Source organism: Lepisma saccharinum, chromosome 10 (genome assembly GCF_977018435.1).
Source record: "Lepisma saccharinum chromosome 10, izLepSacc3.1, whole genome shotgun sequence".
NCBI classification, from domain to species: Eukaryota; Metazoa; Arthropoda; class Insecta; order Zygentoma; family Lepismatidae; genus Lepisma; species Lepisma saccharinum.
This window is the reverse complement of record NC_139238.1, coordinates 46,976,106-47,048,194: the sequence shown is the minus strand read 5'-3', so window position 1 is coordinate 47,048,194 and position 72,089 is coordinate 46,976,106. Positions and strand designations below refer to the sequence as shown.

Sequence of the window (72,089 nt, the reverse complement as noted above, 5' to 3'; positions counted from 1 at the left end):
AAAAATATCACAACATCAAATAACACTAGAGTCGTTAGTACACGTTGCATGCATTACGGAGGTCCTCTGTAGGGTTTCATGGAAGTTTGGGGGGGAAAAAAAAAAACACGTGAAACTCTACAGAGGTGCGGTAATCTATAACCGCAGCCATTAGAAAACTTTTACATTTTTGGTTGGGCACCACGCACCCTGGCGAGGTTATAGGGGCCAGGCATCCTAAAAACAACAATTATTATTTTGTTTGTTTGTTTGTGTTACAATACATATGCGCGCGTGCGTGCGTGCGTGTGTGTGTGTGTGTGTGTGGCACATCGTTCCCCCGAGAGAAAAAGGTTTACAAAGGTCGCGATATACAAACATTGGCCCCCGGGAGTTGGAAAATTACAATATGGCGCATTCGCTCATTACTGTTCCCAGCTATAAGTTTTTCTCTCTCTCTCTAGCCCCTTGCCTTACAAGAGCAAACCATTAAAACAAGCCCCACCGAGCTTTACTTTCGGGTGTAGTGTTGCCAACATCTTACTCGAAAAAATTGCCAGCCCCTTGCTTTAGGTTAGGTTAAACCAAAAACCTTGGTGATTTTTTCGAGTGAGGAGCTGGCAACACTGCGAGAAAAACGTTGCCAGCTCCTTGCTTTAGGTTAGGCTAGACCAAAAACCTTGGTAATTTTTTCGAGTAAGAAGCTGGCAACACTGCGCCATCAAATAGAGCTCATGCCTTACGAGAGAAATCCATTAAGGCGAGCTCCTCACTTCAGCTCCTCACAAGATGGCGCAGAATGCCCTGACTTCCTCTACTGATTTACATGTTGAAGTACTCCAGAAGAAGAGAACAGTTTCAGAGTAAGTACATTACTCTTAATGATTTAGTACTCATACTGTGGAAATGTTAAACATTATACTCTATTGCTAATAACACATGTAAGGGAAAATAAACAAACACATTTTTATTCAGGTATATATATATATATATATATATTGAATCACTAGTAATTAATATATTTTGCATAAGGTATGATAATCTCTTTGAGGTCCTACAGACTTTCACTGGAATAGAATTTACTGAAATTATTAAAGCATCATTAACACACTCAACAAACATTTCCATAGTAGGTTCACATATGTACAGTCCCAAACAGAAAAATATGTGCATTTTATTTCCTTTAATCAAACTGTTCAAATATTTTACAGGACTGTTTAGCTGAAAATCATATCTTTTTTTATCCACCCTGCTTGGAATATTTAGTGAAACATTAAATACATTTGTTTCTAACATCCTCAAGCAATGTATTGTGTTGTTAGGTGTTATGTAGCCTACTTTAAGCAAAATTTATCTCTAAAACATTTTTTTTTAATGCAGAAAAGGGAAAAAACAATTTCTTATGCATGAGCCATAACTAATGACAATGTTATTCCATAAGAAATGCAATATACTTACTTGGTTCTACATCTGGGTATGCATCATGCACTAACTTATTTCTATTAGAATTCATAAACATTTTCTCTGAAAAATTGTCTCCACAAACTCTGTAACTTTTGTATGTTTTGTGCCTCAAGTCCTTTCGCCATATTTTCTCCAACCATATCTCAGCTCTACGAGAAAAATAAAGGATGAAAAATTATTTTAGAAACATATAACTATGTAAGACAAAGCGTTCTGCATTTTATGTCACCCAAAAAAATAAATTCCATGATGCAAGAGTTGTTTGTGAGCTAAGGTCAAAGCGTGTCAACACAAAGAAAAGATACTGAAAATGAATATGCATTAGATCACTTTCTGTATCTGTTGAATAAATTAGTGTCAAATGTATAAGGGTCCATTCTATGATAGCTCCTTCAACTAATGCGGAAAATCTTATGAGCTTCTCACCATTCAATTGATTTATTTTTACTCAATTTTTACATTATTTCTCATCGTAACTAATTCTTATGGCACCATACAGTGTGTGACAATGCAAATAAAAAAGTATTATAGATATTGCACTAAACTTCCTAACATATGAAGCAAAGTTATACCACATTATTTTTTAGAAAGAGTCCCTGAAGCTTACTGCCTAACCTACAACTGGCTAACAATGCAATTTTTGTCATTGAATGGATCATGGAATCTACTCTCGGGAGTGCTTTCAAGAAAAATGTTATGACACAACATATTTCTGAAGAAGATACCAGGACAGGAAATATGTCAACAAATCAAAATCACCCATACCATCTAGTAGATCAAAGCCCATGACCAGCAACAAGAGCTATTACAGCAATAATATTAACTACAGGTATAATTAGATGATTCCATCAACAAAATATATTATTATTAATAATAGGAGTAACATCCACAATTCTGTAGGGTTGGACTAAAGCACATAGATTAAAATGCGATTTGAAACACAAAATCTTCCTCCCGTGGCACCAGTGAGAAAGGATTGTTCTTTATAGTAACACATGTGTTTTCAAATCCGGGAACTTTTCTAACGGTGAAAGCGGCCCCGGCGCCCACCCAGCGTCGAATAACATGGGTACCTGGGGGAAACCCTGGGGGGTAAAGGCGGTCAGGGGCGTGATGCTGATCACATCACCCCCACTCACGACCGGATCAAGAAAGTGTGGGGCGTTACCCCCACACCCCCTATACGCCTTCATGGCGTGGTGCTATGCACAGGGGAACACTTTACCTTTTTTTTTTTATCACATGTGTAAATGTTGGTAAAATATTTTGAATATATTGCACATGTAGATTAGTTACACTCATTTCGTTTCCAAAACTAGTGATTACTTATGATTTGGTTCAATGTATGCTTTCGTAGTTAGGTTAGGCAGGCCAGGTTTGGTTCTCTTAGCATTATAAATAAATTCATTTTACTAAGGTTCCGGTTTTCTTCTACATTAATTCCCACTAGTCTACGATACTTACAGTCGCTTGTCAATGGAAAATACATTGTCCTTGGAAAGCGTGCAAGCTTGCGTAAGGTGATTTTTAAGTTGTTTTTTCAACATAAATAATTTCTTTTAAAAAAAATCCAAAGAGTGCTAATTACTTTAAGGAAGGTTCAAATTTCATGTGACAATGATTGCTAAAATTCTACGATAATTAGTCTTCCTGCTAAGAGAATTTTTTAAAAAAATCATAGAACGATAGGAACCGTAACCTTAGGTTTCATCGCTTTAATATTTACACGCTTTTTTTCATCTCCTGTACATGTTGACAAAGTTTTATATGCTAGAAGAAATAAACTTCATGCAGAAGCGAATAGGAGCGCGATAACTTGCAACTTTCTGCATTATAACATGAACAAATGAGCTTTTCTGAACTTCAAACAAACTTCAAGTCATTCCCACTATTCTCGTTGACTTCCTATCCTCCTGTGTAACTTATAAATAGCATTAAGTTACAAAATCGAACCTTTACCCTTTCAGACGTTTTTTAACACATGGCCTTTTACTTAAATGAAGCAAAATACAGAATACGAAGACATGCTAGGAATTATTCTCCGTGGAAACTAACTTTATGGAAATGATTTGTACATAAAGAGCAAGCAGAATTCATAAATAACTAACCTTTCAGGATTTGACGAACACGAAAAAAAGACAGCTCTGGATTCCTCTTCTGACAGTTTTTACAATAAAAACCTGCACAATAAGCCATTTTTTTTGTTCTTCTACATCCTTATTAAAATAGTTAGTGTACGTCCATCGCAGATCATACGGAACGATGTTACGTCATGTAGAAGTAGTGACTTTAAAAATACGATTTTTCTTATACATGTTTAAGAAGGGAAAGGCATTTAATAAAATACAAAATCACGTACAAGTGATCATCATTGATTAATAGAGACCTAAACTAAATTTTTAATGAGAAAATTAGGATTTAGAATCGATGGTGGTGCCGACTGGTAGCTGGTTAGTTCAGGCACGAACAAATGAATTCTGAAATTTACCTTGTTCGGCTTTTTGCACCCGGTGCAGGGGGCCTGGTTGAGGTCCAAAGATACAAACAGTAAACATTTCGTACAGTAATATTCCAAAGGATTCGTCTCCTTTGTGACCAGTGACAGCAACATAAATAATAATATTCAATAACACATGGCACGACAGCCCTCGAAGGCCTTGGCCTATCTCCCGACTGCCAGTCTCCGTCCCACAATACTACCTAGAGGTGTGGAGATCTAACCAGTAATGGGGTAACGTGGGGTTAGCACATCGAACCCTCAGCCGTTATAGGAGATTTCCCAGACTCCGCGTAGCTACGAGGGGAAGAGAGGGACTCTCTTCGATCTCGTCTCAAAAACTCTCGAAAGGTTAGGTTTTATTTTCATCTCAAGTTCTAAAAGATCACCGCAACTAGTTTCAAAATTCGAGACGGGACAGAAAAGAAAAAACAGATTTCTCTCATCTCCTTATCATCTCTAATTTCAACAAAATGTCCACATGCCAATAAATAAAGTTTTCCACACACCTTTTGGCAAAGTTAATAACTTTAAGTTATGGGGGATAAAATAGGTGATAATTTAATTTAGAGAAGCACTTAAGGCTAAGCTGGACCATTTTCTGACGCCAACAAAGTCTTTTATTGGCGATTCTATGGCGTTTTGTATGATGAGTCTATTCGCAAATTATTAACAAAATCACTGTGCATTAAATAAATTTTAAATAAAACATATAAATTAACCTAGTGACTTTCCAATTGCTTCCATAAATTTTTAATAACAACTTCTTTCCCTTTTAAGCTCGCCTTTTTCTTCGATAGTCTAATCGGTATTCGAGTTACAGCTTAAATTAGGATATAAACCTTTGAATCGAATTCAGGACACCTTGATTCAAAGATAACACATCTAAGCCATCGAAACTTTTCATTCGAATACAAGACATCGATTTGTATTAACGTATTAAAATCAACTACTGTATATTAGCTTCCGAGCAAGTAGTGCACAAGAATAAAATAAATAAAAAAAATGCAGTTATTGTGAATTATCATTTTGAATTGAATACCTCTTGAATGCTCAACTGCTTAAATGTAACAGATTAGCAAATAATATTTTGTATAAGCCCTAAATTATTTTATTTAGTAACATTCAATATACGTATTACACGTACAGTAATCTTCTCCAAGAGCTAAGAATACATTGAAATCTAATATGTTACAAGATATACATCTGCAAAGATTTGAGTAACAGATCGGACAGGGAAAGAACACAATATTCTTTAAAGTGTGCGTATTCTCACCGGACCCAAAATAGGAACAGTTTTTTTCAAACGATTTTGAAAAAATCTCCCTAAATCCATTTGTCAGTATGTTTAAAATCCAGCAACATTAATTCAACGCTGAATCTGTAACAATGTATCAGGTCTGGTGAAAATATTACTTCATTCTAAATACGTACTATAGGTATGTGCATGCATGAACTCTTTGCTATTAGCTTGTTTCTCACAATTGTTTCTAGTATGTGTTTGTTGTTCTCTATATGTGCATATTGCAACACTGTTCTTTCACATCTTGTAGGTAAGTTCACATACATGTAGAAATGCATGCTTCAATGCAAAAGCGTGGTCCTACATTTCGTATCAGATAATTATCTGGTGTTAGAAACAACAAAAGTGTGATTTTTTTATGAAGTAGAGTGTACGACGGATCAGGCATTATGCATTTGCCTTCTGTTCTGTGGTTGATTACCCCATACATGCTGTGAAATACGAAACGTTCCCACAAAATGCATCACTACAAATATTCACAATTTTCAGTGTCAAATTAATCATGCGAAAGAAAATTTGTCAAATTTCAACTTCGATTTCAATGTTCGTTACGAACAATTAGCACAGAATGAACTTTTTCATTCATGAATCTTCATTTACGCAGATCATTACACACTTCTTGTATGTGAGATTTGAAGATTTGTTCCCACGATACACCACGAGCAAGGAAAAAAACAATTGAAGTACTCCTTGCTTGACATAAGACATAAACACGTGTTTCACAGCACAAGGCTTGATCAGAAAACCAATCACCACTGAATTCCTAAATATTCCAGGAATAACATAAGGGAAATCACAGAAGCTTTAAAATTCTCCACAATGAACCTAAATTTTAATTCAGAAAGTAAATATAGCAACACTAAATCGAAATGTACTTATAACAAAAACTCAGTCCTTGATCCACGGTGCGTTACCACAGGTTAGTCAATAACTAACTTGAGAATAGTGAAATGCGTCACAATCTTCCATGAAAGTCTAAAATCTTTACAACAGTTTTATTAAAAGTTTCAAGTGCTTGAATATGTACGACGTATCGCAGTGCTACATAAAATGTAATACAAATATACTTTATAATGTAAATCGCTTGAATTTATACGATCGTTTCATGAGTTAGCCTCTGATCATGGATATAGCCTGTGTAAGATTTTGGTTTCTCTCTCTCTGAATGAAAGAAGGTAAAAGCCAATAGATGGCACTGATCGCAGGTTACGTCATTCAGTTTGCCGGTTCGATGTAAGAATCCTAAACCGACACACTCCACACTCCACTTCCAGCTAGCACACGTTCAACATCACAATCCAACAGGGCACTCGACGTGACGGGAGAGGTTGTTACGTTCCCCGGTTTAGTCTCAATGGATCTACTTACTGTTATTCCTCGACGGCGAGCCTGAGACTTATAAGCCTACTATGAAGCCCTCAGGTTGTGGGAAATCAGATAAGGATATGTTAATGTTAATACATTACACTAGAACTCACAATTAAACTTCTTATTACAAACAAAAGTGTATTTCGATCATAATACTTCTCCACTACACAAATTAAAACATTCACATTTCCAAAATCACTTCCATTATTCGAGAAACATCCATAATATCTCTCTCTCCTCACAACTCACAATCGAATGTTCTAAGGTTAGTCCATAACCATAAAAGACTACCCAATTGAACAAAACAAATTACGTCATAATTGACAATTAACATTTTAAACATATCAAACACTTAAAATGATACAATAACTGGGTGCGTATCATGGCATCCTCCCACAAAAAAAAGAAAATTAACAAAATGAAAATGGAGTAAATTTTCTTTTTCAAAACTCTAGGGCCATCCACTCAACTCAAAACTGCTTCTCAGTTTCTTGGAGTGTAGGACGGGGCAGACGTATTCCAAGTGGTAACATCTAATTGTTTAACACTAGTTTCTCCACTATCGAAATCTTCCGTCTGTGTAGCACTTTCTTTCCTCCTCCAATTGTAGTTACCTCTATACCGGTTATAGCGATGTGGGGAGAAATTATTATTACCATATGAACTTCTTCGGAATGGCGTTCTTCTTTCTTCTCCAGAAGATCGCTGTGATCCCTCGCAGTTCCTTCTTCTGTAGAACCTGCCTCTATTTTCTTCTCCTGAAGGATTGTTAGTTTGTCGAGCGCTACCACTAAAGTTCTCATTATCAGATCTTCCGTTACCAGCAGGCACCTTCGCTGAATCGGTTTGATTTCTGGAGAACGTCAATTGCCTAACTCTAGCTTGGTTGGTTCTTCTGTCCTCGAATCTCGGGTTTTCTGTCCTCCATCCGTCGAGTTGCTCCGAGGCTTCATATCTTCCCAAGAAACTGGTAAGTTGGTCCATGTTGCGTGGATCGCGAGTAAGTACCAACTGACGCACTCGCAGCGGAAGTTGACTAATAACCAAGTTCAGCGCTTCGCTTTGGTCAACACTATCCACAAGATTACAATAAGAGCCATATGTGTCCCAGCAATATTCTTCAAGTGAGAGGCCACAGCTCCTCGTATACCGTTTGTTTCTCAGAGTCTGCATTTCCCTTTGTTTGGCATCAGCAGAGGCATATTGTTTTCTAAAGGCAGAACAAAAGTGTTCAAAAGTCTTCCACTTCTTCTCATTTGCAACAAACCACGCCTTAGCCTTTCCTACCATAAGAGAGGGCAATAACTTCAATCTAAAAATCATAGGGACATTCATTAGATCCAGGTATGTTATTAGCTCTTTTAAATACCTCTCAGCAGAGACAGTATTAATCTCTCCAGCAAACTTTGAAAGAGCGTTAACATCAGACATGCGAAAAGATTTGTAGGAGCTATTCTTATAGGCATTGTCACGAGATATCTCATCCTGTACCAATCTCTCGGACTTTCCATTATTATGTCTCTTCCTGGGCTTTGTAATTTTCCTAGTTTCAGTTTCCTCAGAACTAGAGGAAACTGCAGAGCAAGAACTTGACGAGTAACGATTTCTTTTCCTCATCTTCCCCTTGGAATCACCTCTAGTTGTTGAACCGTTCATTCCCGGTTGAAATACAGCTTCACCATTTTGAGAAGGTTCTAGAACCCGACAGCCTGCCATTAACATCTGTAGTTGATCGACCTGCCTATCTACAGATGCGACTTTCTCCGTAACTTCTTCAAGTTTCCTTTCTTGCCTTCTCTGATTTAGCTCTAAATTATCAAGTAATTCTGAGGAACCATGTGTTGCTTCTGGCCTTGCAATTATTTCAACACTCTCTATTCGTCCCCTATATTTCTCAATTTCATTTTCCATTTCCTTTTCTTTAGCTTCTCTAGATGTTTTCTCCTGTGTCAAGTCTAAGTTCCACTTTTCATAATCCTCCTTTTGTTTTTCTTCCAGCTTTAGTATTAATTCAGCTACTTGCTGCCTCTCACACGCAATTTCCTTCCTCAGAGTCTCCTTAATTTCTCTACATTCCTTTCGCCCCTCTTCTATTCTAAATAATAATTCTTCCTTATCTTGGCTGAGCAGCTTCATCAATTCTCCTCTTTCTTCATTCCTTTTTCTTTCTTGTTCATTTCTTATCCTTTCCTGTTCCTCTTTATCTTCTTTTCTTATCCTTTCCTGTTCCTCTTTATCTTCTCTTCTGATTCTTTCTTGTTCATTTCTTATCCTTTCCTGTTCCTCTTTATCTTCTCTTCTTCCCATTTCCATTTTCTCCATCAGAGTTTGAAACAACTGTTCCAAACAAGGACTTCCTTTGTTACCCTTCTCTTTACAAATAAGACATTTCAATTCTTCCCCCTTATACTGCGATTTTGGCAAAGGATAACCAGCACAACGTAAGTGGAAGCTTCTTTTACAATCGTTGCACTCAACCTCTTCATCATCAGCTTTCCCTTTATCGGAACAGCAACTTAAAGTATCCATTTTTAACTTACGACGATCACTTCTTAAATTATGCTTCTGCATACCCTACTCAAACACATTTATCGAGTCCCGCGTTGCGGCGCCAAAAAGTTTAAACCTGTTACGTTCCCCGGTTTAGTCTCAATGGATCTACTTACTGTTATTCCTCGACGGCGAGCCTGAGACTTATAAGCCTACTATGAAGCCCTCAGGTTGTGGGAAATCAGATAAGGATATGTTAATGTTAATACATTACACTAGAACTCACAATTAAACTTCTTATTACAAACAAAAGTGTATTTCGATCATAATACTTCTCCACTACACAAATTAAAACATTCACATTTCCAAAATCACTTCCATTATTCGAGAAACATCCATAATATCTCTCTCTCCTCACAACTCACAATCGAATGTTCTAAGGTTAGTCCATAACCATAAAAGACTACCCAATTGAACAAAACAAATTACGTCATAATTGACAATTAACATTTTAAACATATCAAACACTTAAAATGATACAATAACTGGGTGCGTATCAAGGTCAACAGGGGACTTAGACGAACGTAGTGGTGATGGTTTAATTTCAGTTCTTTTGTAGATAATTAGTTTAATATTATTTAATTTTGTAGAGTTGTTGGTAGTATTATATTAATTTGCTTGTTGATCTTTACCGAGTGATCGTCATTACAGACAAGTAGGAAAAGGGGGAAATTTAACATAGAAATATTCTCTTAGGCAATCATTTGAACATGGATGAATAATGAGACCAATTAAATAGTCAGCACAAGGAGAGAAAGCCAATTATTAGTTAAGAATAACTAGTGAAAATTATCGTGATATATATATTGTTCTCGTTAAGGTCATAATTATTAATGACAGTTGATGTATGTATCTAATATTATTGTTCAATACAAAGTTAAGTTTTGTTAAATAAACTGTCATTCAATCCTATCCAGTGAACTTCATATTCTAGTAATTAAATTACTTGATGCATGGTGTACCACGTACCTATGGGGGTCCAGTATGCAGGTTCATAGCTATCTTTCATCTGTCAATCGGAAGGGTATGTTTAATCCCAATTAAAACAAATAATCTTAAATCCGAAACAGAGCAAGAAAGAAAGGGCTATAAAAGGCAGAGCATGGTTCGATAGAACTATGACAAGTAATATTCATTATCATAATTGGTAGAAATGGAAAAAAGATAATGTCAAAATTTCAGAGAAGTAATCCATTTGTTACGGTAAGTCAGATAGGGGTTCCGGATTGGCAACCCGGGATACGACCTCAAATGTCGTCCAAATTTCAAAGACCATTTGCAATAGGGGAAGATCCATTAGATTTCACTTGTCTAGATAGTGGTAGAATCGAACAAATGGAATGTTACAATAAGGAAACTCAAGTAAAAACCGTAACTGATTTAATTGATCTTGGGCAGGATAATGTGAGTAGTACACCTTTGAATGATAATCGGGAAAGTAATGTATTAGGAAATATGCCATGTGTATTTGAAGGAAATGCTTTGCAAAAGGTATCAAATAAAATAGCTCATGACACACTGAATAATATGATAATACATCTTCCACTAATGCATAATCTAAACGCCAGATCAATTTTTGAATTTATGTTTAAATTACAACAAATCATTGACTTGAATCTATTTCCACTGCGTAATATACTCATTGCAGTAACGCCTAAAGTTAATCATCAATTGATAGAAAGTTGGTTGCAATTCATTATTGAAGGAAAAACGTGGAGTAACATGGTTGAATACTTGTTAGATAGATATGTAACATCATTAGGTAGAAATGAATTGCTCCAAGAATTCGTGCTTTGTAAACAAAAGGAATATGAGGATGCACTTCAATTTTTGAAGGACAGGAAATGTGCTGCCCAACTGTTACATGTCAATTGGAGTGAACCGGAATTTGTTAGATTATTAGTAGACAGATTGGTTCCTAACGTTAGTGAAAAATTCTTGTTTACTGAAATTCCAGATTCACTGAGTAAACTTAAGCTAACATTAGAAAAGATGCAATGGCATCAGTATGTGAAACGTGATTTTTATGGTCAAGAAAAACAGAAGAAAGTACAAAATGTTCAGTTTCCCAGTAAAGTGTCATTTCGCACTACACCAGTTTCGTCAAGATTTAATGAACCAAGGAAAGAAAATGTTTGGCGTAATTATAATCAAACTTTGAATTCAGCTTTACCAGTAGTGAAAAGAACTGATGGCAATAATCAAGATGTAATTGCGGTATTTGCTGATAGTGAAATCAATAATAAGCGTGTCAGTGCATGTTTAGATACGGGAAGTACTTACAATTTGATTAACAAATGTTTGTATAATGAACTGCGACAAGGCTGTAATGTAAAAGAGAGATTTCAAGAAGTGACAATAACATTGGGTGCAGGACGTAGCTTAAAATTGAACAAAGTAGTTGACTTGAGTTTGAAACTGTGTAACATGTCATGGCCCATTAGTGCATTTGTGTGTGAAGACTTACCTATTGACTTTATCATAGGAGTTCAGTTCATTAAGGATAGACAATTTCTATTAAATTTTCATGACAAAACTATTACATTTCCGTATTCTCGTGAAAAAGTGCAAATGAAGTGGATTTCGGACAGTGTTATTAATACGAGCCATTCATTTCAGGAATCACGTAAATGTAAAGGAACTAATGTTTGTGATGTTTCAAGTTCAAGGTCACATTGGCAATCGAGAACTCCGCAAAGCTGGTCTGGTGGCAGGAACAGAGTTTCGCAAGGAAGTAACACCCGAAGGCAACCTTGGCGTTCCAGAGCAACAGCTGGTAGCTACAACATGATTGCGGCAGAAGATACGTCGATTCCTGATAATCCGTCTGTCTGTCTACATGAACGAGAACAGCAACGATGTCCAGGAACATCGCATGAATACACGGAAGAACTAGGTATGTTATTAAATTCATATCCTGAAGTGTTTTCTGATAAAGTTGGTGTATTTAATGAATTTGAATACACGATTCATCTGAAAGACAAAATACCAGTGCGCGAACAACCTTATGTACAGTCACGCGAAAAACAAAAGGAAGTGGACGATTGTGTAAAAGAACTTTTAGATCTTGATCTTATTGAGAAATCACAATCTGCTTATTCAGCTCCATGTTTCGTTGTACGAGGGAAGAATAATAGTAAAAGGCTTGTTGTTAATTACCAAAAACTAAATGAAAAGGTAATTTTTGATGGTTTCCCAGCAAATTTAATGCAAGAGTCGTTAAGTAACCTTAGCAAAGGGTCAGTATTTTCTGTTATAGATGTTAGAAAGGTGTATCATCAGGTACTATTAAGTAAAGCTTCTAGAGATTGTACTTCATTCTCAACATCAACAGCAAGTTATAGATTCAAATCAGTACCCTTTGGAATCTCAATTGGTAGTGCTTGTCTAGCACGCATGATGCAAATAATGTTGGGAGATTTACGGGGTAAAATTGTTGAATACTTTTGCGATGATATAGTCATTGTTTCAAAAAATGAAAATGAACATCTTGAACACATACGTATTGTGTTAGATAGACTCAAAAAATATGGTGTTACAATTTCCAAATCCAAAAGTAAATTTATGTTGAAAGAAATAAAATTTCTTGGTTATGTAATTAAAGACAAGCAAATGCATATTGATTCTGAAAGAATCAAAGCGATTCAATGTCTTCCTCGACCTAAAAATCGTAGATCATTAATGCGAATTTTAGGCGTACTTAATTATTATAGTTCATTTATCCCAGAATACGCTCTAATAATAGGACCATTAAATGACCTTAGAAGCCCGAAGAATAAATTTCGTTGGACTGAATTTCATGAAAATGCCTTCAGAGAAATAAAAGGTAAATTTCTTGAGCATGTATTCTTAGCTCTCCCTGATTTTTCAAAAAAATTCGTTCTTGAATGTGACAGTTCATTGAAAGCCTATGGTGCTTGTCTAATGCAAGAAGATGATTCAGGTAAACTAAAGCCAGTATATTTCTTTTCAAGGAGATTAAAGGAGACAGAACGTAATAAAACAATATATGAACTAGAATTAACCAGTCTAGTTCAAGCATTAGAGAAATTCAAATATTTTTTGCAATGTAAAAGATTTACCATTAGAGTAGATAATATGGCCTTATTTCACATGTTGAAGAGAGCGAAGAAATATAGTAAATTTGCAAGGTGGGTTGAATTTATTTCTTCATTTAGTTTCGATTTACATCATATTCCATCATCCAGTAATGTAATCGAAGATTTTCTTTCAAGAATGTATGATCATTCTCAGTACGATACCGATGATTTAGATAAATCTGAAATTGATTCTGTTTGTTTGAATTTATGGGGTTTTCCTACATTGTTAAATTCCATTTTATCTGAGCAAGATAAAGATGATGAGATAAAGGTCATAAAGAACAAAATCAAGGCCAATGAACAAGTTCCTAATTATTGTGTGCGTAATGGAATTGTATACAAGAAAACTAGAAATAAAGGACAGCCATTCAAGGTACTAGTCCGCAAACACGTAATTGAACCGTTAATTCAATATTATCACACCAATGCCATAGGTGGAGGACATTCAAATTGGTCCAAAACATTGAGAAAACTTCAAAGAAATTTTACTTGGGAAAATATGGTCGATGTTGTAAAGGATAGAGTAACAAGCTGTAAATTGTGTCAATTAGCTAAGGAAAGAAATAAAACTCCAATGGGTGTTTTGTCATCAGAAATCATTAAGCATCCCTTACAGAGAGTGAGTTGTGATATTTTGCGACCTTTGCCAAATTCAAATGGTTTTAAGTATGTATTAGTAGTAGTAGATAATGCTAGTAGATATGTTTGGTATCAAGCATTACGACAAGTTTCGTCGAAAATAATAATTCAACATTTGCAAAGATATTGTTCAAATTTTGGATATTTTTCTCAATTTTGTTCAGATAACGCTAGTTATTATACTTCTGAGTTATTCAGTGAATTTCTGTATGGTATTGGTTGCAAACATATTACAATTAGTCCATGGAATCCAAAAGCAAACTTGTGTGAAAGAATGATTAGAAATCTGAAACAAGCTCTAAGATGTTTTTGTTCCACCAATCAATCGACGTGGTCAAAATATTTGTATTATTTACAATATTGTTTCAATAACACTAATCATCAATCAATAGATTGTACCCCTGCAGAACTCTTCTTAGGAAGGAAACTTTTTGATCCATTGTTACAAAATTGGCAATTGACTGATAATGAAATGTTAGATTTTACCCAAGGTAGTCAAATAAAATGGTCTCGTGCATTAGAAAAAATGAAAAGTGAGTGGCATAAACGTGAAAAAGTTACAAGAAAAAATACAGTAATGTGACGTATCAAATCAATGATAAAGTAGTTGTAAGGACTCATCCTAAAGCATCATTGCTGGATGGTATTACAAGGTCATTAAGTATGCTGTATGAGGGTCCATATGTAATCAAGAAGTTTTTAACCCCAGTTTCTGTATTGTTAGAGAAGGTGAAAAATCCATCTATTGAAAAACGTTGTCATATTGATCAGATAAAACTGTATAGAGTATCCAGGAAGTGAGTCAGTCAAACAATGGTGTTTTTTCATGTTCATAATCATCATATATATATATTCTTGAATGTGTTGTAAAATGTGAGTTGAGATACTGTTGCTTGTTTTGTATTGACAGGTATTCCTCAATGGTACAGATATGTCGACAATCAACATCTAATGAAAAAGGAATCCTAAGGACATTGAAGGATATTTGTGAGAAGAAACTATAGTATCTAATTGTGTTATTTTGTTTATTGTAAGCGATCAATATTGTTCTATATATATGTTAAAATCCTACATAGGTAATGTTCAAGTATTGGGGGAGGGCAGTTTATAGCCTGTGTAAGATTTTGGTTTCTCTCTCTCTGAATGAAAGAAGGTAAAAGCCAATAGATGGCACTGATCGCAGGTTACGTCATTCAGTTTGCCGGTTCGATGTAAGAATCCTAAACCGACACACTCCACACTCCACTTCCAGCTAGCACACGTTCAACATCACAATCCAACAGGGTACTCGACGTGACGGGAGAGGTCAACAGGGGACTTAGACTAACGTAGTGGTGATGGTTTAATTTCAGTTCTTTTGTAGATAATTAGTTTAATATTATTTAATTTTGTAGAGTTGTTGGTAGTATTATATTAATTTGCTTGTTGATCTTTACCGAGTGATCGTCATTACAGACAAGTAGGAAAAGGGGGAAATTTAACATAGAAATATTCTCTTAGGCAATCATTTGAACATGGATGAATAATGAGACCAATTAAATAGTCAGCACAAGGAGAGAAAGCCAATTATTAGTTAAGAATAACTAGTGAAAATTATCGTGATATATATATTGTTCTCGTTAAGGTCATAATTATTAATGACAGTTGATGTATGTATCTAATATTATTGTTCAATACAAAGTTAAGTTTTGTTAAATAAACTGTCATTCAATCCTATCCAGTGAACTTCATATTCTAGTAATTAAATTACTTGATGCATGGTGTACCACGTACCTATGGGGGTCCAGTATGCAGGTTCATAGCTATCTTTCATCTGTCAATCGGAAGGGTATGTTTAATCCCAATTAAAACAAATAATCTTAAATCCGAAACAGAGCAAGAAAGAAAGGGCTATATGGACTAATGGCAACCTTGACAGGGCAGATCCCATTAATTGTCCATCAGTTTAGGGCTGTTAGTTTTCGTCCAAGCGGTTAGATTGCGCTAGCAACTTCCGTCTCCAACGGAAATGTCGTATCGCAACTTCCATATCCTCCGCGTTCGAAATGGCTTATGGGAGTTTCTTATCCTCCTATATATTATCCTTGCTTATAATGTATGATGGGCATAAACAGCCACATGTAAAGCTGTAAGTCCAATAAAACTTTGTTGAGTTGAGTTGATGCCTGAATTCAATCTTCATTCAGTTTGCCTCTTTCCGCGATGTTGGATAATTCCACATGAAAGTGTTTACGTGACAGTTAAGTTATAGATGTATGTGTGTGAATAATGAAATTGGTAGTTGAATCAACAAGCGTAGAAGGATGTATAAATGACAAAATGTTATATTCACTTCATTGACAGTAGATTTGTGCTCACCAAGTAAGTATATTTATGTACTGAAGATTTGTTTACAATTCTCTACACGTGTGGAGCAGTATTTGGTTTACCTTGTAGATGTCTAGATTAAGACAGTGTGAATTCCTAATGGCTTTGTACATTAGACGAAGGGAATCCCACAGACAACCTGGATTAATTTATCAGATTAATTCCCTGTATATATAATCTGGCTCGAGGGATCGAACCTGAGACCCCTTGATTATTAACATGAACTTCCAATATGTGGTGGTTAGGAGTGAATTCAAATTAACTGCATATTTCAAAGTTCCCTCCCGGTAAATATATGTTATTTTTCTGTTATTCTGTTTGTTTATGGAGTATTAGTGTGTACACTTTAATTAAAGGAGAGTGTATACTAATTATTGTAAAGGGCGGGACGAGATAGTGCCTAGCCACATTGTCGTACTTATCTGAAATATAGAATAAAGTTAACGCAAACTCACAACTCTACGTTTACGCTTGAAATTTATTCTGCTGCTTGTACTTCGTAGACTATCCCATAGAAAATATCTGTCTTAGTCTGTAAAATACTTTTACATTATATCATTTGCAATTTGGCAAGTGGGTCTGGAAAATAAGAATGTGGTTTGACACTATCTCGCCCCAACCTTACTGTTATTTGAAATCATTGCACAAAATATAATGTAATAATTTGGTGTGGGTGCGTTAGGGCTTATGCATTTGCACCTGCCACGTATAACTCATACAATTCCTTTAATTGAAATAAGTAATAAATATTCGCAACACAGAATGACGATAAATTTCACGGGATCCGAGCTCATTATTATAGACTACTTCTTTTCATGCTGAAATTTCTATGCGAATAAAGCTTTTTGCTTTTGGGGAGATACCCACTCAGTGGCGTATATGTAATTTCATTCCGGGAAATAGTTTCTTTGAGGGCGGGGGGTATGCAAATTTGTATAACTTACCAGTCAGTAAACTAAACTATTGTCTCACAGCTGTACAACATTGGTTCTAACCTACGTCATTACATTTTATAGTAACATTTACACTTAATTTAGAAACAGTATATTTATATTCTAAGATAACCCAAGCTCATACACAAAAAGAACTATCGAATTAGTAACACCGAAAACATCACCAAATTTCTATTACCAAGTTAAAACTTAATGTCATCTAACCTACCTACATGTTTCTTTAATACATGTGAATTATCAGTAGGGGAGAGAAGGGTCAATTGTAACATTTTTGACAAAAGGTGCTTTTTCTCTCAAACTATTGGCATTTAGAGATTCGAATTGAACATGCAAACACTTCAATATTATATATTGATATTATGCAGTTACGATCCTACTAACTAACTTTAATATGTTTAACATTATTAATATTTTAAATGTGTGTGGTAGATGTTACAATTGACCTTCCTTTAGGATTTTTCTTTATGGTAAACCAGTCTGCACCAACCATTTGAAGATCTTTCCAGGTCTCAGGAAACTTACACTGATTTTTTTTTTTTGCATATTGGTAAACTAACTGTCTGACTTCTTTTGGAGTAAGCTCATAAAATATATTTGCACATGACTTCATTACTCAGTTAACTGGGTCTCCATGTATGCTTTATAACCCATTACAGAATTCCCTTTTTCTTTTCTCTTAACAAAACGAATCAATGTCACATGACAAATATTGTGGTTAGTTGTGACTAATTTAAACATTGTGTTCCAGACATAGGCGTAGTTGGGTAAGAGCTAGGGAGGAAAAAGATCCCCCAGAAGCAGACATTACCCCCCCCCCCAAATTAACGTGACATAGCTATGCATAAAATAATTAAGGAAAGATAAACTGCACGCAAAAATTACAAAATTCTCACGAAACTTTCATGTGTTACTCTTGTGATGTGGCAGTTACACATAAGGAAATAATTTCAAATTATGTCCTGATGTAGAATACAATGAAAGTTGAAGTGCAGGTGCCTTTGTACGAGAACCACATGTTCCGGACAAGATTTAAAAAAGAATTACATCATCGTTATTTCTTTTGATCTTCCAACTTGGGGAGCGCTAGGTAAACATTGTTACATTCAAACAATAGCGCCACTGTATCCAGTGTTTACATAAATGTATCCTGCAATTGTGTTATTTTTTCGAACATGAAAAAGAGAAGCCGTCATTGTAGAGACTTGAACAAAATTACAATTTTGATAGGAATAAAAAGGCGTCGGTTCAAGAAATTGAATTTAATTTCTGTGGAATTGTATTGCATGCGGGGGGACATTTAAAGATGTACGCCAAAATATAGGGTGACCATACATCCCCTTTTGACCAAGACAGTACCGTTTTAGAGCAGTGTCCCGGTCGTCCCGTCAGGCCCGTAGCCAGGCAGGGGCCAGGAGGGGGAACTGCCATCAGCCCCCCCTGGCACTGCCGTCAGCCCCCTTGACATTAGGTAAAACTATTTTGTATTATTTGTTTGCAGTGCAGAGTGAAAATATAGATAACACATACAGTAGCCTATTACTTTGCTCACAACTTTGGTGAAGTATAAATTCACATAACATGAACAGCAGCTATTACGTTATTTATCTGTACCTTCGCTCCCTTTGTAACAACCGTCATGTTAGGCAGATTTCAGTTGTATATTGGCATTAATCTTATTCGTATACTTTCAAGTTAAGAACTTGGATTAAATTATTTATACTTAATTGTTTTTATAATTCATGTATATATTTACGTTTTTTTTATGTTATAATATTATTCGCGTATTTTTGCAACATTTTTAAGAATTTATAGGCTAATAATTATCCCAAATAATATATGCAACGTTTTCATTGTTTTTCAAATCCAAAATGGCTAAGATTATTACTATCTTTCACGCAAATTTTGTTGTTTAAGCACAAGTTAAATACATTTCTTCTTAATATTGATTTTTGTTCAACAATGTACAAGATTGAAGTAATTTGTCTTCGTTATAAACTAAATCTTTATTTAATCATTTTTATGTGCAAGGGCAAATATAATTTATTTGATAAAATCATTTTCGTTATTTCTATATAGTTTAATATTATAATATTATAGCAAAGTATTTCTCCCTCGTTTTCAATAAAATATCGTTTTCCTATTGGCTGTTTATGTTAGGAGTGGGGGAACCACGCTTCGTGTTCTTAGCGATGTAAAAACTTCCACGTTGGCATTTTTAATTGTTGCCAACCTGAACTTTAGCTTACTATCGCTAATTAACATTGATGTGTTATATAAATTATCAGTTTCTCTTGTGTTATTTTATGTTATGAGTTTGTATTGTACGTTAGAACAATCTGTTATACTGCGCCTCGCGCTTGAGGTAGCAGTTGAGCTCTTGCTATTAACTGTGAAGGCGGTGCGCGGACTCTCGTGTTAAATAAATTGCTTATCACTGCCTGCGAGCGTGCATGACCCAACAAATTATAACTTTTAACTTGTGCGAATCTTCTCTCAAGAAGATTGGTTCTTCTGCTAAATTCTTCTGGCATATATTCAACCTCCGCGTAGGACTAACATCAAAGATTGATCAGAAGCAACACTACGCAAGTAGTACCAATATTAAAACAATTAATACCTTTTGACAACGGGAGAACATATTTCATTTATTGTTTATGATGTATCATTTATGTGATCCATCCTTTAAGAAATATGCCTTCATGGCACGGCGCTATATGCACGGGTAACTTTACCTTTTTACCTATTCTTTAATAAATAATAATAATACGTTAATAATAGCAATAATTTTATAATTTGGCCGAAAATATTTCCCGGGGGGGGGGGCTAAACTGATCTTCTTGAGATGGCCCGTTCGTGGGTCAAAATATTATGGTCACCCTACCTAAATGTCACATGAATGGGTCGCGATTCCGTTAGGAGCTATTTAATTGCGCGTATTTGTTTTATTAAATGGTGATCACTACAGTTCATTAGCAAAATCACTCTTTTTCAAGTATTTTGTGTACGTTGTACCGTGTCACCGATATGTATGCAGATGCGCGGGGTTTATTTGGATTTTTCAATGTACGAAGGTGTTGCAGTTGAAAGTTGTGTTCAACTCTCCTGGTGACGGATGAATCTTGTATATCACTTCTAGGGGCGCTAGGAATCTTTGGTACCTATCTCTTGGAGTTTTAGGATAAATTGATCATTGGTAATCAATCTGGAGAATTATCATCCCTTTTAATAGAGAGTACATTAATTGTAAAGTCAGGCGTCGAGCAAACAAGCTTAGACTATTAAATTTAAGAACGAAAATATAATATATCATATAAAACCTGCTCTGAATGTCATAATTTGTTTTCTTTTGAAGTCACCTGGCCAAGATTACGTAAAAGTTATTTGGTCAACGATCGTCATTTAAAAGTCTAGTTTTTTAAATTTACTTACTTAAAGTTTCAGATACAGTACAGAGAAACCAAAGTTAGGGTAATTAAATAATATTTCACCTATATATAGCAACTTTCTATAACCTTTATGCTGTCATTTACTAGTGCATTTTTATTTTAATATTCTGTTTCATTCAGACCTTCTTTTCAAGCACAAATAGTAATTCTTTTAATAAAGAAACGAATTAATCCTTAAGCCTACATAGAGACCAAGATCAGCGTACTTTTCGCGAAAATTCAGTAACTTGTGAGGTTCTCAATTTTGTAAGAGTCCGTAATTCTTTGTTTCCTTAATTCACTTCTTCAATAGACAATTTCTTAAGATTCGAAAGCGTCATAATATTTATAGTGTTCCAGTTTGGTGCACTTAATTTTAGAGTCCCACATGTATCTATATATAAAAAATACACATTATTTTGTTTAGCATTATTTTTAGATATGTCGCTGCTCATTAAATGTTGGCAAAACTTATACCTTGCTGTTAATTCTTATTTGGTTTCTGATTTGCAAATAGGCGGCACTGGACTATAATCTGAAACAACGAAACTTAGAATGGAGTTGATTTTTGTTAGATTAGATATTAAGCAATTAACGTCCAGTTATAAGCATGCATAGTATATTGGTAAAAAAGATGATCTGCATGCGAGGTATAAATGAATGGAAACCTATTAGAGTAGTAAATAGACACATGGGAAGCTCTTTGTAAACATATAAGAAAGCAAACCAACCAAGTTCATTCCTTCAAAATTATAAATCGCACCCTAGTTAAATTATCATTTTTAGTTGACGTAGATTTGATTTATTACGTACGTAGGGAGAGCTGAACTGTCTTTTTCTGCAATGAGACATATTAAAACATGGCTAAGGTCAACCATGGGCAAAGTATAATACATTTTCTTCCATATCATTGTTAAACACAGAAAGGGAAATTGTAGTTGACTGACAGTGATTTTTTCAGAAATGTATACAGATATGCAAGTGGTTCTCAATTATAGTAAAATTAGAAAAAAATTAAGTTTCGTTGTATAGAAATTAAGGATATTTAAATTTTTACTATTCCATTACCGACAGTATGTAGATTGTGTTTTTAAATACCTTGCAGCATTATAATTTGTTCAGTACCATGAACACAGGATTACTCATTAATATTATTACATATTAAAATTATCCCTTCTTCATTCTAAAGAAGAAATGCGTTCTTTAATAAATTTTCAACCATCTATAATGGCGTATTTATTCCTTTCAACGATTCTATTTGTTTTGGATAAGATGATGAGAGAATCACCTGTCTCCCAAGGAAAATGCCCGTGATTGTTTTTGTAATGGATAAAAGCATGAATTAAGTTAGCCCCAGCTAGACCCCCAAGCGGATGGTCAAAACTACGCCTATTCCAGAACTAACTTTGCAAGTTCTTTCTTCAATGTTATTTTGTAAAAGGCCTCGTTCGTTGTTCTTTTTCTGTCTCTCGCTATTCTGACACACAGTAGCGTACGCAGGATTTCATCAAGGGGGGGGTTATATCTAAAACTTTTTCCAAATTCACATTACCATTGTTTTATTATACTTTAATTAATTAATAATACTGATAATTAATTAATTAGTTTAATTACAGTAGTGTAATTGACTGTACTACCAGTGCCGGAAAGTATGAACCCCCCTCAAGCAGATTTGCTTACACTTAAAACAGGCTCAACATGCCCATATGAGCTTTTTGCTCAAGTGTAGCACCCCGTCTAATCCAAGATTTTTGTAAAAATGCCCTCGGGAATTTCTCAGAAAGTATGAACCCCCTCAGATTGATTTGTCTATACTTACAAAAGGCACTTCTGTGAGATTGTTGTCCATAAACCTGTCAAAAATATGCCCCTCTTGATATTTTTTTTGGCCACACTTAAAACTAGGCCAAGCTGCTTATAAGAGCCACCTACACACACACACCCATACATATTTACTTCCGGTTTAAGTTCAATTGGGCACCAGGCTCAACTTGCATATTTAATATTAAAATAATGCAATTCTTCTAGAATTGTTCTGTGACTCTCTCATTTCTTACATCATAAAGATATGATTTTTCCCCTATGAGAATAACACTACATATGGTGTCATCAGGTAATGCCTCATGGAATTCACAGATAATTTTAATGTTTGTCCTGTCATTCACCACAACTTGTTTTCTTTTTGAAGTGTTGATTACAAACATGGGTCTCTGTGTCTTGAATTCATCTGGTGTGTAATACATGTCAGTATTGCCAGTAGTGACCCTTTTGAAAGCCGTAAATGCCTCATATAATTTGAGGAAATCATTCTTGGACATGTCTAAATTGTAATTTTCTCTAGGAAAGACCTCATTTCTGCCATTTTTAAGATAAATGTTCTTGATGTTGCAGTTATCAAATCTACTTGAATTTTTTTCCTGATTGTTGTGTCTCCCAGTCTGAAACAGTACCACCACAAAATCAGGCATGTCATATTGTATGCTGGAGAATGAATTTGTGGCATCAAACTCATAATAAGTACCAGTTGCGGGCTTCTGTACACATTGATATGTATAAAATTGCAGAGGAATCTGTGGATTTTTTATTATATCTGCTTTGTATTTAAGAGCATAACTGGCTTCATACTCAACAACCGGGATTCTTAGCTCCATAGTCTGAATAACGCATTTGCCTTCATCAGGTAGGGTATTGGGCAGAGCTTCTCCTGTAGGGTTTAATGTGCTGTACCTCATCAATGCATTGTTATCATTTGCAGCTCTTCTAAATGTGATTCTTAAACCACCTTTCCACATAATATCTTTGTAATCTGAGAAGAATCCTGGCAACAGGCGCATGGGGAACAGCACTGTGTGGCTCTTAGATAATATTTTTTCACCAGCCTCAAATCCACCAATTTTGTAGTAAGAAGCCTCGGTTTTGGATAATTTTAATGTGGCCAAAGCTGTGGAGGTAATGCCGGGATAATCTATTCTGTTTATAACAACACCATGCTTTCTGATCTCAATTTCAGAGAACAGATGCGGCACAAAATTATCTACCAATCTTATATTTGAATTTGCCGGATAATCTGTTCCATCGAGCTTTACAACATCAAATTTGATGTATAGATCTGCTCTGTGAGGGTGTATAAATCCATCCCCAACATCAAGATCAACCTCAATCTCTGTGTTGGGTTGATTTAAATTTGCAAATGTCCTCCTGTTTGGGGGGAATGATTGTAGCTCATAACTCTCAATATTTTCCATTGTATGTATTTTTATTTAAATGTTAATCTCTATGATAGCAGTTGTTGTGGCTCCAGCAAAATCAACTAATTCTTCTTTTTCATTAGTGACCATCAATTCAATATAATCTATTCTATTATGGCACACAGGAAAATATAATGTTGGGGATGGAGTGTAGATGATTGGCTCCATAAATTCGGAATTAGGTTTGAATGTTGCAATGATGCCAGTTTGTTTGTGAGTGCCTATGCCATTTGATTTGGTGATCATACCCTCAGCCACATTACAGTGAATATTCAGAGTCTCTATGGCTAAGAATTTAGGTATATTCATAGCAGTGTGTTTGATGGCTGGTTCAAGTTTTGTGTTGTTCTCAAAGCCTAACAGCTCTCCTATAGTACCCAGATCCACTGTTTCTGTAGCAGATACAATCTCTACTCTGTGAGTGACAGAATTTTGAGTTAATACTATACCTCTGGGTAATTGAGCATTTAGAGTAGATAGATTATACTGCCCTGGAGTGATGACAATTTTTTGATCCCCAACTGCAATTGTATTGTTGTGGTGTGTAATATTAGGGATCAAGTACATGCCATAAAATGCTCTGAGAGCTATTGTTTTGGGATACACTATATCATCATGTAATTTGAGTTTCAATATTGAATTTTAGCTGGTGAGATGGAATACCCCCATGATGTTTTAAATACCACAAGGTCTTTTGAAAATTTTCAATTGATGGTTTATTTATTTGAGACATATATCTGAGAACAGATAAACACAAATGTCCACAATTAACATCTTTGAAGTTTTGAATACGGGCATTATTGTAATAAAGATTAGGTGATTTTAGATATTTTATTAAATTTTCAGGAGGAACACCTCCAAATGAATCAAACACAAATGCCTCATTTTTTAAATATTTAAGATAACAGATCCAGTGAGTGCCCTGATTTTTGTACTTATCCAAATTAACTATGCCACACTCTTTGTTGAGTGGTTGTTCTGGTAAAGAATCAGACATGTACACACCCCTAAAATTTTTGATGCCCAGTGGCTTGATTAAAGCTTCAATATCTTGGTTTGTAAGCGGCTCTTGTTTTTTTTAAACTTATTCATGGCTCTCTTAACACCTTTGCCTTTTTTCTCCATGGCCAGGTTATGGCGCCTCTGCTCATCTAATTCTGCCCTATTTTTCTTGGCATCTATTACTGTTTTTGCTATGGCAGCTGATCCCCCGGCCAAGCTCCCAACAGCCCCGAGAGCAGCTAAGATAGCAGAGATAGTAAATATGAAACCCCCTGTATGCAATTTTTTTCTTGATTGCTGTAATTTTTTTAATTGGGGGGTACTAAGCAACAATTTCATACCATGTCCCTTTGCAAGACAAGAGCTTTTTTTCTTGCGCTGCTTTTTGGTTAAAAGACTATCAATAGTTTTAAGAGATTTGAGACCTGCATAAGGTATTTGATACATAACACCCTTGGCCTTCATTGTAGGTTTATTATATATACATATTCACAACCCCCACCCCAGTTTTTGTTTGGTGCTCATAGCTATGGTGGTTCCCAATGCTGCTATTTTTTCACTCAAAGAAGCATCTTTGCTTACAAATCTACCAAATGCAGCCTCTTCTAATTTCTTGTCTGCAACATGTCTCTTGTCAAGATCAGAATGTGTGTTGTATGCTATGTCATGGTCTCTACAAGCAGCATCTAGGGGATTAACACCAGGATCCCCTCTGTTTAATCTATGATCCAGTTTTGTGCCTGGACCACAATACTGATAGCCTGGAATGTGTAGTTCAAATGGCAGCTTGTTTATAATGTCATTAACCAGGCCCCGACCCTCAGAAATATTCCAAAATTTAGGTGGTAGAGTATTAATAATTTTTATGAGATATCCAATCCCCTTAGTGTCATTCACTATAAAATTAGATAATTTGGTGCTTATCATGTCCATAATTCCAACCTTTTCATTGTAAAAATTGTGGTTGCCAGCATTTTCCTCCCCAGCTATCACCAATAACCTATCTACAAGTTTCCTGACATCATCAACCCAGACAAATTCTTTAGGCAGGGTGTTGTATTGTTTGATTCCACTGCCTGTCTTGATCTGTGACCATATGGGCTTGATTAAATTGTTGTATTTTGCCCCACTGCTAGACTTGACTCTTTTTTGTGTGGGATCATTGTTCTGGTATAGAGCATCTGATTTTATTAATATTTCTTTGTAATATTCATAATCTTGATCTGTATAGCTGCCAGGTCTTTTCCTAGTCATCAGTTCCCACAACCCAGGTGTGCCGGGATATTTAACAAAACCACCCTTTTCTCCAAGATGAGATTCTGAATAAACAATCAGATCATCTCCCATAAATGTTACTCTGAAATTGCCAATTCTATGTATGATGCTACCATCAAGCTCTGTGTCAGCATATAAGCCAAACACCTCATCTTTGTTGTCTTTAGGTGTGCTTAAATATTTTTGAGCAAGAAGACCCAATTCAATAGGATCCTGAGTAGCTTCAATTCTTCGAGGAGCAACAGGACTAGGTGTATGAATACTGGAAAGTGGGGTGAATGGATAATCTAATATGTTCCTTGCAGCTACAGGTACAAGCTCTGTGATCAAATTTTGATTTTGCTCTGTAACAGTTTTGATATTTTTACCTAATTCACTAATAGCATCAATTACAGGCTGTTCTGCTTGTTTGTGTTTTTCATAAATTCCCCGGTTCTCTGATTTCCATCCCTTAAATCTTTTTACAAGATAATCTCTTAACTTAAGATCATCAATGATTGGCCTTTTCATGGTTATTTATTTATGTTTCAATGTCTAGAAAATTGTTGATTTTATTTCTGTATTTGCCAGTATTAGGTGTTCTTGTCATATCAATTGTGACAAACCCATAACTGTCCTGATTCCAGCACCTACTGCAAAACTTGGAAAAATTATTGTAGCTCAAGTCCCCACCTACATATTCATCGTGTATGTGTTTGAGGTTGGTATGATCTTGATGAAACACACATATAAAATTGCTGTTGTCTCGGATCAGCTGCTTCGGAATTTTAGAAAAAGTCTGTGCCAGGTAGAAGCAATCAATGTTTTTGTGTCGGCCCTGTGTAAAGAAATTTCTAACCTTGTTTTGATTATCCAGTATAATGTCATCAAACACAACAACAGAATTATCGAGACATTCATGAAGTGGCTTAACATCTGGTTCAAAAGTAGCAATATCCAATCCATCATATAGCTTCATCAGCTGCTGATATTTTAATTGTTCCAAGCTCTTAGAGAAAACATACAAGTGCCTGTTTTTCCAGTCTAACCAGTTGGGTGCCAATAAAAAATTATCAACCATTAGTGTAGTTTTACCACAAGCAGATGGCCCAACAATAAGACACCTAATATTATCAGGCAGCAAGTTGCCATTTCTCTTATTCTGTTGTTCAGGTTCTGGCAGCCTTTTTATAACATCCCAGGTGCTCATATTATCACTTTGTCTGCATCGATCCAGCTGTTTTCCGGATGACCCAGCCATTTGACAAGTAACTTGTTGCCTTTTCTGCGGATGATTTTTTCTATGAGATATGTGTCAGGCTGTTTAGTTTTGCTGAGCTCTTGTTCATAGAACCTGCCTTTGAGAATTTCTCCTCGGTGATCTTTTATTATATATGTGTTAAGGGTCCCAGGTTTAACTTGAACCACTGTAAATAATTCAGTGCTCCAGTTTCTTGTAAAGCCTCTTTTGAATAAGTGCTTATATTTGCTGATTCTTACTTGATCACCCACCCTGTATTTGGCCTTTCTTGTTGTTGGCTGGTATCTAGGATAATAAACAGTCCTGATCAATTTTTGCTCATCAGATGAAGTTACTTCAGAGGGTTTCATGTTGATTGTGGAATGGACAGAATTGTTATATTTATGTAGAAGTTCTGGAAGAATATTAATCCATTTATAATTACCTTGAAGTGTAAATTGTTTATACATAAGATTTTTTAAGGTTCTGTTGAATCTCTCTACAATTGAGGCCTTGAGGTCACTGTAACTCGAATAATGTTTTATTGACTGGCTTTTAATAAATTGTTGAAACACTGAATTATAAAATTCTTTGCCATTATCTGTTTGCAAATAGCACAGTGATCTTCCACTCTGATTGATGATTGTCCTGATGGCTTCTGTAACACATTTTCCAGTCTTGGATTTGAGTGGCACAGCCCATGCAAATTTTGAAAATGTATCTATTACAGTGAGTAGATACTTGTAGCCCTTGTTGATTTTGTCTAAGTTTTTCAACTGTCCACTTGACAACTCAATCAAGTCGCTCTGCCATAAATCATCTATGCCCTTTGTGACTACTGGGAGTCTCTTATAATTATGTCTGGCTTGTCTGTGTAATTCATCAACAATAATTTGTCTAGACATAATATGTAAACAAGAATATTGCAACTATAGGGTGTTCAGCAGCTGATACTGCAGGATTTTCTAAATATAATTTGTCCCCTATTTGTATTTTAAATTCCAGAGAGCCATCATCTTCAGTATAGGCTGTTTCTAATGTATTGGGGTCTGTAAAATCCTCTAACTCTACACTGGTGATTTTTACTTTGTTATCAGCATTTGTTATTGATAAGGTAGGGTAGTGGTGTGCCTGTGGTTGAAGCCAATATTTGGTCTCAATGTGCCCCCAACAAAAAACTGGTAATAAAATTGTGCAGGGGACAGCATATATATTTTGCCACCTGGTGTAAATGGTGAATCATATTCTTTGTTGGGGATGCTGTACAATTCAAGAATTACTGTATGTTTTGGATTCTCGATTATGCCTGTTATTTCTTTTTCTGCTGTGAGCAATCTGCTTATTACAGATTCAAGGTGCTCATTGATGGTCCTAACAACATCATCATGGTCTGGCTTGATTTTTATGTCCACAATAAGTTTCTTGTATTGTTGCACAATCTCTTGAAGCTGGGTGGCAAAAACAGACAGAGCATTTGCTTGATTCGATTCCATGGTTCCTAGCTGTTGCTTGATATTAGCTACAATTTGTTGCAAATTTTCAACAACTGCCAATTTTGAATTTTGAGCAGTAAGATCATGGACCTGTCTTCTGATATCCTCAAACAGCGCATGCAGTTCATTAATATGTTGATTGGTTGGAAGAGTGGCCACTGTCTGTGTGAGTTGTTTGATCTCTGTCTGGATATTCTTGATATCTTCTGATTTCAATATCCTATTCACTGCCCTCTTAATATTTTTAAGTTCCTGTGATGTAGGCAGATTTGATACTGTATTTTGTAAAAATTCAAGTGCCAATTTTACATTGTTTAATTCAGAAGCATCAGCCACATTTTGCATAGCATTTTGGAGCAGGGCTATATCTGCCTGAGTGGGTGTGGATTGTTGTAAAATTTCAAGTTTTGTTTGGATATCATCTATCAAGTGATGAAAATGAGATAGCTCAGATTCAGTGTTGAGGTTTTCAAGCTTTGTGATTTGGTGCTGGACACTGACAAGAGTATCTACAATCCCAGGCAATCGGGATTCTTGTACATTTGTCAAATCAATTTGCACTGCTGCTATTGTACCTTCAAGATGGGTTATGGTACTTTGAATTTTTCCAAAATCTTCATATGTTTCAAGTTGCAGCTTAATGTTGGCAACACTCCGAGTTATTGCATTCAAAGCATCAGAAGATGGCAAATTGTTCATAAAATTTTCAAGTGTCTCAATTTTTTCTTTAACCTCGGCTATGGCATTGTGCAGAGGACCCAGATTAGGTATTTGGAGTGATTGAATCTGTTCTTTTAGAGTGGAAATCACTAGATCAAAATCTTCTTGTGATTTTATGCTTTTGACAATTGTTTGGAGCTGTGTCTGGACATTATTTATCTGCTCTTCCAATTGTTGTTTCAATTGCTCAGAGTTAGTGGCCTGGGTCTTAAATTTGGCTTGAAGAGCTGCTACAGCTTCTTCCAAACTTTGAAAATTATCTAATGTTGCCAGATCAGTATATTTTTGAAGCAACAATTTGAGTTCTGAGTCAATTTTAAGAAGAGGGTCCATGCATTGTGATTGCAAATTTGTAATTTCTAATTGAAGACTGGCATTGAGTGTAGTTTGTAAAGCTTGTAAATCACTTCTTAATTTCTTGACTCTGACATCAAGCATCAGAATCTCATCACTGTGATCTTCATGCCTTGTATGGCCAAATATATCATTAGGCATTTTTGTTTTAGTGGTTATTTATTATAGAGTATCTGATTCTTAATTCTATAAAAAAAGGTATAAGCTTGTCATATGATCCCGGGACCTCAATATATAAGCAGTCACCAGCAGAAACAGTATATACAGTGCCAGAAACCATGTTTGAGTGCTTAATTCTATAAATATTTCCCCCTAATGAAATCTTGACATCACCCTCAGGGGTTGTAATAAATTGCAATTGCCCACCTACAGGTAATTGGTAATGATTTAAATTATTGTTAAATATGTACAATATTTTACCTGTTTCATCATCAACATCTGTAAGTATGCTGTTCAGATGAATAATTAACAAAGCACTTAGTTTAGATATCATATCAGAAGAGGGTTGTGGTGTCGGCAGGTCCATAATAGCCTGTTTTTTGAACCCAAATAAGTTCATAGGCATGTTTATTTATTTCAAATCATGCTCTGTAATTGGGCATTGATTGCCATTTTTCAAATCACAATGCCCCCATGGTAGAGTATGTATGCCACATGATAAAATGCATCTCTTATCATCATGTGGGTCCAGAGCCACTTTTCTTACAATATTTGTAGTCAGCAAGTGATCCTCACTCTGAATTCTATTTTCTGATGTTTTGATTGAACTCTGGGATTTGAGGCAATTTTCATAATCTTCAAATACAAGATCTTTTTCAACAGTCACTCTGCCAATACCCTTGGCTTTTTTGACAACAGCACTACATGTTTTAAAAGTGTACATCTTGGCACTTAACCCAGCAAATTCCACAATAACATCACCAAGTGTCTCATCTTTTAACTTGCCAGGCACCTTTTTGTTGTGGGGTTGAATTATTGTATGTTCACTGGTATCAAAGTATTGAAACAATTCAGGCTGTGACATATCTTGATAAACATCTTCTGTTTGGATATGAAGAATAAAACTATCCGTGTCCATGTACATCAATTTTACACGATCACCATAAAAAGGTTTCAACACATCATAATACAATATTAACATATGTAATTTGGACGATTCCAATATTGCAGCTCCTTCATAAATAGGTTTATCAAACTTAATCTTTGTTTTTTTCATGTTGAAATGTGCCATGTGCTCATCATAAATTCTTCTGTAATTGAAATTGGGCTTTGCAACCAATTTTTTGCTCAGGCTGGGGTCAGTAATTATTTTAACATCGGTATGTTTTCTGACATTTTCAATAGTTTTGCCATACACAGAATTGACCATCAATTTAAACAAGCCCTTATCAAATTGGCTCTTTGCAGATGTTCGAAGCTCTGTGTTTGTATCAATGTATGGTTTCAACCATCTTGAGTGCCTGAACCTCAAAACTTTTCCAACTTTGGTTACTTGAACACCATGTTTCATCAGGAACTGGAGGTTTTTGTAATATATGACATAATCCTGTTTCGGCTCCAGTGTCATCATGAGCTTCTTCTGTTTAGAGCCAGGTGAGCACTGAACCTCGGGAATTGGGGGCAGATCAGAAAATTTATTGTGCAAATCATCTGGAATTCAGATCAACCTCTAAGAACAGGCCATAGTCACTGTCATCAAAGTCCTGAAGATCCTCAATATTGAAATCTTCAACCCATTCAAGCCCTGCATATGGCAGTTTTTGCATCATGGCATGACCATAGAGGCTGTTTGCATCTACATACACTATATAATTTGATGGCCGTGCTGGATCATAATCAGGAATATATTTGTTATTTGCTCTGGCATATCTCTGAGAACATTGCACCATTCCTCCTCTTATACATTTCTCCATAAACAGATACATATCTTGATCGTGGATCAGATCCAATTGCATTTTAGTGTTCAAAAACGTTGCGGCCCATGCTAGGCCCGGAGCACTGTAAAAATACACTGGATCCAGTTTATAATTTTGCATGGAAGATTTTCTGAATGCCTGCAGTGTATCAGCTAAGAGAGTCACATCAAGTTTCAAATAAGCCTTGTGATAATCACCAAATGTCTGGCATTTTAAATTGTTCCACATCAATTGGGCATGGTGATAATCTTCATCAGTGATTCCAGATGCTCTGATTTTGCTGTAAAACTCTTCTTGTGGTGGCAAAGAACACTCATCAAATTTAGAAAAATCTGTTAAATAGTCATATGGATATACACCCTTCCGCCTAATTAATTTCAGGTCCTGATTTGGAAACAAGGCACTTGTGATTTTGAATTGTTCATCAGGTAATTGATTTGCCAGTGTAGGCAGGCTAGCAGACAGCATTCTGTAAGAATCAAGAAATCTTATGTGAATAGGAACACTATTAACTTTAATTATCTTGCTAATAGATATATATTTCTCATCATTTTCAGCTAAAATATTTAAATTCTGCTTGTCAAACCCCCCGTACCTGATCAGATGATGGAAATCATAATTGGATGCTCCATGGAAAAATACGGGGATACATCTTGGTCTCTTGATCTGAATATTGCAGCTATTACACAGGGCCATTTTAAATTTACCATCTGTATGAGAATGGTGTTTCACCTTGATATTTGCATCTGAAAATTCAGAATCACATACCGGGCATTTTTCTGCATTGTTGAAATCTTCAATCTGTTTCTCTGTTAAAGGCAACATAGGCTTTGATTTTAATAAGATGTTGGATGCTATGTCACGGCACTCATTTTCTATTCTATGTTCAAATATTTTGATGGCATTTGGTCCCATGTATAAGCGCGGCTCACTAGCTACACCATCCCGTATAACTATATAACAAAAGCTGGAAGGTTCATGTAGCTGGTATGGTGTAATTGAAGATTCTTCAGGATCTGGATTGCAGAATGCAAGAGGTTTGAGATTCGATTCAAAATCACAAACAATATATGCTGGGTGTTCCAACAAGGCTTCAAACTTTTTGAATTTGCAATTTTCACTTGGATTGGGCATCACCATATGAACAGGTTTATGGTTGCCACAGTATTTCAGATGCTCAATTAACTTGTTTTTGGCAATTTCTGCATTCTCTTCCCGAACCCCTTTCACCATTTTTTGACCATAAAATACAGTTAAACATCTTCTGCACAACTTGAATATTGTATGAGTTTTGTCTAGTTGTGTTCTGACTAAAGCTTCAAGACTGTGTATCAGAGTGTAATGATATGTGCCATCCCCTTCAATTAAGAGCAGATCAATCGGAACAGCAGATTCATCATCAATTGTACTGATTCTGAGAGGTTCTATCGGGCAATTGCCAGTGGAACAAATAAATACATTAATAGATAATTGTTTGCCATTGATATTCCTGGCCCTTTTTTCAAATTTATCAATATTCTGAACAGACATTGGATATTCCAAACCCTCCATTGCATCATCAAAATCATGTTCATGTTGTTTGTAATAAGTTATTCTCTCAGGATTCCTTGAAACTGGATACAAAGCAGCTAAAATACACCACAAAAAGCATTTCTGGTCATTATTTTTTATATTAACCACGGCTGTTTTGTTTTTGATATTGGCAGGTAATGGCACATAAGTGGAACCTTGTAATGGGCTGAATTCAGAAATATTAACATATAACTTGTGTGATGAACCGCATAGGCTCCATCCGGACTCTTTTGCCGCAAATTCAGAGTGTTTGATATTCAGTTGATCCATCAAACTGCTTATTATTTTGTCCGAATTTGTATTTGAATAAACCGGTACAGTTTCTGTTATGTGGGGCTGTGTAAATTTTGTGCCATTTGGTTTCTTATATTGTGTAAACAATTTGAGGGATAGCTTATAAGACCCATGTTGTGCATTAAGAATTGCCTGCAGATCAGGATTTATATTGTTCAAAAAATTCTCAATGCCACATCTTGGCTCTGATACAAACCGATAATCTCTTAATTGGGCATTAAAACTGCTGTGGATAGGTTCATAGCGTGGCTGCTTTGCTGCTCTGGCATTAAGAGGTGCTTCGTGCCTTCTTTTCAGACCAGATGTGGATGGTTGTGTTGATGATTGTGCAGAGCAAGTATTTTTATGTGTATATGTGAAGTATTGCATGCTGTATTTTCTATTGCATTTGGGGCAAATTTTTGTGGGAGTTCTGCATTTGTCTGGGTTACAAATCTTTTGGTGCTTGGCCCAATTAGGGCTGGATATATTCTTATTGCATTGATTACAATATTTTTGACTTGGCATTTTTGTTGTTGTTTATTATATACAATTTCTTGGGGTTCAAATCAAAACTCTATGCTGGATAAAAATATCAGCTGGGTTCAGCACTGTGCTTTGTGTGTATGTGTATGTGTGTATGTGTGTATACACTTAATATTTTTGGCTTTGGTATTTATATACAATTTCTTGGGGTTCAAATCAAAACTCTATGCTGGATAAAAATATCAGCTGGGTTCAGTGCAGACAAAAAAACTGCATAGCTCTATGTCAATTAGTTCTTGAGATTTTGTATTTAGGAACCACTTTGGCCCCCCTGCCAAAAATTGGCTTTTATTGCATCAGTGTATATTGTCTCTATGACCTTACTTGGGTTATTCCGCCAAATTATATGCTTCAAGTCTCCTATACTTTGGTGGAGCCTGTTCAGGTTCTGCCCCCCACTTGTGGGTTCCACTGCCGATCCAGCAATGGTGAAGAATCTGCACTGTGCCCTGGCTTATATAGATTTACAGAGCCAATAGAAACACTGCTTAGAAGACAGAATAGAAGACCATTTAATCAATTAATATTGCACAACATGATGCAATGAAAATGGACCGGGAAGTAAATATGTATGGATGTGGGTGGGTGGGTGTGGGGGTGGGTAGGGGGTGCATTCAGAAACATGAGCTCTTCTCTAATATTTTTTGCTGAAGTATTTTCTTCTGAGCGTACATCCCGTTTTTCTGTTGAGCGTACATGCAATCCATACCGCAGCGCCATGCCGCGGGACTCTCTGGAACTGGCCGTGCCGCAGCTCCTCGGTGCGAGAATCTGAGAAACTGCCCCGAGTATTGATCCGTGCAGAGGAACTGGCCGGCTTTTTTTCAGCGGCCTTCAGAGGCGCTGACCTAGCACAAATACCTGCACAGACATGCATGTCTCAGAAGGCACTGACCTAATGCCCTAATGGACAGATATAGGCCTGACTCTAAATATGAATAGATTACAACAAACAAGCTGGATGTAACAAATATCAGATTTTGTATAAAAAAATGCAAAATATCCCAGTTTCAATTCAATCCATTTATCTGAATCGAAGAAACCAACAATTCACATATCCCCATATTATTGTATGCTTGCCCTATTAGTACCTCTTTTGCTGTTGTGCTCAATTAATTTTCACTAATTGGCAATTTTCTTGAAGAGGCCTAATAGAACAAGATACGGCGGTATGAGAAATATGTGAATTAAAGATATTTTAGCAATATACGACGTCTTAAGAAAGGCATATTCGGCTCCAAAGTACTTTGTCTAATGCTTACTACCATTCCCTATTACTGGCAAAAAGAGTTAAAAATATTGACATATTGAAAAAATTGACTTGTTCCCAAGTGTTCACCGAGTTCAGACATTTGCACATAGATGGCCCTGTTGTTGTTGCTTATCAAATATATATATTTTTTGGAATATCTCTAAAACAGGCAAATTTTGTTTACTGTTTTCTACTACTGGCAATACTGACATGTATTACACACCAGATGAATTCAAGACACAGAGACCCATGTTTGTAATCAACACTTCAAAAAGAAAACAAGTTGTGGTGAATGACAGGACAAACATTAAAATTATCTGTGAATTCCATGAGGCATTACCTGATGACACCATATGTAGTGTTATTCTCATAGGGGAAAAATCATATCTTTATGATGTAAGAAATGAGAGAGTCACAGAACAATTCTAGAAGAATTGCATTATTTTAATATTAAATATGCAAGTTGAGCCTGGTGCCCAATTGAACTTAAACCGGAAGTAAATATGTATGGGTGTGTGTGTGTAGGTGGCTCTTATAAGCAGCTTGGCCTAGTTTTAAGTGTGGCCAAAAAAAATATCAAGAGGGGCATATTTTTGACAGGTTTATGGACAACAATCTCACAGAAGTGCCTTTTGTAAGTATAGACAAATCAATCTGAGGGGGTTCATACTTTCTGAGAAATTCCCGAGGGCATTTTTACAAAAATCTTGGATTAGACGGGGTGCTACACTTGAGCAAAAAGCTCATATGGGCATGTTGAGCCTGTTTTAAGTGTAAGCAAATCTGCTTGAGGGGGGTTCATACTTTCCGGCACTGGTAGTACAGTCAATTACACTACTAATTACTACTAGTAATACTACTAATGCAGCTGCTGTTACTACTAATATCACTACTATTATTAAGTAGTAGAGATCTACATAAATATATTTATGAAAGCAATAGGACACAATTATTTTCTAGTCATTCGATTGTTAACAAATTCTTGGGAGTTTTTTTGGTTTCTTTGTTACGAAATAATTGTGTAGTCAATGGTTATTTATTTATGATAGTCCATAAAAACAATCAAATATATTAAATTAATTGAAATAATCAAAATATGAAACTCAGCCAAGGAGCCGCAGCATGGAGCCGCACTAGTCTAGTCTGACAACCTCGCGGGAGATCCCCGGAATTGGTTGGAATTTATCCAGCCTTGTCCCCGCACCCAGCATCATATCAATGGGTACCTGAGAGCAACCCTGGGGGATAAATGCTGCCGGAGCATGGTGCTGATCACATCACTCCCAAAATGGCCGAGATTGAGAATGTGTGGAGCCCCACCACACCACTAAACGTGCTTTCATGACACGGTGCTATATGCATGGGGGAATTTACATTATCTTTACCTATGGGAACTCACATTACCTTTACCTATGGGAACTCACCCAGGATGATGATGAGGCAGGAGAATACATGTTGCTAAATTCCACTCCACTGAGTGTATGTTTTTGTTCAAAAGTAAGTTTATAGACATTCCAACACATTTATCACTTCTAGGTGATTCACAAAGCACTTCTTCAACATTATTGAACTTTGCGGTGGCTTAAATTGTTTAGACATATCGACGGATCCCAAACTACACTGTAAAGATTTATGAGAAACACGCCAATGCCACTCTCAAAATCTACTATGCACGGGCACTATAATTCACACCTGGTTGTCTCGTTGTTCTTGCCAACAAAACATTTCACAATAGTTAAGCTTATTGTAGTTCGATTTCAGAAATTCAAATTTACCGTGCAAACAATGGAAGGGTGGACTGGTGATCGTGTGTTCTTGTAGGCCTAGCATTTGTCTACATTAGCAGCTTACAACGAACCAAGAACTTTATTTAGTTAAGGCTCATTGTTTTTTAAAAAAAAAAAATGCATGTTCTATGAACATTTTTGCAGCTGATGTACAAAACAACTTTTTTCTTTTAAATCATAGTTGCCCTCATATTTAATTTTCAAGAATTTGTGTTTATTTTCAAGGCATTCACTATTAAAGATGCGTGTGTTTGAAATGTGCTTTTCTCCATGCTGCATGGGAATAATAATTCAAATTATTATTATTAGTATTGTTAATATTATTATTATTATTATTACTATTTTTATTTTTATTACTGTTGCAGATCTTTGACTGTGATAAATTAGCAATTTTTATTTTTTTTCTACAGCATTTTCCATAATATTTCAAAAGCTCAAGGGGGGGGTTTAAACCCGGTAACCCCCCCCCTTGCGTACGCCACTGCTGACACAAACAGAATGTAATATTTCAGGATGCTTGTGCAATGTTTCATATTACACGTATGTCTTCAAATATTTGTTTTATTACTAATAATGCTCATTTATTTTGTGTAATTTGCTTGCAAGAAAATTTCCAGCAAAAGTAACTGTTAGAGTAACTTACAGTTACTATTCAAGTATCAATAACTGTAACTCAATTACTTCTAGAAGCAAGTAACTGTAACTCGCTTACATTTAAAATGTAAGTTTCCGAAAACTGGTTCTTGACATTACTTGATACATGGTGATATTGAATTCAACTTTTTCTTCTATTTTGGTTATTAGATGTCGCTTTAACGCTCTTGGATTAATAGCGATGATGAGAATGAAATGCATGATGGGATGTTAATTAGACTTAATGCAGAATTACTTTGTAATGTAATTGTTATACTCTAATTAAACCTCAATGCTAAAGCATTCATCTTTTAAAAAATAGTTTTGCTGTTGAAATATACTGTATTTCTCTTTTTGGCTAAATATTTTATAAATGAAACTAAGGACAATTACTTTAATAAGGCACAGTAACATTGTTGAAAGAAATCATATAAATGAATTTAAAAATAAATCGTGTGGTTTACCTTTAATTTTAAAAATGCTAAGTTAGAATTTGTTATATTCGGACTGCATTAGTTCATTAATTTGGAATTTTAATAATGTAGGTAAATATAATAACGTTTCTTTTCAGATTCTTTCAAAATAGTGCTTCAGGAGCAATCATGTGTAATTCGAATTGAACATTCTTTTCCTCTGGCATTTGTTAAGCAAGAATCTCTGAAATAGAATAAGAATGGTTAGGTTGAAGTTCAAATGTGAAACAAAACAGTTCTTTCAAATATGCTTTCACGTTCCAATATTTTCAATCCATTGAACGTCACTGGGAATTCAAATTTCACAGTTGAAGAAAATTCTAGCAAAGCCATAAATCAATGATTCCATTATGGAGGTGGATTTTGTTCTTAATTGTTTTTGTTAATCATATTTTATTGTCCATAGAAGAGAAGAATATAAAGGTAAGCTCCTTAAGTAGGTTATGTGTAATTGTGTCTAAGGACAGTGTTGTATTAGTGTATTCAAATTTAAGCCATATTTTGAAACAAATATCGCAAATATTATTTTTCCATTCAATATACAGGGTTATTCAAAAGGATGGTGGGGTTTCAGTTTTTTCTGTGGCCAGGTCATGAGACATATAACATTTATGTCGTACTAATTGATGGAAACACTTTTAAAGTTTCATTTCGTTACAAGTAATATTTGGCCGCTAGGAGGCAGGGTTTGTAAGATGGCAGATGAAGGCATTTATTTTGCGCTCGAATTTCAGCAAATCCAATCATCAGAAAGTCTTCTTTCGATGTTGATCCTCAAATGTTAGCGTTTGAAACAGGATTGGGAAATATGGCTTTATTCTTAATCGCTTCCGCAAAATACTCCACACTGTCGGCTGTGGTATGGTGGTGTAATTTCTCTTGATTTTCTATGAATCCGTTTGGAAGTCCACTTGTGCTTCTCGTCTTTCATTGCCAAAGGTTTCCTGTTAGCTGAAATCGTACGTTTGATTGATTGGTTGATTTAGTTTATTTTACTTCGCTTTTCTGCCACTTTTGGCTAATCGTGAAGATGAGGACGAACGATGAGATGGATTAAGGGATAATCACACATCTATGGACAACACAACACAATGTTGGCTGTGAATCCAGACGCCAGAGTCAGGACAGTCTGCAAGATGCAGTTCAGGGTGTACTACGTGTGGAAGAGATGTTGACATTTAGGTGTCTCAACGTTACACTCCTGAAATTGTGTTTATCACCGGCGAATAAATTGTCGGGTGTTGGGTCCTTCTTGAAATTGTCGTTGGACAATGGTAACTAATTGACTTAGATGAGATTCGAGCACACAAAGATCATCGTCTCCTTACTGTGATCCACCATCTTGCAAAACCTCCCACCTAAAGGCTAAATACGTATCTATCTGTAACGAAATTGGACATTGAGTGTCTGCATCAATTAGTGCAGTTTTAAATGTTAGGCTATGTGCTTCATGACCTGTCCACGAAGAAATATTAAAACCCCGACAATCATTTTGACTTACCTTGTATATACAAAATTATAATACCAATCTTTTGATAATATTGTGAGATTATTTATAAATGTGCGATTCAATATATGTCTTGTGTAGGAGGAAATATGGAAACTTTCAGATTTTCCAAAGGAGAAGGAAGGCTTTTGTATGGGTGTTAATGTGAATTAATTCAAAATCGTCTAAGGTTGTTATAAGTCCACATTATGTCTAGATAGGCCATTCGGAACTGTATTTACAGTTCAAAGGAAGATCTGAAATATTGTGAACTCGGGAATCGAACCCGAGAACCATTGATTACAAGGAGACAGCGTTAGCTACCCGAGAGGATACAGGCTGGGACAAAGTGGAATGAATCATTTGCACACACACAGAGACACACCATCACACACACACAACCACACAAAAAACAGAAACAAAAAATACTTATTTATTTCCTATTTTTCAGACAGAATCTCAATATCTTGAAGCTAATGACTTATTTTATCAACTGAAACCCTACGCTGAGTTGCTGAAGTTTACCTTGGCTCCAACATATGGTTATTTCGCAGACACCTATGAAAGCGAAGTTGGCCTCCTACTGGCGTATTCCATGTCAACCATAGTAAATCTTATAATATGTATATCTACATTCGTGCCAGCAATTCTCTTCTTAACATTACTGCCTGATGTGTTCACGCATGCTGCACTAGGTAAGTTCAATACGTCTTCACCATACACAATCAACTGATTGTTAGTGTTAATAATAGAAATAGGGAAGAAATGTTGAAGGGGGAATTAGAATTATGAAAACATGAAATAACCTAAGCCAGCGGTTCTTCAACTGTGGTCCGCGGGACCCTCTCAGGGGGTCCGCGAAACCCTCCCAGTGTTCCACAAAGGTTCGGAAAAATACTAAGACAAGAGCATTTACTCTTTAATGCTAAGAAGGAATTATGAGAGAACGAAAATTATACAAATTTACTGAGGTAAAATAAATTGAAGTAGATAAGCAGACAACGTAGACATGACTAAGCATCGCCAGTTCCCACAGCAATCAGTGGCGCAACCACAGGGTGGGCAGGGGGCAGTCTTCCCCCAACCTTCGACGGAAGTTAATTGTAGGGGGGCAGGCAAGGGGGGCAAACATTGACGGCCAAGGGCACCTGCAGAGGGGGCACAGAGGAGAATTGCCCCATTGATCTAAAATTTTATGCAAATAAAAGTACATTTCGTAAAACTTTCTTGCTCGCTTCGCTCACAAAACCTGCTTTTCACAGTTTCGTCAAGTTCAGACAGTAGCTAGGTGGCGGCGCGAGTCGGCCATGGGTGCCAAATGATCTAAATGAAAAGTAGTTGTGGAAGAGAGAATGCCTTTGGCGCACCATGATATTATTTGCACCCTATTAGGGGCAAATGGGGGGGGGGGCAAACATTGACTGCAAAAGGCACCCGCAGGGGGTGCACAGAGGAGCAATTTCTCCCTTCGATTTTAAATCTTATGCATATTAAAATACATTTCGCAAAATTTTCTTGCTAGCTTTTCAAAAATTGGATATAAAATTTCCTTGCTCGATTCGCTTGCAATTTGATTGTTTTCCGTAATGTAATGTATTTAAATAATATGTGTTGTATATATGTAGTGAATAAACTTTGAATACGTACACAATTAATGTTAGCATGTTGCATATGTATTTTCTTATTTTATGTCGCTCCATGTTGGATATGTGTAAAACATATGTTGTAAATGAAAGTTATATATGTTATACGTACAAAAATAATTCTATTCGGAATGCATTTATTATTCATTTTCTGCCATTCAAAAATACAGTTTGTGTGCTTGTTTTCCATTATTAGCTAATGTGAAATTGACTGTGTTGAAAAACTATTTCAAATCGTTTGTTCCAAATAAATGCTTTAGTACCAACTTCTACCCCCTCTTTTCGTAATTTATAAGGACAATAACGTCATTGATTCTACTACTACTACCACCACTAGTAATAATAAAAATGCCATTATTGTTGTTATTATTATTGTTGTTGGTACGTTTATCCTGGTACTTCCCCCCCCCCCCCGAGACAAAAATTCGTGGTTGCGCCTCTGACAGCAATAGCACGCATGTTCTGGCTGTGATCTGCCTGGGCTGGTGCTTGGTGGGGGGACGCTTGATTGTTTAGCTCGGATTGCTTCGGGCGTGACTTTGCTCTTTGCTCCACAGGGCGAACAAACAAAAGCCGCCTTCGCAGCTGTTCAGAATCTTGTGATGTTTGCGTCCTCGGAAAGTCTTTTATTACTTCTAAGAAATTTTCTCGTCCTTTGGTGTATGTTCTCGAAGAAAGCCTCGTATAAAAGGATTGCGGCGTTCGGATCTGAGTCAGTCTACGATTGTTAGCGAAGAGTTGTTTCTATTCGGGCCTTTGCATATTGTAGGGTAACGGTATAGCACTTCTCGATATTTCCGTGGATGCTTGTTACTTTTGACCTAAGATGGACCGCGGGCTGAATTTTAAACGACAAAGTGCATATTCCGATGATGAGGGTGCGTCAAGTTCGAAGCAATGTTAACCTACCAGTCTTCTTAGAAAGTGCCGCCGTTATAGCAAGGAATATCTGTCCATGGGTTTCACGTGCTCAGGCCCAGAAGACAAGCAACTTCCACAGTGTGTGTTATGTTACGACTATTGTCCAATGATGCCATGAAACCATCGAAACTGCGAAGGCATCTTGAAACTAAACACAAAGAACACATCACAAAGAGCATTGACTTTTTTAGAAGTAAGGAGCAGGAGCTTCGCGAAAGCAAGAAAATTATGAAAAGGTCCACAAGTGGGTGCCTTAAACAGAATGCTGTGAGGGCGTCATTTGAAATTTCTCAATTGATAGCAGAAACTGGAAAACTTAACACAATTGCTGAAGAACATGTATTACCAGCTGCAAAAATCATGGTTTCTGCATTGATCAGTGAAATAGCTGCCAAAGATCTCTCTTTGATACCGTTGTCAAATGATACCGTTAAGGGGGGCTGTAATGGTTAACATCACTTTCGAACATTTAAGTATTTGATTTAGATGTGAATATGAAATGGAGGAGCTCAAATAATTTTCGATAATATCGAACCTGGGACACCTTGATTGTAAGGCGACGACGTTACCACTACGCCATCAGAGAGGCTCTACTTGCATTTTGTACATTTACTCAAGGACGCCCGCAGAGGTCAGCCAGGAGGGGCACTTGACCCCTGAGATATCTGGAAAGATTTATTATAATTCAAATGGTGAAATTCTAGCGTGTAAACATGGACGAGGGGTGCCGTAAAAGATAGCAGATTAAGTACTTATGCAAATTAGCATACTGCCGGGTATACTTTATGAGAATTATTTTAACCGGGGGAAAGCATCATGCCACCATTCCACCACTTTAAGCACTTCTGCTCCCCCTGAGAAAAAATCCTGCGGACTGCCCTACCTTCGCTAGTTACAAAGTAGTTTCACAAATTCCGAGATACAAGATATGCCTTACTTCCAGCAACTAAAATTCTTATTTAAATAACTAATATTGATTTTTGAAAATAAATTATTACAAAAGAATATTGAACAGAAGATTTTCCTCTTGCGAAAAGCCCAAATATCTTAGCAAAGAAAGTGACCTAGAGATGGCGGGAATCAAAAGTATTGACAAAGACTAATGTAGATATCACATTTCATTAAAATGCGGAAAGTTTTCAACAAATAAATTATACAAAAAGAAACAACTTTGAAACGTCGAAGAGATTGAAATATTGTAGAAAGGAATATAAAATTTAATTATAATATCATTGAAGTACTTGAAGAAAGAATTAAAAACAGCAACAATAATTAAATAACGAGGCAAATATGAGTTAATTAAAATTTGTAAAGTACGGTTAAATCGAAAGTAAATTTGAATAAATTTCTCGATTTTAATATCTGTTGATAAGTTTATTATAACTCATAGAATACAATACCCACATAACTTCCAGTACCAAATGATAATACAGTTCTACGGTTTCTTCATGTCTTAAGTAGTGATGTTCGTCTTATTTTCTTTACTGTTACGTTCCTATCTTCAATTTCGATATTATCCAAACCATAAATTTGTAGTTTGCTAACAGATATCAGGTAACAGGTTAACACGTTACAGATACAATTCTCTTCCGCTGAAGGTACGTTCGTGTCTCATAGGTCTATCATTCATTCTCTCCTTTACAATATGTTCGCATCTAAAGTTAGCATCTATATTTCCTACTCTCCTTTACAGTACGTTCGAATCCAAAGTTTCGTCTTCCTTCTCTTCTTTTAAAGTACGTTCGAATCCAAAGTTTGGTCTTCCTTCTCTTCTTTTAAATTACGTTCGAATCCAAAGTTTGGTCTTCCTTCTCTTCTTTTAAAGTACGTTCGAATCCAAAGTTTCGTCTTCCTTCTCTTCTTTCAAAGTACGTTCGAATCTAAAGTTTGGTCTTCCTTCTCTTCTTTTAAAGTACGTTCGAATCCAAAGTTTGGTCTTCCTTCTCTTCTTTTAAAGTACGTTCGAATCCAAAGTTTGGTCTTCCTTCTCTTCTTTTAAAGTACGTCCTAATCCAAAGTTTGGTCTTCCTTCTCTTCTTTTAAAGTACGTTCGAATCCAAAGTTTGGTATACATTCTCTTCTTTAAAGTACGTTCGAATCCAAAGTTTGGTCTTCCTTCTATCCTTTAAAGTACGTTCGAATCCAAAGTTTGGTTTTCCTTCTCTTCTTTTAAAGTACGTTCGAATCCAAAGTTTGGTCTTCCTTCTCTTCTTTTAAAGTACGTCCTAATCCAAAGTTTGGTATTCCTTCTCTTCTTTTAAAGTACGTTCGAATCCAAAGTTTGGTCTTCCTTCTCTCCTTTACAGTACGTTCGAATCCAAAGTTTGGTATTCCTTCTATTCTTTTAAAGTACGTTCGAATCCAAAGTTTGGTATACCTTCTCTTCTTTAAAGTACGTTCGAATCCAAAGTTTGGTCTTCCTTCTCTTCTTTTAAAGTACGTTCGAATCCAAAGTTTGGTCTTCCTTCTCTCCTTTACAGTACGTTCGAATCCAAAGTTTGGTATTCCTTCTATTCTTTTAAAGTACGTTCGAATCCAAAGTTTGGTCTTCCTTCTCTCCTTTACAGTACGTTCGAATCCAAAGTTTGGTATTCCTTCTATTCTTTTAAAGTACGTTCGAATCCAAAGTTTGGTATACCTTCTCTTCTTTAAAGTACGTTCGAATCCAAAGTTTGGTCTTCCTTCTCTTCTTTTAAAGTACGTTCGAATCCAAAGTTTTGGTCTTCCTTCTCTCCTTTACAGTACGTTCGAATCTAAAGTTTGGATTTCTCTTTCCTTCTGTCGCGTATGGTTCGATCGTGGCTCTAGTTGGACTTGAACCCATTTTTCTGTGTAGAAGGTCGACGATGTGTAGGTGTATCCTCTGAAATTGAGACATTTTACTCTTAATGTGATCAGTAGGAGCCGGATAGTTATGCACTTAAAATACCTAAAACGTGCAGGCGATTATGCATTACAAGGTGCAAAATATGCAATGATATTGTCACTTTAGAGAACCCCTTATCTTTTCTAAATGTTTTCTATAATTTACCACAAAACCTTGTATGTAAATAATTTAATTTCATCCGACTTCGCATGTAATACATGCGGAAATATGAACACATCGTGATTGCACTTGAACAAAACAAGATATCTCAAAATTTCATTATCGAAACTCCCGTTTAAGGCAAGAATGTTTCTTACACTCTGAAAATAACTTTATCTACTTCGCAAGATACAATTCTTTATTTTAAAATAACAGTATCTGAAGCGCCAAGTTGAAGACCATCTGCGTACTGTGTATTGCATTGTTGCCGTTTCTCTCTCGAAAAGAGTGGTTGTTGAGTCTTCCTGCGAGGACGAGAGAAGAAGTCTTGTCTCCTTGTTTTGTAAAGGAAAGTGGAGAATAACCAGCAGTGACGGAAGAATATAGGAAGTTCTTTCATTAAGAAGGAGAGAAGGGTAACGTATTTAATTTCCATTCGTTACATAAATTATCCATCCTTGTTGTTTTAGATATTTTAGTAAGGTGTTACCTCCAGAGGCTTGCACTAGACTTGGGACAGACTCGTTTGCTAGAAATAACTCCTAAAATGTCATGCAACCTACGCAACAAACTCCCTTCAGCACGTTGCCTTACCACCTGCCCAGATCGTTCCTGCCAGGTGTTGTAAACCCGTCAGGTACCCGAGATTCTGGGCTGCCTTGCAAAACTCGGTGTTTCTTACAATCAAATGCCTCCCACTGTGTGACGTATTTGTTTCAGGTAGAAACTGTTGTGTTGCCAACTGAAGTGGATTTCCACTCCATAGAGAGGGGAATCAATGCTCCGTAAGCCACATCGCCGAACATAAAAATAGGGTTTGCCTAGTGCATTTTCCATGAGCAACAACTAATTATATAACTGATTTACACGTTCTACCAAATCCGTTTTGTGAGAATTATTCCCCTTCTGTGTCACCTCGATGATCGAGAGCATTGAATTCTGGACTCACGATCTCATCACCTACAATCCCAGATTCGAATCCCGTCCTGTGCATGGGTGTTCGTTGAGTGTGTCTCTTCATCAATGTCATCATATTATTCATTCTCATCGTCTCGATTAGGCAAAATGTGTCAGAAAAGCGATGCAAAATAATAATAATAATAATGAATCAACTAATACGCCATCGGGGAGCCCCAATCCAATTCAGTTCCCTTTGACAGGATGAATAAAGGAAACTAAAAAGGAAGCCCAGGCTAGGACTCAAACATGTTTACGTTCGATGCCGATATCGTGAGTCGACTACTTAACGCGCTCAACCACCGAGGGTTGCTACCAACACTCTGTTCTTCTGTGGAACAGGTTAAGACACCATGTAATAGAAGAAAATTAGTTTTCGATACGGAATTTTTCTGCATGCTCGATCTTTCAGTAAATGAAGCTGTAAATGTGATGTGTATTTCCTGCCAATAAAATAACTACATAACCATTTTCTCCTTCGAGGGGATAGCTTCTCTTAGTACTTTAAGAGCTACGTATGTAGACAACACTGGCTGCAGTGTCCACGTGGTGGAAAATCGCCCGAAGCAACACACTGACGGAGAGCCGTTTCCTTCGAGCAGGTTTTGCAGGCCTTCCGGGTATTCTTGAATGCCCAGTTACCTCGTAAGCGTAGAACACCTTGAAAAGGAGGAACCCGCGTAAAGACACAAGTCGACTCGTTGGAGCAGGCAGGGCAGCAGGCAAACTTGTTCTAAGAGGCGGGTAAGCATGGGTAGGAGAAAGACCAAGATTGCAGCTCTCTGGCTGTGGCATGTGGATTATTGTCAAATGTTTTTACTGTACCCTTTTTTAAAATATGTATGAATTTTGTCAAAGTTTCAGGCCACTTGAATGCCTAGGTATATTATTGGGCCTACAGTTTAAAGCAGATTCGGAATCTCTCTGCAATATGCCTTCACCAGGAATCGAAGCCGAGACACCTTGATGAAAAGGTGACAATGTTTCACAACGCTATCGGTCATGCCCTCCTACATCTTGTCCAATCATTGCCACGTTCCATTAGGTCCAGCCTGAATTATTTTACTTTCTAAATTTATTTTCAGAAATAATTTGTGCGTATTTGTCATTCATTGGAGGCACCAAAATGTCAACCACTCTTCAACGTAGTAGACCTTCGACTGCGTTTTGTACACTGGCGTCTGGACTCACAGCCAATATAATCCTGTGTTATTGTTGCTGTTGTTGTTGTTGTTGTTGTTGTGTCCTAAAAATTTGAACAATTCTTTACATCAGCATTTGCTTCCCAAATGGTATCCATAGCCTCGCAACAACGTTCCATCGCAATCAGTTGCTTGGAATTGGATCCAGAGGGATCTGAATAAGGCAGCAAGTTTAATTGTCCTTGTATGTGTTTGTGACTGTCCTCTGATCGATATCGTCTTATCACCATTCATTCTCATCTTCGCAATTAGCCGAAAGTGACAGAAAAACGAAGTAAAACATATCCAATCAAATTAACATATTTTCATAAACTGAGACTGTGAAGATATATGATATGATATGATATTTATTGATATTGATACGAGCCCTTCGGCTGTGCGTATCTTACAATATTGTTACATAAACACCCCGACCTTAAACATGCACCCCATTTATCATACATTCAGAAACATTTATAAACAGAAACATTTGGAAAATAATTACATACTATGTACATATATAAATAGCAATGTGGTCCTCTTCTTGCATTTGAGATTGTTCATTTTCACAACACTACATTACACTCTTCACCTATGCTTGAGCCCCTGCTGTTCCGTACCCTTCACTTTCACTGACTCCTTGCAGCAGTTTCCTGCGCTCCCTCCAAACTGCATGAAAATAGGAGCCCAGGGCTTTGATATTTACATTCGTTATACCACTCCTCTCCTCCCTACATATAGCCTGGATGGTCTGCTCAATGCTGTCCCTTGCACTGTCCCCCCATTTGCGTTGTCTGAGGGGTGCCGACCAAACACACTCGTGTAGGATGTGAGCCCTCCTCTCCTCTCCGCCGCATAACGTGCAGATGGCACGACCGTCCGGCCCCTTGAGTTTGTGTTGCCTCCACCCCCCTAGCAGGAACCAGGCGAATCCACGTCTTTGCTGGTACGTACACGTATCAATATATCGTTTTCTCCCCCATTCCACCCACACCCCTGGCGGTTGTGCGGCGACGAGCGTTACCTTCTCCCTACATTCTGCCATGATGTCTTGCCTGCTACCGTCCACCAACCTCTCCCTTATGATTTGCAACATCCCAGTTTCGCACCTCCCGCCCCTCACCTCTTCCCACAGTTCCCCCAGACCCATTCTGTACAAGTCGTCCTTAATTCCACTTGCCCAGTGGCGTGCGAACCCTTCCTCAATCTGAACTCGCAGACACTGTTCTTTCAGTGAGTCTCCGGCCCCTTGTTCCAGCTTCATCCAGTACTTGAAACATCTCATCCTCGCTTCGGCATCCTCCCTATGTTTTCCCATATCCCTCAGGACGCCACACGTGCTTGCACTCGTGCTGGTTCCCAGTATTTGTTTTAAAAAACGCGCTTGTATCTGATTTGCTACTCGCCCCCCTCCCCTCCCCCATAGTTCCGCGCCGTAAAATAGGGTTGCTTTCACCGTTGCTTCATAAATTTGGTCCAGCAATCTCACACTGACTGTAGGGACTTTCCGTTGCAGTCGCTCTACCTTGCCCAGCCCATAACAAGCTTTTCCCTTTCTGCCTTCGATGTGCTTTGTCCACTCCCCTGCCATACTCAGCGTGATGCCTAGATAGGTGAAACGTTTGACCCTTTGAAGCTCGGAATCCCCATAGCTCCACCGCTCCTTTGCTGCGAAAACATAACCTTTCTTGAACGCCATTATTTTAGTTTTTCCTGTATTTACCTTCAACTTCCATGTTGTGCAATATTTGTTTAAGTCTGTTCAATCCCCGCTGTAACCCCTGTACTTCGTTTGATATTAAAACGAGATCATCCGCATAGAGAAGCATTGGTATCGGTGTCCCGACTATCTCCGGTGTTTCAGCTCCTTCTTCTCCCACGAAGCTAGCAACGTCATTAATAAAAAGAATGAAAAGTAAAGGTGAAAGTATGCATCCCTGCTTGACGCCTACCGTGCTCTCGTGATGCCCAGACACCACCCCCTGCCCACATTTGACACAAAATTTGACCCCTCTGTACATATTCATTAGCGTATTAATCATTCTAGCCGAAACCCCCATGTCCCATAACTTCCCCCAACAGCATTTGCCTATTGATAGAGTCAAACGCCTTTTCAAAATCAACAAAACAGCAATATAATTTTCCCCTTTTCTCGTTTAACTTGCTTTGGATCAATGTGTTCAGGACAAAAACATTATCTATAGTGCTATAATTGGACCTGAAACCAGCCTGCAGGGGGGTCAGTTTATCAAAAATATCGGCCCATTTTCTCAATCTGTTGTACAGAATACTACAATATACATTCCCTAACACGGGCAGGAGAGAAATACCTCTGTAATTATTAGTGTCATTTACATCCCCTTTCCCCTTGTAAAGAGGACAAATAACGCTCGTTTTCCATATTTTGGGGAAGGTTCCACTATTGAATATGTTGTTGAGCAGAGACCTTCCCGTTTCTGCCAATCGCTCGTTACAATTCAGCACCTTCACGAGATCTGGTCCGATTCCATCGATACCCGCCGCCTTGCCGGTCTTCAGCGAGCGAACAGCCGCATCATATTCCAGCCTCGACACACTTTCGTCAAGGATTGGAACAAAAGTACCCAGGAACCTGCCCTTATTTAGAATAGCCCCTGACTCCCCCTCCCCTTCCAGCAGCTTGAGAAAATGATCCTCCCAGCTCCGTGCAGAGATACTGCCTATTGTATACCGACTCCCTTGCAGGTTGCGAATAATCCACCACAAGTTCCTCGTATCCCGGCCCAGGATGGCCTCCTGAAGAGCCCTCACTTTCCTCTCCCCCCACTTCTCCCTCTCCCTTTCCAAAACTTGCGCGTAACGCCGGCGTTCTTCTAAGTAATTTAATCTAGAATGCTCAGTTTTGCGAGCACGGAATTGCCTTAGAGATCGATCCAATATTCGTTTGTGCATCTTACATACGTCATTATACCACGTGTCAGCCTTGCTGGGAACTTGTTGACGTGTGTCCCGCAACATGTGCCTCGCTGCTCGCATTATGATGTGGTAAAAGAGACCCCTCTTTCCACCTCGCCTTCGCCAAACGCTCTTTCCATTTCCCTCGTAAGCGTAACCGCTATATCATCTTGCAACCCTTGTTGGAACCACTCTAGCCCCTCCTCTGAAATCTTATATTGCCTCAGAATCGAGGTTTTCTGTTCTTTCTGCCAAGGAATCGCCACTGCATTAAAATTAACCGTGATCGGACACTCCACTTCCAGCACCAACGGGAAGTGCCGACTCTCTGTCCGCTCGTCATCATAGAACTCCGCCACCCTATTGGCCAATCCGCAAGTTGAAAAAATATAGTCAATCACAGACATCCCGGCCTCGCACACAAATGTGAAATCTCCCTCGAAATCCCTCCCGTATTTCCCGTTCATGACCTCTAGTTCAAAACTCTCCGCCAGGTTGAGCAACTTTCTCCCTTCCGCATTTATTTGTTGATCTAGGCTTCGTCTAACCCTCCCTCCCCCCTCTTCCCCGTTCGTCGTGCAATCCTCCCCTCCAATTCTCGCATTAAAATCCCCCAGCAACAGCACGTCCGTCTGCGGATATTTATCTTCGACAAGGTGCAGAAAATCAGCTACTCGCTCGAAGAATCTGTCATTGTGGTACTTGGACGAGACTGGTTGGTTATAAAGTGCAATCAAGCATAATTTAATATTGTCTATACACAGGTGCACGCCTAGAATCCCATTACAGTCAATCTCTATTTTAGTCAGTTGTGCCCGTAGGCTTTCTTTCACGAGCACCATCAGCCCCCCTGGATACCGCCCCCTCCCAGCCCGTCTCTTCATGATCTGTGCATACCTCACCATTCCCAGACCCTGCGGCGTCTCCGCCGTGCTAAACCACGTTTCTACAAATACCACAATGTCAAATTCGGTGACGTATCTACAGAATTCAGACTGAGAAAGTTTGCCCTGCAAGCCCCCCACATTCCAGCTAAGAATTTTCAAAACCCGTTTCGAAAACGCACGGGGTTCGCCACCAATCTCACCTCCCCCCACCCCCTCTTCTCCCAAATGTCGCATAAACTCACCTGGTTCCTGCCTGATGCTCCCTTCGTTTACAGCCGGGTCCAAAGGTCACGGCACGCCTCCCCTGCTTCGACTCCGCAACCTGGGATCTCCTCTTGGGTTGAATTCCTGGAAACGTTCCTGGGCTTTCCGGTTCACTAACCCCCTTCCCCAAGCACCAGTTATATGATGATGAGGAGAAATGTACCGGGTGGTCCAAAAGTCCCGGAACTGTCACAAATCGTGAGAAATACACATCGAATCAAAAAACGAAAAAATACGTGTTTAATAAGTGAAAGAAAGCTATTCAATGATATCACACTTGATTCCCCACCCCCGCCCCCTGGGGGTGGGTAATGGAAACCCCCATTTTGTATTGAAGAATCGGAAAGAGGACTTCATTCCCAGTTCAACGAGTTATCAACCATCCTCCTAGCTCAATTAGGAAGACAAAGCTTAGGCCGTGTCCGAATCGGCTGCTGCCTCCTAGAGCACCGTTCCACCCCCGAAATCCACGTACCGATATATGCCGATCTCCGTGGCAGAGTGGTTAGCACACCGCGCTACGACGCCAGGAGGGGGGGGGGGACCGGCCGGGGCATGGGTGTTCTTTGTGAATGTCCCTTTATCAGTTTCATCATGTCATCACTCATCCTCATCTTCGCGGTTAGTCAAACATGTCAGAAGCAAAGTAATAAACCAAATTAATTAATCAAGGTGTACCGTTATAGTCTGAATCCGAGGCAAGTTGAAGGGGAGAGGTGGAAGGCACAACAAGTGCACGTTTTAACTGTAACCCACGCTCGGTAGCCATATTGCAACTTTCACTTTGTAGAGGCGACTTTTATTGAATAGACGATGTAAACCTCAGTGCTAAGTAGATATTCAATGGATATTCAGAAACAGTATAAAAGAAGAAATCATGTACCAGATTTTCAATTTAGGTAGTAAATAGGTCGACGTTTGGTTGGCGTTTGTCTTCTGCTTTAGTATTATGAGCCTACGCTCCAAAACGTGGGGGGTGACGTTCGAACTGACACCTGGCGGAAAAATTTGCAACTGTACTGCTTGGGAGCATTTCGATTTAGATGACTTCGAGTGCACGGAAAAGCGACAAGAAAGACCTCGCTTGCCTATTTCTTGTAAGGGAATTTCCTAAGGGGTAGTTTTCCCCAACACAACAATCTCATATCAATTACATTGAAATCTCTACTTTTTCATTCAGAACAGACAAACATAAACATCCATGTCTTAACCGGGATTTGAACCCGGGACCCCTGGCGTCCTAGCGCGCTGCGCTAACACTCCGCCACGGAGGTGGACGCCAATGCGGACACGGCCTAATCCTCTGTGAGAGTTGTGATTTGTGTCCTGTCGGCATCGACTTCAAATGTGCCTTTCATCATTTCCTCTTTATCATCATTCAACCTTCGTTGCGATTAGTAAAAATTAAAGAAAAGTGATGTAAATAAAGCAATAACAATAAGAGGAATTGATACAATGGATACAATCACTTTATTCCCAGATTAAATAACCAGGAATTGACAGGACCTCTATAATTCTAATGCCTTCTAATGTTGTTACTGAAATTCATTTTTATTGTTACCTCTCACTGGTTAGATTGATTATGACAAGAATCTTGTCAAAAGATACATATAAAACGCGCACCATGCTTATTAAATCTAGATCTTATCATTAATAAAAGAAATAGGCTAGAACATACCTATTCTTTTAGAACTGATTCTATTCAACGAATCTCTTGATGTTAGTTCACCTTGATCTACCATAGAAACCTTAATTTTATCCATTGTTGTAAACATTGTTGCTGCATGGAAGAAAGAGTTTATTCATTAACATTGCAGAGGTTATATAAATTCAAACGTAAATTTTTGACTACTAAACATCCATGACTTAACCGGGATTTGAACTCGGGACCCTACTCCCTACTCTAGAGAAACAATGTCAAATGCCCAAGTTGCAGGACAGTTGGGCGGAAGGGAAAATCAGCAAACAAGACATGAAAACAACCCACAAAAAATCATAAAATAAGAAGGAAGGCAACAAATGTTGCCGATACTTTTCCAAACAAGGTAAAACCTCCAGGTAAAATAGCAGTTCAGTTCAATCATGTTGTATAAATAAATTAAGAGTAATCGTACAGTCACGAACACTTCTGGGTTGTAGTAATCGTTTTGAAAGTCAATGGAATTGTTACAACCTAGAATTGTCCGTGACTGTACATTGCATTACATCAGCATTTATTCATTCATTGATGATATCGTCGCACAATATAAATATAAGGTAGTAAGTCAAGTCATGCATACACTATGGTTTAATTGAAATATGTGTGTTTCCCTTATTTCCCCACAGGTACTCAAATTTTTCTGTCAAAATATGAACCACTTAAACAACGAACTCTGTTCATGTCACTGTTTAATTTAGGAGGTTTCTGCTTTGCTGGACGATTTCTTGGCAACTGGATTTCCCCCTGGACGATTAAAAATTTTGGGTATGCTATGCTTTTGCAATTCGTGTGGTTATTTCAAATAATACGAGGATCGTTTAAAAAAAAGTGATTACTTATATTATTGTGCAGGACGAAGTTACCACATTCCTTCGTAATAGTCTCTGGCAATTTCCTCACGCCGTCGGCAAAATCGTTTTCCCGTATATCACCGAGGGACTGGACTAAGGCCTGCACTGTAATCGATAGTCTTGAAGCTACGTACCTATAGAGAATATTTTAGCTACCGAAATAAGTCATAGTCGCAAGAACTCATGTCCGGACTGTAGGGGGATTGCTCTAGCACTTCCCAATCCTACCATTCAAGCACTGAATTTGCAACATACTCCTTGAGTTGTGGTGGATCGGATGTCTCGTCAGAAGTTTTGGTTGTTTCCGATTAATTTCCGGGCGAAAGTGATTCTCTAGAAATTTAGTGTAGTACTCGCTGTTCGCGACTCCCTTGGGCACTGTGTGACAAAGGAGAACGACCTCGTAGTCTTAGGCAACAAGAAGCATCACTGTAATGGTACTGGGTCTTGTCAGAACTTTCGCGGTCTTGGGGAATCAGTATGGCGAACAACTTAACCACTGTTGGATATTTAAGTGCCTCATCACCACAAGCGTGCACAAGTCCTCTGCGACACTTAACTGCACTTCATCCATGTGCGACTTTAATTTTCATGAACGCAATTTGTTCTTTTCTTCAGAAAATTGTTTTAGAGCGCACTACTCAATATGACTACAGTCAGCGCAGTGCTGCCGCCACATGTCAGTCTGTGGAACTACGACATGTCACTGTAGAGGCGGGAATAAAGCCAATATCTGAATCTACGATTCATTGTTACTACCAGCGACAAACAGTTAAAATATTGTCGAGTTATCACTTTTTGAAATGATCATCGTATGAATCGTATTAAAAGTAAGATGTTAAAATGTTAGACAATAATGGCAATTATTGCCATTGTACAACATTTTTCATTTGCACAAAGAAAAAGAAAAACAGAAAGTTATTTTTATTTAAGTACTTGTTTCTGAGTTTATATAATCATTAGAATGTGTTACACTAAAAGTCTAGACCAGGAATTCTCAACCTTTTTCTGTTCGCGGCACCCTTGGGAATGAGATTAGAAAGTTGGGGTACCCTTGTTACATTATTTTTCAATTACCAATGTTATTCATTTATTGAAAGAAAATATTAGGAACAAACATCAGAATAGAATACAGTTTACTACAATGGAATTCACTCAAAAGAGTTTTGCTTTATTAATGTGAGACTTGCGATTGATGCTTAGAGCACAAATGTTTGATATCAGGCCTTACAGTTGACAAAAAAAAAAACATGCATATCATCCTCAAGGTTATGCAGTCTATTTCTTGATTTAGATTTTATTGTCGCCATAGCACAGAAGGCTTGTTCACACAAATATGAAGTTGAAAAAGGCAAATGTTCGCCCATTTTGTTTTTCGCCCCTAACCAGTCGAAGCAGAAAACAACCACCGATGCCTCAATCTTGATGAACTTCCTAATATATATATATATATATATATATATATATATATATATATATATATATATATATATATATTAAGTTTACACTTAAAATATCTCGGAGCGCCCCTAGGCTGATCTCGCGGCACCGTAAAGTGTCACGACATTCCGGTTGAGAATCACTGGTCTAGACCGTCTCATTATCAGTTATAAAATATGACAAATGTAGTTACTCAATAACAGTAAGTAATTGCTTTGTTTTTGCTCCTAGGGTTTTTGGAACATCATTGATAACATTAGTCCCATCTTTCCTGAATATTGGAGGAGCCTATTACATATATAGAACATTTAATGTGAGAGATAAAGGTGACTATCTTATTTGAAAGTTTAGCTATGACATGAGTTAAGTGAGTAACGACTTTTACTACCGCTACTTACTATTTTTTTATACATAGTTTCAGTAAAATAGTAAAGTTTAATCTCATTTTTATCAATATGTATTAATGTAGAGGCTTGATTATAGGCATTAAAAATGCTAAAACAGGCAAGAAAGTATGTACTTAAAAAGCACCTAATTAGCCGTGAACGTTAATTTGTTATTTTAATTTAAAAAGAGAGATACAATTTATTACATAAAATGGATTATATTTAACTAAATTATAATTAGAAATGATATCACGAAAATTTCCCCAGCTGAATTTTCTGTAGTAGTATTGATCTAGTGTTTGTTAAAATATTCATCTAAAGTTGTTTCTGCTTCACAGGAAGTTAATGATAATACTTTAAAGTAACACTGCTAGTAGTTCAGCCCAGTTGTTCGTATGCCACATAAACCGCATAGGTCCAGCCCCAGGCTTAAAACTTTTTGATTTGGGAAGTAGGGGAGAACGGGTTCAATTGTAACAAGGGGCAAATGTAACATTCCCTGCTGTGCTGCTCTCGTGAGGCATTTTCGTAAACTGCTCAAACTGCGGAAAGGAGAAGTCAGTTGTGAGTGGCTCATGTAGAGTTGTTGCCTACGTTGTGATTACTGCGGATGTTAATGGGATTCTCTCAAAATTTGAACATGTCAGGAAAAACCTAAAAGCACTCTTTAATTTTCTAACATTGGTTTCTCGATGTCGTCTGCTAAATGTTTTCATTTATCTTTGCAATACCCAATATTTGATGTATTTTTTAAGATAGTTGTGATAAATTTCTGGTGTTGTGGTTAGTAGCTCGAAGACTATGGAGTCAGGTTGAGGCAAATGTAACACTTTTAATTGGGGAAGTTGTAACACTATTACAATTGTCCCTTATACATTTCCCATTTAAAATATTCGCTTGTATTGTAATATGAAACATGGTACAAACATCCTGAAATATTACATTCTATTTGCTTCAGAATGGTGAGACAGAGAAAGAACAATCGAACGAGGTCCTTCACAAAATGGGTCATAAATCGCACAATAAAGTGTTCTCACATACATGGAGACCCAGTTAACTGAGTGCATAAAGTCATGTGGAAATATATTTTATGGGCTTACTCCAAAAGAAGTCAGTCAGCTTACTAATGTCCAAAATCAAATCCGTGAAAATTTCTTGAGTCCTGGGAAGATGGTCAATTTGCTGTTGCAGACTTGTTTACTCATTTATAAAGATAAACCCCAGTTTAGCAATAAGTCAACATCCATAGCGCCTGCTGTAAATTTTGAAAATTTATCGAAATTTTTGGAGCAACATAGTTCGAACCTCAGGACGTATACAATGTCGATGAAACAGATATATCAACAACCCCTAAGCCTGACAAGATAGTCGTACCATAGGAAAACAAACAGATTGGATGAATGAATTGATTGATTGTTTGAGATGGAGTTTTAAGTGTACTTTATGCACAGTAAGGCTAATCAGAACTTACCCTACAGTTTAAAGTGGGATTCGAGCCACTGGGTATCGAACCCGGGACACCTTGATTACAAGGTGACGACGCGACCACTGCGCAATCGGGGAAGAAAAGAGCAATTAATTCTCATGAGAGATGCACGTTGGTAAAGACGTGCTTAGCCGTTAGTGACAAAAACATTTTGTATTTCTGGAAAATTTAGGTACACTTCACATGTTACATTTGCCCCCGAGAAAGGGTGAATTGTTACATATTTAAAGTATTAAAAATATTTAGCATGTTAAAGTTAGTGGGATCCTAACTGCATAATATAAACAACAACATATTGAAGTGTTTGAATGCTAATTTTTCAAGTTCCAAATGTCAATACTTTGAGACAGAAAGCACCATTTGTCAAAAAAATTTCAATTGATCCCGCTCTTCCCTACTATAAAACACAACACGAAACTCATAGAGGATTATTCTGGCTGTGAGTGTAGGCGCCAGAGCCTCGTTGGCCCGAAAGAGTACAGTTACAGGGTTACTACGTGGATGAGTGCCTTCACGTAATGTCACCCCCTTACACCTCTCAAATACAAAAATTTATTTGAAGTGTGTCATATTGTCATACTTAATAAAAGAGATCCATTAAAAAGTTAATGACATTTAATGTTAATTTTAGATGGTTATCAATGAAGGGAAACGGAAAGCCCACTTACAGTTAGTGAATTCAATACATCCTATTATTTATAGATAATATAGAAAAGGTGTCCAAACTACGGCCCTCGGTACACATCCAGCTTATGAAAGTGCTTTATGTGACTTATATTTACTTATACATATTTTTATATAATTATGAGACATTATTTTTAGTGTAAGTAAAATGTGTACAGCCCTCAACCAACAGCAGGACTCAATATGGAAAAGCTTGGAAGCCCCTAACCTAGGAGGAAGGGACCGTAAAAGTCACTATTTAACACGAGGCTCTTATGGACGGCCGCACACTGGACGAAGCATTTGACTCGAGTCACCTGGCGCTGACGTTGCGAAGGTTTGCGACAAAGAAAATACAACACGAAAGTCCATGGAATTTAGTCTCGCGAGTAGCAGTTTGCGGCAAAACGCTCTGCGCATGCGTGAATCCATTCTCTTCAGATGCAAACATCTAACCACAGACCGGAAACGGGGCCAATTTGAAGCCAGCAATTAAATTGAATGTTACATTATATGGTTAATATCGTATTTTCTAACCTATTATTTGCTAGAAATATAGCTATTCAATTCACAACGTATAGACAGATACATCAATTCTATATACACATTGATACATTGATTATACTGTAAACTGATATTCTTAAAATGCATCGTTACCCGCTTCCCAAATTTTAAAGGACAGACCTAGACCTATTGCGTACATGGACGAAATCTGCAATCACAATTTAGCTAGCAAATAAAATGACGTGTCGTGTTGCGTCACGTCGTGTCGTGTCGGATCATTACCTTCTCAATCTGAAAGCCTCATGGCTTGCTCCGGTCACGTGACTAATCGTCATCAACTGGAGACGAGATAGCCGCCATGTCTGATTTGCTTCTTCGGAATCAATGATGGACCTTTTTAGTGAATATGGAATTGTAATGCAAATTTAGGAACTGTAATCGAATTTACATGACTTGTAAATATGCTTAAATGTGCAAGAGGTATGGTGTATAAGTGTTGTGTGCTCAATTACAGAGGCAATTTTGATGAAAAAGGTAAGAGTAACGTTCACATTTCTTCAAGATGTTATGAGAAATGTTTAGGGCAATTCCATGTGATTCGGTCCCTACGAAAATATACAAGTTAAGTAACAAAGGTTTTATACTCATAAATAAATAAGAGTTATAGTTCATGACGTAAACATTTCATGTGTACGGAATAGGCATCTAATATAATCTTAAATGTGGTCATGTTTTATCTCTTGTCAACAATTGTTTTTAGAAATATCAAATAATTTACCCTGAATTACAAACGGTGGTTAACGTTAATATTATTGTTTATGATTGCAAATTAATTTGTTTCAAGATTTAGCCAACGTTTAAAATATTACGTTCGTGTCTACTAAAGCAATTGGTTAGTGAAAATTTTATGCAAGCATTCGATAAAATTTTTATATTATTTACACAAATTTTCAGTTTCAAAATATGCTTATTGAAAGAGCGCTATACAACGGTGTAAAGTTGATACATGTGTACATTTACATTCTTATTTTATCCCGCTTTATGGTTCTTTATACTAATCGGAAGATATGTTGTACATTCAAATACAAGGGTGCGATGTGTAACAAGAACTTCGATGAAATATTCGTGTGAAATACTATCCAAGAATATATTACTTATGTTTCAAATACAAATGTTTTCACACAGAAAGCATTTTGTTACCTAGCTATGTTAATATGAACTACAAATGTATTAAATTTTATAATACTGTTTCATATGAACTGCTTTTTATTTTTTGTCTTTGTGAAGCTTCAATGTTCGTAACTTTGATTATCAAATCAATGATAATGTTTAGTGTTTCATAATTTATTAACATTCTTCACGATGTTATTAACAGAATGTAAAAACAGTGTAAGGAAATATTCCAAATGTTTATATCCCAAGTGAACGCCTAGATCGAAATATTAATCTGCTTCTTTTCAATGAAACTCTTAAGTTATTGTCACAGATCTTACTAACGACAATGAAAATATTCAATTTGTATATTATCTCTCGTTCAATAAAGTCAATAGGATCGACATTACAATATGACAAATGATTTAGGTTTAGTCTTTACAGATATGTAACATTGCCCTTGTACCAATTTGTTTCGCTTTTGCTGCAAGGATATAGATATTAAGCTTTTGTATTGGGATTGTATAGCTAAGCAGAATATCTACTTTATCTGGATGATTAATTTTGGTTAGAATTAAAGACAATTTAATTAATTAGGTAACTTGGAAAGGTTACGGTCAACCTAACATGGCTTTTTTTATTTAATCAATTGATTTTACATACAAAAGTTCATACAAAAGCAGTTACGAGTTTTACTGTAGCTGACAAATATTCCCGATAATATTTTTCAAAGATATACAATGTTTAAATCTTTCCGCCAGGAAGTTTCTAACGGTTATCAACTCTTTCTTTGTGCTATGGTAGGAATTTTTGTGGTGGCCTGAATGAAAATTTTGGTGTAAATATTCAATATTATACATTTTTCTTCTATATTCGTCGGGAGGGTAAATGTCAAAATTTAACTTCATAAAAGAAATAAATATACCTTAATTATCTACGGTAAAATTACGACAAGGGGTTTACAGCGTTAAGACGATCGCCTCCAGATGATGACGTCTTGACTGAGCGCTGTGGCCTGAACCTCAAGATGGTGTTGGTCGGATCCGGTGTGCGGCTGGCCTAAGGGAGCTTTAAGACCGAATCGACGTGCCTTGAGAACGAGCCAATCAGCAGCAACGTTTCGCACCGTGACGGTATGGCAGGTTGCAGAATCCTGCGTTCGATTGGTGAAATTCTCAAGTGACACGTGTCGTTTATCGCTTTGGTGTGAATTCTCCCTTACAACTCTACAGCAGCGCTTCTCGCTCTGCAGTCCATATGTGCACACGAGAGCACTCCCCCACTAACATGTTTATTACAGAATGTTTGTTTATGTATTTCAGCGTGTCTCCGGAGACAAAGCGACGCTTCATCGCACGAGCTTTTATTATATGTATTTCAAAAGGATGCCATAATGCTGTTTCTTGTCCACTGGATACTTCACTTTCCAAATTTCACTTTCAGGACGTCATTGAAGGGTAAGGTTAGAGATAGAATAGAAAGTAGATGACGATTCTCGTAGTTAGAAGGTACCGTAAAATTTACCATTTTGTACTCTTACGCTTGATTCACATCTACACTTAACCAACGCTCAGGTCACGGTCCACTCACGCTGATGGAGTATCCACACTAGCTTTCAAGCTTCGCTCCGGTCAAGGTACGATCATCGTCAGTCTGCTGTTGCTTTCTTGACAGAGTACACCGAGTTTTCTGGTATAAAGAGCCTTCAGATTGTACTAACTACACGGTTTTAGACATTTTAAACGACGGACTTGGTGATAGAAGAAGATGGCAAAGAAGAGAAATAATTGCAAAAGAGGATATTGATTGATTTGGTTGGTTTTACTTCGCTTTTCTGCCAGTTTGGGTTTACCGTGAATATGAGTATGAGTGGTGATATGATAAAATTGATGAAGGGACATCACAATGAACATCCATGCCCAGACAATGATTCGAACCCGTGACACCTGGCGTCGTAGTGCGCTAACCTCTCAGCCACGGAGGTCGGCAATTATGAATATAATACAGTTTATTGATGTACTTTTTCTATGAAAGCGGCAGACGTTTATTTGCACCTACAATGTGCAAAACTACAAATGTCAATAAGATCGGTCTAGTTTTAGCACGAACATTTTCGGGCTCATTGTTTCATATCGACATTGTTCACCTTTTATTTTATTCGAAAGTTTCCGACACACCACGTGACAAATACAAATACATATCAGGTTGTAAGCCTAGTTTCAAGGAGCCAATTGTTATGCACATCGTGTGAAGGGTTTCCTCGCTCAAAAAAATGTGGGAGGTGTAATTTTGTATCGTTTTCCGTAAACGAAGAACAAGTTTTTTTCTCATGGCAGAGGATTGACCAACATCTTCTGTCTCTAAATATGACAATTCGGTTGTCTGGGAAAATATAACCCTCAATAAGTTAGCTTCTTGATCTAAGGATTTTAATTGATACAACAGGTTGGAAATAGATCGTAACAATTAGAGCTCTTTTCAGTTCTTACGGCGGGCGCTCCAGAAGCTGGCAGGGGAAGTGGGGAGCGGAGAACATGCCGCTGACCAACCAGAGAACAGACCACCTAGCGGTGGAGCCGAGAGTTACGCAGTCGCGGGAAGAAGCTGCAGCTCTAACCTCAATCTGCACGTTGCTGTGTTGCCAATTCGTCGCGCTGCTGATGGTGTTTTGCCCCAGTGTTGATTCCTGTTTGTTATGAGCGGGATGTAGGAATAACATGCGTGGGAGTAATTGTTGTCGCGTCCTGTATTGCCTGACTGCATTGTTTCGTCGATAAACGTGTATGTGATGTGACGTTAATTTGTATTCTCGTTGTTCCATTGGGAACTTTGTGTTTATCAACGCAGTAAGTATCGTACGATGGCGAAGAGGAAGGAGGTAGTTCGTAGCCAAGGCAGGAAAATAATCAGTAGGGTTCATGAATATTTTCAAAAGGAAGCAGAAAATAGTGGTCTCTTGGTAAGTGTGCACAAAGTGCAACAGAGAGTGTCGGAAGCTTGTGGAGTGATTACGCTAACTGTGCAGCGTATTGTTAGGGAAGGAAAAGACAGTCTTGAGGCGTCGGGTTCCAGGTCATTCGAATCACCGCGCAAACTAATCAAAAGGAACAGTATCACAAAGGTAATCAACGGTTGCGATAAAGACATAATAATAAAAATTATCCTCGGGTATTATGTAAAGGGTGAATATCCAACACTGAACAAGTTACGCGTTGATTTGCAAACACAAATAAGCTTTCAGTGGGGAGTATCGTCGTTGTGGAGAATTCTGAAGTCTATGGGGTTCAAGTACAAAAAGAGCAACGACGGTAGATGATTTCTGATGGAGAGAGCCGATACCATACACCTGACATGTCTCTGTTTTTGTAAACCAATTGTTTTTCGGTCTCTTGTCAATGATACACTTGATATCATACACTTATCAGTATTCTACTGACAACAAGATGGGGATAATACGCATACTGAGGCCATACGCGAACAATGAGACGTCTGTATTTCAAGATTTCAACTCACCTTTCCCGCTACTCTGGCAACGCTGCAGTCTCTCTCTCTAACCGGCCTGTCTCGTTGCGCTGGATAGGTCGTTTCCCCGCTCCCCACTTCCCCTGCTAGCTTCTAGAGCGCCCGCCGTAAGAACTGAAAAGAGCTATAGTACTCATGGATCATATTTGCGCTTCGTTCCTCATTGAATTTTTTCATTGGATGTAATTGTATCGGCTTGTTTCAGTCAGTTCTTTTTTAAATTTGTTTTGCTCGGGTTCATGAAGCTCATGTTTTGGCCGTTATTTTACAAACAAAATGGAAAAGAAAATATTTTGGGATTTTTTGCATATTGCCTCATCAATCAATTTTATCTGTACTAACCTTTCACTGTATTTCAGCCACGTCTTTCTTTCTTAAATTTGTTTTACTTATCTTTTAAGCACCAAACTGGGCTGCGTGTCCTTTGCAAAGGGGCTGAAGCTGCTATTGAACCGTGGGTTGAGCGTTACACGTTCACATCAACGATAAAGCTTCGGCCCAGTCAAGCTCCGCCCCGCTCACGCTCCAGTCAAATATTATTTCCACTTGATCGTCACCGGACCGCGAGCTGAGCGTGATTGGAGCGAGCTTTCACCTGACCGCTAGGTGTGAATGCTTCTATTTAAAAATAATTCAACAATATATTTGACCGGACCGTGATCGGAGGGTGATCTGAGCGTTACATGAGCGTAGATGTGAATCAAGTCTAACAATCTGCCTGTTGAAACAAGTATTCCCGGGTTACCAATGAGGTTAAGTCGGCGTTCTCTTCCAATGTTTCGAGCTCATACATTCCGCTCGTCATCAACGAATGAGAGTTATGTATGTTCTCGAAAAATTGGACGCTAACGCCGATTTAAACTGGTTGGTAACCGGAAGATGCTTGTTTGAAACACGTCGTCAGGAAAACTACGCTCTTAAAGAAATATAATATTTAGTTGCCACCGAAGGTGGCAGCAGAATTGGCGGATTAAAAACTTATTTGGTGTCTTGTTAAACCATTTCCTGCCAAACCACACCATGAGGATATATAAATAAGTTATTAAATTATTAATATTTTTAAAAATTATGATGCGACAAGGTTTGGTCGAAATGATGTGCGAGCGTGCATACACGCACAAAATGTTAGCAATAATACACTATTTGATGCTCTACAGGTTTCCTGATAAGCAGCAGTGAGAAACAGCGTTGCCAGTGTAACATATTTTAGAGTACATATCCAAAAAAGAAAATGGAACATGGAGGACATTTTTTAAAAAATTATCCTCGGTTACACAGAAACATTGCAAGGTCTGATTGCACCTCCTGCAAGTACAGTAACCAAAGACTATATTGCACAATTTTCGGAAATTTTGAGATGGCTGTTTTTGAGAAAATGATTTCTAAAGAAGGTCAAAATGAATTTTTTAAATTTTTTACAAAGAATTTTCTACATAACGTTAGAAGTTAGTGCAGAAATGGCATTGCAATTAGTTAGTCTATTATCACAGCAAAACTCGTGTCCTGTGGTTCTTCACATTTAGAAAAAAAATAGAACTTTGAAAAACTTTCATTTTTTTGTATTTTGATTTTAAATTTTAGAGTTGAAGAGGGTTTCATAAATAAGGTTGTGGAAGTGCTTTGAACAAATAGTGGAAACCTTAAGTCTCCACCATTTTTGTTTTTGACTTATAGTGATTTGAAAATTACATTATTCCCCTTGCGTAAATTTTTTCACCAAATAGTGTATTCTTTTTTTAGCTTGTAACACTGTAACAAATCATCAGAAAAGGAAAATATTTTATTTTTGGACGTTTATCATGTGGTCCTTTTCAGCTGATTTTGCCATTCTAAGGTGACACATTTGTTACTTATCTGTATGATAAAAAAAAAGTTTGTTAAAATACAGTAGGGCCATTTCATTTGAAATGAAATGGAATGGCCCTACTGTATTTTACCAAACTTTTTATTTTTTTAAAATTTATTAAATCAAATTAATAACTTTTTCTTTTACATGAAAACAATAGCGTCACCAGAGAATTTTGTTTGGATAGTCTCAGAGGGGATTAATATTTTCAGATGGTCATTGCTTCGGAAAGGTGTGTCTGCTTGGATTCTCCTTCTTTCTCTCTCTATTTGTTCCGCTTTTTCTCTTTCTTTTCTTTTCTATTCTTGGGCCTCCCCAATGGCGTAGTGGTCACAGTACCATGAATAGTCATGAATATTTCTATACACATAATTGGCCACAAATATGGGAAAATGTCTCCGCCAAACACCTTTCAAAAGCTGGTCAATCAATATGGTATAAAAGTGGTCCATCGTGTTATAGTGACAAGAGATAGGACATACCAATATGGAATCAGTGACTCTCCAAACTGTATATCATGCAACATGCCAGACTCTGTAGCCCACAGGTTAACGAAGTGTCGAAACTCCTCCACGGCATGGAACAAATTGAGAACAATGGTCAGTCGTATATGCCGCACGTCATTAACAAAGTTCAAGGATACAGATATAGTTTTCCCTGATTTCAATTTTTTCCCACCAACAAAACAACGAGCAGTACAATGGTTGTTAACTGAATACTTATTATATATATTTCATAAGGACGAGAGCAGTTTTCAGAAAAAAAAACAGTATTTTCTTGCAAGAACACTACGAAAAAATTCATCTTCAAACAAGGAAGAAATGGTATGCAAATTTGTTAATAGTGCTTTATACTTAATTTAGGTGAAACAAAAATGTGAAGGTTCTAACCAGATAGAAATACAAATTGTAATAGCAGTAATACAGTTATGTAAACAACAATGTAATCCCACAACTTGTATATCAGAATGATACAATAAAAAAAAATATTGGTAGCGTCGTCACCTTGTAATCAAGGGTTCGATACCCGGTGGAGGCACATGGCACAGTGGTTCGGATCCCATTTAAACTGCAGGTCCAGTTCCGATTAGCCTTACTGGGCATAAAGTGGACTTAAAACACCAAATCAATAAAAAAAATCAAATCTTTCTATTCTCCGTTTTTATTTATTTTCCTCTTTTTCCCCACTGCTTCGGTGGTTGTGTCCTTCTATTTCCTTCTCTCTTTTTATTACCATTTCCTTCTCTCTCTCTTTTCCTTTTTCTTTCTTACTATGTTTCTCTCTTTCTTCCTCCCTGTTTCTCCATACTTTTCTTTCTTTCTCTTCTCTCTCTCTTTCTTCCTCCCTGTTTCTCATACTTTTCTTTCTATCTTTCTTTCTCTTCTCTCTCTCTCTGTCTCTTTCATTCTTCCTGATTTTTTCCCTCTTTTCTCCTCTGTTTTCTGTATGCCAAGAACCGTAAACTTAACATGCCTAACCTAACAACGACAGCAATCCGCGCTTACGTCAGAAGTCGAAGGGCTTAACCACGAAAGGTGTTTCGGAAGTGTGCGAAGAGTAAGACCTCGTTTATGTATGTGGACGGATCTCACTTTTCGCACAGTGACAGGCCTCCATCCTGCCCTTCGTCTTCTGACGGCACAAGTGTTAATGCTAGGAGCCCTAAACTTAACGTGCCTAACCTTACAAAACACTGTCATGAGAACACGAAGGGCGAGGCTTGACCAAGATAGGTGTTCGAGAACTGTGCGAGCAGTCATACCCTTAAGTATAACTCTGTCCCGGGAATCTCTGGAGCTAGCGAACGAAGACAAGTCTCTGCGGAAGCAGTGACTCCACTCGCTTTTTCCTTCTCTCTGCCGTTATGCGCGGTCTTGCTCTGAAGATTCCCGGGATAGATTAACCTAGTGCGGCGCTGGCGAGCGGCGCTACTCGGAACTACCTACTTCTATGAGCGGAGAATAGCACGCGGGCATGGAGCTTACAGCGCACCCTCAGTCGGCCAGCAGTAGAACTACGTGCACTAGACATACGAGCAGCTAGGAACAGCCTTAGCAACTTGGAAACACAAGCTAGCATTGGTTAATTGACTTGGTGTTTAAAATACACTTTATGCACGGTAAGGCTAATCGGGACTGAATGTACAGTTTAAAGTGGGATCCGAACCACTTGTTACAAGCTAACAGAACCAAGTAGTGTTGCCCACGGGACGAGACGGGACAGGCTTTTAAAAATTCGAGACGAGACGAGATTGATCATGTGTCCCTTTGACAAACGAATATTTTCGAGACGAGACAGCATTTCACAGCATTTCCACGAGACGAGACAGACCAAAGTCTCGTCTCGTGGGCAACACTAGAACCAAGCCTGACCTGCCTGCCACGCAGGCATGTAATAGCAGAAATAAGCATATAAATAGGTTAGGCAGTTTAAATTTTGTTTTCTTAAGCTATTATATGCATACGTGGATAGGTTAGACAGCCGTTAGCTTGTATTTCCAAGTTGTTATGGCTGTCCCTAGCCGCTCGTACTTGACACCAAACTATGCACATTATACGTGTACCAGCATAGCATAGAATGCATTCGTGTGCTAACCGAATGTGGTAGCTTTACATGTAAGGATAAATTTAGCGTCAAAATGATCATAAATTAAGCTTTTGCGAAACATTTAGCGAGATGTTGGGAGTGTGGATGAATCAATATTGCAATTATTGATAGACCGAAAATTCAGTTTCACGCAGTGTTAAGTGCTAAAATTACAGATCTCCTGATCGGATCGTTCTATTCAAAAACCTTGGATTGCAATTTTGCTTAGATCAATACCTCCTTTTTTTCATGCACATTTTCCCCAAACTGCTATCTCCGGTGTGAGAGTGGGGGAGTGGAGAGCAGTCCAAAATTATTTGTTGTACAATTGAACTTAAATCGCCCTGTATTTCTTAATGCTTTATTTTCTTAAGATTATTACTTACAAATATTTTTTCTATAAACACTAATATTGTGTATTTTTCTTTAGACATAACACTTAAAGCAGAATATTTCAGCGGCAAAGGCTACTTCATCTATTCAACAGTTGGTCTGGCAGCGGTGCCATGTTTCATCAAGATGGCGATGACAAGAATTGTCTTTAAGCACTTCAGCGATCTCGTGCAATTTCAAATATTACTGTTTTCATCAACATTTCTCTACCTTTCTCTGGTAAGTAATGAACTTTGGTTTTTAACATGTAAGCTATAATTCGAAGCCATTCGATGCGGATGGCGTAGTGGTAGCGTCGTCGCCTTGTTATCAAGGGTCCCGCGTTCGATACCCGATGGAGGCAAGAGTGATTCGGATCCCATCCCACGTTCAACTGTAGGTCGAGTCCCGATTAACCTTATTGTGCATAAAGTGGACTTAAACTTGAAACTAAAAATTCAAATTCAACTCTCTTTCTTAGCTTGTGAGACAAGTCGCCAGGAGCGAGCAATTTCAAACGAGGGTACAGTGTGTGCTCGAAGATGGTCGGTCCACAATTCTTTTTCCTGGTGTTCAGTCGCGGTCATTCGGCCCAGTAACATTATCAACAGACTGGTCTCGTGGCCCACGTACTCTCACTTTCTTTTAGGTTAGTGCATGGAAGTTACAGTAGAACCATAGGGAACAGAGCCTGCGCAGACCCACGACTCTTGTGCATCGTATTACGGTGTGGAGGGGAGGGGCAGAGTGGAACATGCTTCCTTATGACCCAAGTTGAACCGATGGTAGGGAAAATGCGCGAAGGATATTGGCAGAAGGTTATTTTCCTATAGCAATCACGTCTTGCAGGTCTCTGATTCGGGGGGCGCCAAAGGGAAACCAGAGTGGCCCATGGCCTGCCCATAAATCAGGTTGGCCCGCATGCTAGCCCATCATAGAGGTCCATTTTTTAAACTCATCCAGTTGACCACCGAACCAGAAACTGGCGCAGAGAATGCTCTGATTGGTACCCGTGAAGCATACGTACATCAGGGACTGATCCGAAATACTTGAGGGGTAGGAGGGATTTGCATCCGGGCACTTCACTTTACCGGAAAAAATAATCTCACTTCCGTGATCATTCGGATATTGAATTAACAACGTAACAGCAAAATTATTCCAACAATAATACAATGATTATGTAAAGTGGAGTCATCGTACCAACCGGTGTCCATTCACAGCGCAGAACGATTAATTTGACAAAATCCTGTTCACCTGCTGGCTACTTTGTGGAGGAGGGAATTCATTGTTGCCGCTTCTTGCCCATGTTTGACTGCAAGTTCTTTAGTAGGTAAACGTGGAAACAGAGAGTCACTGCCACAAAGGCGGTCCCCGCGTCGGCTGAAAGGGCACCTCCACTATAATTACATCCACTCTCTTTATTTTTCTCTCCATTTCTGTCTTATTCTCTTTCTTTTTATTTCTATCTATTTTTGGCCTCTATTTCTAGTGACGTCGGCGTCAGAGTGAGCCAGAGTGACGGACGATCCCTCAACAAAAACAAAAATGCTATAACTAAATCTCTTTTGGATCAAATATGCACTTTGGTTCATATGGTATTTAGTGTTCTTTTGTCCCTACATCTCTCCCCCTCTCTCAAGTACATACTGAACACGAATAGAAAGGGGGAAAAAACTCTCCAAGTTTCATTTCATCTATATCAGTTTATTTCACTTAGCCAAAATGATGAAGCAGGTGGTAAAGGCACTGGAGTACCTACAACCCCTCAACGAATTTTGAGACAAATCGAAACTTTAAAATTAAAGCAGTAAGAAGCTCTGGAAAATGAAAGTGATAAATACAATACCACTTTAAAATGACCTCGATGACTATTTTTGTCATTGAACAAAAAATATACAAAACAGTTACTTTCCCTGTAATGTTATATGGATATGAAACTTGGTCCCTTACATTAAAAGAGAAACATAAATTGAGGGTATTTGATAATAAAATCCTTACGAAAATATTTGGGCCTAAAGGAGATGAGTAGACAGGTGAGTGGAGAAGGTTACATAATTTAGAACTGAATAATTTGTATTCCTGTGCATGCCATGTGGCAGGAATGGGAGAGGAGAGAAGAGTTTACAGGATTCTTGTTGGGAAACCTGATGGTAAGAGATGGAGAGATAACGTTGAGATGGACTTAAGGGAACCCTTAAGGATGGAAAAGATTGCATTGATCTCGCCCAGGATAAGGACAGATGGAAGGCTTGTGTTGCTGCATCTATAATCCTTCTGGTTTAACAAGACTAGAGAGTTAGTTCTGGTTAATTACGAAATATTTTGTACTGAGTAACGCCGAACCCTAAAGCGCAGCCATGCAATATCAACCTTTATAATTCCAGCCCCCTCCAAAAGAAATCCTGCGTACGCCAGTGGATAAAGGAGTTATTTTTCATGATGGGAGTTCTGGAAGATAGCTGTCATTGGTCAAAAAATGTTTGAACACTTGATACAGCCAAGGAATGAAACTTGGAGAGCCTTCTATTTATCTATAGTAAGTAAATGAAAAATTTACTGAAGAACCATGGCGTTGGGAAACAGTAAGGATTACTTTGGATTACTCTGTCTAACATTTCGCTTGTCAACGTTTGTATTCATTATTATACCCACGTGAAGGCAGTTGCAAGGGGGATCGCCTGTGAATCATTTTGCGGCTTCACAGTATATTCACCTGCTGACTACTAACTCTCTAGACTTCTTAAACCCGAAGGTTTTGACTGCAGCAACACAGCCTTCCATCTGTCCCTATCCTGGGGAATATCAATCCAATCTTTTGCACCATTACTGATTTCCTTTAGCTCCATCTCAACGTTATCCCTCCATCTTCGTCTTTGTCTTACTAAAGATCTCTTACCATCAGGTTTCCCAACAACAATCCTGTAAATTCTTCTTTCCTCCCTTATTCCTGCCACATGGCCAGCCCACCTAAATCTTTTTGATTTAATTCTTCTAATAATATCTGGACATGAATATATATATATAAATTATGCAGTTCAAAATTATGTAACCTTCTCCATTCACCTGTCCCCTCATCCCTTTCAGGTCCGAATACTATTCTAAAGATTTTGTTTTCAAATACTCTTATTTCTTTGCATTTTAGCTGATACTGAATTCTGAGGTCGTGTACTTATTCCAGGTTTTCCTGAAGACGCTTCATAGCTTCGTTGTCTCAACAATTCTGCTTGTGACAGTTATAACTTGGACCAACGACTTGTTAACGACGTCCATAGTGAGATCGGTGGTGAAAAGCGAACGAGGGAAGCTTCTGGGACTCTTCTACTCATTGCAGGAAACATATAAGTTCCTTACATTCGAGTTGATCACCGTTGTCATCGATGTTGATGATTTGAGTCAGATAGCATACCTTGGAATGCTTGTACACAGTCTCCTTTTCATTCTTGTGGCCATGTTCATCAGTGTTGAGAAGCTCTAGTTTGCTTATATTTGTGGCAATAAAGAGATTTAGAAAATCATGAACAAGTTTGTTAGTGCATTAACAATGTTTTTCGTTTTGTTTATTTCTCTAAGTGCTGGGTATGTTGGTATTATAGGAAAGAAAATATAATAATATACAGGGTGTTTCCGTGATTATGATTCAAACTTGCAAGGTAGATGGAGACTGACTCAAGTACCAATATGAGATAAGGAACCCATGTCCGGAAACGCACCATTAAAAGTTATAAGCCATAACTATTTGGGACTTCCCATGACAATCAAATAAGACAACTGAAAGATGCAGCTTGTAGAATTAATACGGACATTACTACAGTGTATCATAGCACTTTACGATGAAAACGTTACAATAATTGTTCAAAATGGCGGCCCCAGCGTCGC

At 37.6% G+C, this 72,089-nt stretch overlaps 1 protein-coding gene across 4 annotated transcripts; it reads left to right on the top strand.

The window, feature by feature from the left end:
- The first annotated feature begins 16,051 nt into the window (after window positions 1–16,051).
- LOC145994346 (uncharacterized) lies at window positions 16,052–71,701 on the top strand. 4 transcript variants are annotated; one of them, XM_083130466.1, is made up of 8 exons: window positions 16,052–16,153; window positions 38,507–38,831; window positions 40,346–40,589; window positions 54,032–54,170; window positions 55,928–56,022; window positions 61,210–61,344; window positions 68,272–68,453; window positions 71,392–71,701. In XM_083130466.1, exons 2-8 carry the CDS (start codon window positions 38,748–38,750, stop codon window positions 71,686–71,688), a joined length of 1,176 nt encoding a protein of 391 aa, XP_082986592.1. In that variant the 5' UTR covers window positions 16,052–16,153; window positions 38,507–38,747; the 3' UTR covers window positions 71,689–71,701. The 4 variants fall into 4 exon arrangements, with proteins under 4 accessions (XP_082986592.1, XP_082986590.1, XP_082986593.1 ...); XM_083130464.1 differs by having other exon boundaries at window positions 16,059–16,261; XM_083130465.1 differs by lacking the exon at window positions 16,052–16,153 and adding an exon at window positions 37,763–37,842.
- The last annotated feature ends 388 nt before the right edge of the window (window positions 71,702–72,089 follow it).

Bases quoted from the DNA above. Each gene is read 5' to 3' on its own strand.
- LOC145994346 (XM_083130466.1), top strand. From the start codon at position 38,748: ATGATTCCATTATGGAGGTGGATTTTGTTCTTAATTGTTTTTGTTAAT. The intron at 56,023-61,209 runs GTGACTATCTTA...TATGTATTTCAG, and splicing joins ATTTAATGTGAGAGATAAAG to CGTGTCTCCGGAGACAAAGC. The intron at 68,454-71,391 runs GTAAGTAATGAA...TACTTATTCCAG, and splicing joins CATTTCTCTACCTTTCTCTG to GTTTTCCTGAAGACGCTTCA.